Consider the following 71,218-nt stretch of genomic DNA (forward strand, 5'->3'; position numbering starts at 1 on the left):
GTATTTACATAAACCAGAATGGTAATATTCAGTGCATGACAAAAACAGGTGTTAAAGGGCAATTTTGCCACTTTTCAACATCACATTCATTATCACCAGCATCATACCAGTGTCGACATATGTGAAAACAGTGCATTTCTGAGATCCATGCTTAAAAAGACAAGAAGAAAGCTCCTAAAAAAATATTGTGACATCACAGGCTACGATTAAAAGTAAGAAAAACAGTGATTTTCAAAACCTGCTATGAGTTTCAGGCCACGTCACCACGAATCTCGTAGTGTTTGAAAATCACTGTTTTAAAATGTTTTTAAAACTTTTGATGTCATCAGGTAGAACTTTTTCAACTCTATTTGTTTCTACAAAACGTAGGATATCGCCGTTTTCACATACATAGACATTGTTATTGTGCTGGAGATAGTGAAAATGAGGTTGAAAAGTGGATGGAATTGCCCTTTATTTGCAGGGAAGAAAGAAGAATGTTTCGCCAATTTTCTAACAAATTCTGTTTCCCACCCTCGACAAATCTGCGTAATCTACATGAATGGAAATAAACAAAATAACAGTTCAATAAAATCATGATCTGACATGACTAATGATAGCATATCTTCTCTCCTTCCATCCATTGGATTATAACAGGTGCATAAATCATTCTTCCCTCAAATTGCAAGTAACTTCAGAATAAATATATATTTCTATATATATTATTTACATTTTGGTTTTCTGAGCTGATATACAATACATTTCCCTTTGTAGTGGCCTTATATTAAAGATGCACTATGCAGAAATCGCTCCGCCATTTCCTGGTTGCTAAAATTCTAATAGTTCACCTAATTTCAGTTTATGTGGCAAAGCAAGCAAGTATAGTGTAGAAAAACATTGTACCATGTAAACCTCTGTGAAATATATTTTACATAACCAAAATATTGTATTTTCAGCTGTTTGAAGCAGGTGTACAAACGCAACAGTAAAAGATGCAAAATATAATCACGGGAAGCAAAGAAATAGTGCACATAGAACAGCTCTACCACTTCTTAGACTTGCTTTCAATGAGGATGACATATCTATAACTCAAATGTCTATGTGGATTTGTTTGGGTCGCCCAAAAAGTGACATATTGCAGCTTTAAAGGTTTTCTCCTCAATTGATGGTACACAGCTAGATGCAGGTCATATTGAATGGGAAAACCTATGTCTGTCCACTGTAAACTTGGACAGGAAGATATTGGATTATTTTACACACTTGTCACTTGTTGCCACAGCAGGGCAATGTCTTTAGTCTTTGTCAACATAGGTATACCTCCTAGGCTAACAGAATAGGTTGCAAGGTTGACTCCAGGTATCACTATTTGGCACTGGTTCCCATTTTATGGACAGGGTTGCCATACTGCAGGTCTCACTATTTGGCAGGTCACCCCAGTTCTCTTGCAGTGCCCCTATCTCCTACACTAAAACATACATCTAGTTATACTCTCCAATATTCAGTGTATTGATACTACATTAAAACTATTCATACATATTATAATTTATTCCAGGTTGATATAACATTTTGTCTAACGCTTTTCTGTTATCCTACAACGTCCAGTCATTTAACGTCAGTTACCGTGGTGCAGTAAATCACTGTGGTAACTCCGGGTTGAGGTGTAGAAGATTCCAGAGCAATCTGAACAAAGAGGGCATGTGTGGTGAGTTCGACAGGGAATCATAACGGCTTGGTTTGCGTCCAGGGCCTAAGTACATAGCAATTAGGGGAGAGGACTGCACATGCCGAGAGATATACTTCACACTATTTTATGTGAGGAAAGTAGCTGTAGCAAAAGAACGGGGGGGAAACTGTGATGTTTAAAATAACCACCCTCTTGTTAAAGTTCTTCACCGGTTTATGAGAGACCATGCTTGTGTTTGTCCCGCCACAGAGACATCTGTCTGACATTGTCCAGTAACTGTTACTCCTGTCCCCTCCTCACATCTCTCTCCTCCTCTACCATCGCTCCTCTCTCCACTACCCACACTCCTATCTCTTGTTGTAGAGGGAAGAGGTGGAGAGAACAGAGAGACTAACTGTATCTTGTAAGGTCAGAGAGGGCAAAAGCCTTAAATCCCAGCGTCTCTCTGACTAATTTTGTTTGCTTATTCCTTGCCACAATTCTATTTCCTGTTTAACTACTTCCTTTTACCTAAGCTGCCTCTGGTCTTGTTACTCGTGCTGGGAAGCCATAGAGAGGATTGGTTTCCATTCCATTCTACATGGTTGGATAGCTACAACATTTAAATACCCAGTAAGCACACTTACATACTCTCACGTTACCACAGTGTCAGTAGCAAGCACACGTAAGCACACATGTTCACACACAACACACCCGCCCTCTTCCTACACCCTGTAGTCATAGTTGTGCTTTCCCTCTTCTTTCTTCCTCAAAAACATTGATTAAAATCTAGTGCTTTGATTCAAATCTAGTACTTTGATTCAAATCTAGTACTTTGATTCATATCTAGTACTTTGATTCATATCTAGTACTCCCGGTATTCACTTTTTTTCACCCTCCAATTGCCCCTTTATAGAGTTAGACCTTCCCTTATCTACCTCGCCAACCCACAGGACCCTACTCCTCTATCTACACACCACCTGCCCAAAGAACCAGCTCATCTTCACCTCCCCATCCCTGTCCCCCTGGTTCACCCCTGATCAGAGGCACTGGTGTAACGTCTGTGTGCTGGTGCAGTTGAGGCAGCTGACATGGCAGCACCAGTGGAACGTACAGTGACACCTCTCAGTGACCTTCTCAGTCTGGGTCTTGAACCCTCTACCGCAACACAGGAGCTCACACCCGTCCAGCGCCGGAGACGAGCTGTTACAGTTCCTCTCAGAGGTACCGTGGGTACCCGTCTTGCCGTTGTAGGAGCAGAAGTTGGGCGACTTCTCGAAGTAGACCAGGTCTCTGGACGATGGGGGTTTGTGGGCGGGGTTCTCGGGTTCGAGATGGCGTGGGTCGGCGCGGTGAGAGGCGCGGTTGGAGCCCTTGTTGGCGTAGACGACCCGGGAGGCTCCGTCGAAGCGGTCCTTCAGGAAGTCCCCCACGGCGCGGAAGCTGGGTAGACGCATCCAGCAGGTACGCACGACGCATGACCCTGACATGCCATGGCATTTACACTCCTGCCGCATCTCTGACGACACTGTCTGGGGAGAGAAGACAGGGGAGAGAGAAGACACAGGGGAGAGAGAGAAGACACAGGGGAGAGAGAGAAGACAGGGGAGAGAGAGAAGACAGGGGAGAGATAGAAGACACAGGGGAGAGAGAGAAGACAGGGGAGAGAGAAGACACAGGGGAGAGAGAGAAGACACAGGGGAGAGAGAAGACACAGGGGATTAGCAATGGAGAAAATAAAACATGGATGATGTGAACAGATAAGAACATTTTGAAAAATGGTGAAGAGCAAAGAAAATGTGGAAGAATGTGAAGAGAAGAAATGTGAAGGAAAACATGACTGGAATTCAGAATAATGGGTTGATACAGGGGGATCCCTGAAAAGGAATGAACATAGCGTTTCATTATGTACTCTATCTATGAATCAACGGCTCCCTCACCATTCTCCCTGCCTCGTTGTTGTGTAGGTTGTTGAGGTATCGGAGATCCCTTCCTCTTTCGCTGGAGTCCACAAACTCCCGGCTGAACATCCGGCCAAAGTCCACGTTGTCACTGCAGCCGCCCCAGTGCCAGTCAGGGCCCCCAGGCCCCCGGCGACGGTAGTCACAGGTGCACGACTCAATGGCCCCCTCAGAGCAGGAGCGAGCCACCGCATGGGTCACCCCCGCACTCGTGATCGCAAACACAAATGCCGTCTCTCGGCAACCTGACACGTCAACAGCAGAAATTCTCTTTAGCCTATACAACCTTTTTTGGCAGTCAATAGTAATGCAACTATGCGCAATCTGGTCTGAATTATGATTTAAATGTCAGTATCTCAAGATATGTAAAGATAGGCTTTTATCTTCCCAAAGGGTCTACGAGAGAAACCAAGATTCCATGACATTCTTCGCCAAAAATGTCTACCGGTTGCCTTAGTGAGGAGGCCAGGAAGGACAACAGACAACTCACCGCGGTTGACGATTTTGCCAAATATTGCCGGGCTGTGGGTGGTCGGGCAGTTCCAGCGGCGGTTCCTGAACTGCCATTTGCACTCCTGGATGGCAGTATGCAGGCCGGCTGCGATAGCGTGGAGGATCCCCGGGTTCTGGCGGATGAGGCGGCGCTGGCGACGGCTCAGCAGGGCCAAGCTAGGGTCCAGGACCAACTGGACATTCTTGGAGTTGGTGAGGAGGTTGGCAGAGGAGGCCACATTCACAATCCCCCTAGCAAAGAGGACGAGAAGACAGGGTGGAATCAGTTAGTTAGAGAGAAGCTCATACATTGGTTCTTTAATTATATCTATTGACTTTAAAACAATTAATTAGGTTCAAATGTATTTATTCATATAGGATTCTGATAAGAATTGGATAATATATAAGAATTGGATCATGTAAACAGTTTAATTGGAATTTGAGTATCAGTCAGAAGAAATAACAAGCAACTTCAATATATCTACAATCTACTTAATTGAAACTGATTATGGCTGCCATTATTGACTACATGACTGCCATATTGCATTGTCATCTACTATATTTATGGTTTCAGTTACGTTCCTAATTGGTGTCTCCTGCAAACCGTTAGCAATCAGAAAGACGCATCGTTATTAATTGACTAATCAGTGCCAGACGGTAGTGCGCGGTCGGTCCAGTCTATGGAACGTTATGATCCCCTCTTCGGATAAATATTGCAATCCAATTTTCTTCTCTCTCGTTTTGTATTTTCCTTATTTATTTTCTTGGCATATTGTAGTGATAAGGATTGGTTTAGATGTCAGACAGACCCATATCAAACAAATAGCTTACCCCAGTGACTTTGCAAGGCTGTCCAAAATGTAACATTTATTTTTTATTTAACTAGGCAAGTCAGTTAAGAACAAATTCTTATTTTCAATGATGGCCTAGGAACTGCCTTGTTCAGGGGCAGAACGACAGATTTTTACCTTGTCAGCTCGGGAATTCGATCTAGCAATCTTTACGGTTACTTGCCCAACGCTCTAACCACTAGGCTAATTAATTATATTGAGGTCTGCGTTATCACTTTCATTATTAATTTAAATATTATTTATGCAACTGTTATCTTTGCAGTGTAGGGATTATATGTATTTAATTTGACAGAATGCATATTATTCAATGGACATAAGCCTAATTAATTTATATTTGTCCACATAAGCTAGTGTAAGAAAAACTATTTTCACATTTTGGTTTGATAGTTTCTAACAAATGTATGCAGACATTGGCATCCTACAGTGAATCCTATATAGAGTGGAATGTTGAGAATACGACATTGAATGGAACTGCTCTTTGCCATGAAATACATCCATTTTTTATTTATCCCACATTGGACAGAAAAATGTTGTCTCGCGTTCAAGCCACACTGTCAAAATGACCAGGGGGAGAGACAGAGAGGGAGACAGAAAGAGAGACGGGGAGAGAGGCTGACTTGAATAAATATGGGCTGCAACCGATCCCTAAATAAATGAAATCGTTATCATATTGAAACATAACACTTCCCTTTACATCAAATCATTTAATGGAGAAAGTGGGCCTTATTCATTTCGATTGAAAACCGGCTAGATCTATTTAATTAGTTGCTCGCTCTAATTGGGAAGTGGTATCCAAATACCTTCAAATATTAATGGCTTGTGGTTGCTGCTTGATTTTCTACCAGAAACGAACTGAAAGATGAATCGGGTGCCAACAATAACACATGATTATTTCGAGCATAACAGGTCCATCAATTTTGCTTAAGTGTTAATTCAGTTGGAGAAGAGCACAGCATATTTCAGGCAATAAACCAATGTACCACTTAACTGGCTCCTTTGCTGCACCCTCCGTCGAAATGAGCAGGTCCTCAGGAGGCGCATTTAATTGAATGACTACATCACACGTAAAGTCAACTACTCACCACCACCGGCCGCTATTGTTGACTGCTCCCGTGCCCGGGAGCGAGGAGACCAGCAGGATGCACGCGGCTTTCACCCCCAGAAGCAGTGTGAGGATCCTCATTGTGTCTTCAATTACAATGTGAAGAGAGAGCAGGCAAATGTCAAAGTTCCACATCTGAATTCCAGGCACTTTTTATACCTGGTTCTAATTATGATAACAATCCTATTTTTAGGCACAAATAAATCTGGCAGATGGAATACGCATGTGTTCACCCCATGGCCCATAAATAAAACGATCATGAAAACAGGGCAGTTATTTTTACAATAAATAATTCGATTGCGTTCTCGTGTTACAGGAGTCACTCATTATAAAAGTTAGGCTACCGGGTTATTCATCTCTCCGATAGCCTGTCATTCTCCAACGCAGGTTATCAAATTAGAGCAGGTAGCCTAACGCATCAAATTCCTACTCACCACACCACATTCCAAAGAGAGGGACTTGAGAGGTGAAAAAGCAACGAGGAGCCTGTTTTATAGCAATTGCCTGAAATGAATCTGGTGAGGAGACTGTCAGACAGAGGAAACAGGTTGCTAAATGAGTCCTCCTATGTAGTGGCTTTTCAGTCTAGGCTGCTGGACGCTGCTGCTGCTGTTCTCTTCACGTGCTCTCTCTGTCTATCTCTGCTCTGCACAGCAGCGCATTGAGCGCGTGGGACAGTCCGGAAGACTTGATCCCCTCCGTGAGTGATAGGCGACACATTCTTCTCTTATTGAGCACTACAAGAGGAATGAAAAAGGGATTTGCTGCTCTCATCTCCCTCTGTTTTTTTTCTGCCCCCCTTTTCAATAGGATTGGAAGGAGGGAAGTTAATTCTCTTCATAGGGCACAATGAATAAAGAAAACAAAACCGGACAGAACAGATGAGAAAGGGAAAAAAAAATTGCCAGGGCAATCCACCAGTGTAAATTGCACATATTACTAACGGAATGTCACGATAATCAAAGAATCCATCGATTCATTGGAAATGAGGGAATTTAATGCTGACTCATGCTCTGTCGTCCACATCCAGTTTGTCTTCCTGAATGAGGTCCCTCTCAAGTCAAAACACTGAGATGTGTGTGTCTGTGTGTGGAAATTTGCTCTGACTGTGAGTGCGCACAGTGTGGTGTTCTCCGGCTATTCTGTATGCAAGAGGCTGGTCGGTGGCACGGTACAGTACAGTTACAGCGGAATATGAGCCATCTAAACGGCCCTTTTACCGCTGGTAGGATTACTCCCTTAACCGCGTCTCCTCCTTCTTTATCAAACTCTGTCGTATACATTCTCAAGATGTTTTTAGTGGCTTGAACCATTTCTCTGCCTCTTCATTCCATCAGCTTAAACCATATATTAGTCTTATTTTTTTGTTATTAAATAATGCCAACTTAGAGACCTACATTTTGTGCCCAATTAAAATATAAAACATATTTTGGGAGACTGTCTCACTCTTGCCGAACTTTGCGCACGCACGCACGCACGCACACGCACACACACACGCACACACAATCATCAAAAATAATGGCCTACATGATACATTACATTTACATTTAAGTCATTTAGCAGACGCTCTTATCCAGAGCGACTTACAAATTGGAACGTTCATACATATTCATCCTGGTCCCCCCGTGGGAATTGAACCCTGGTCCCCCCGTGGGATTTGAACCCACAACCCTGGCGTTGCAAGCGCCATGCTCTACCAACTGAGCCACACGGGACCACATACATGATACATGATACATGATTAATGAATGAGACCCAAGTTGATGAATCATGATGATTCATCATATTGGGAAGAGGGTTAAGTTTAGAGAGGATGCTGTCGTCATTTGAATTATTCACATTTGAGATGATGAATCATATTTGAAATTATTTAGGTTTGATAAATGTCACCCAAAAAGAAAAGCGAGGGAATTAGACGTAAATTAATTCCCAAAACATCTAGCGTGCAGACCTCCCTCAACGCATGGCTGGTGATCAGAGCAGCAGCCACAGTGCGCCGTCTCCAACTCATCATCCACAGACTGTGGAATATGAGCAAATATCCCCCATAGACCTAGGGCTGGGAATTACCAAGGAACTCAGATACGATATTATCACGATACTTTGGTGCAATATGATATGCATTGTAATTCTCACGATTCTCACGATTGTATATGTATTGCGATTCAATGTTCCAAACATATTGCTCACCATATGTCTGCTGCAGAGGGATAAGAGAGAGCCACGAGAAAACAAAAACAAGTTTTCATCAGTCATGGAAATAAAAGTGCTGAAAACAAATTGCCTCCCTATTTAAAAAGATGATGGAGAACATAAACTATAAAGGAAAAATACTGGAATTTTGGTGCAGGTGTAGGCACAGCCAACTAACGCAAAAATAATATTGGGATATTGTCAAAAAAGTATGAAATAGGGTCAAAAATCATATCCCGATATGTAACTATCAATTTTTCTCCCATCACCACATAAACCCAGACATACAATTATTTGAAATCAGTCTACTTGATGTCCTTAGTCTATATTTGTTTTTCAATATGATTGGAGTGGAGTTTTTTGTTAAGGTATAGGATCAGCCTACGCGTACATCATCCGTAATGGAATTATGGCATCTGATAATTAATGATCTTTCTCTCTATCTCATGGTTTAAAGACATGATAGCAGAAGGAAGTGACCTTTTGTCCAGCGGTTTTAATGAGTGCTATCCTACATCGATTATACTCCCGCTTCTTAAAGTTGCAGCTCAAACGGGCTTCCTGGGGCACTCATGCAACACCGAGAAGATTAGAGCCCCCAATCCGGATAAAGGGACGCCTTTTATATACAAATCAACTTCAAATCACTTTTTAAGCCACTTAGATATACACGCCAAGCTAGAATGCTAATGCACTTTTCATTGCCGGAGCTTAGGGAATAGGAGATTAAATGATGAATTGGTGTCACTATGCGAACCGGCGGCGTTTAAGGGGGATTTTAACTCAATTTTATGAAACTACATCACGCGTTTCCATGTTATAATTCCTTGTTCTTTGAAGGAGAACAGGGATTAACGGGAATTGATACTTTATCTGAACGCACCTGTTGATAAAATTACTATTTCTACTATAGGCACATGCAAAATAACTAATTTTGCGCATGATAGAATACACACTCAGAAAAAAACGTGCTATCTAGAACCTAAAGGGGTTATTCGGCTGTCCCCATAGGAGAACCATGTAGAACACTTTTGGGTTCGATGTTGAACCATTTCTACAGAGGGTTTGACATGGAACCAAAAAGGTTTCTACCTGGAACCAAAAAGGGTTCTCCTATCTATGGGGACAGCCGAACAACCCTTTCGAACGCTTAATTTTCCTAAAAGTGTAGGCCTGTCTTTGTTCATTTTAACCTGTGGTCGGGATATCCTTGCACGGTCTCGTCATATCAACCATTCGAAACCTGCTGGGTGAGAACTCTATCAAGTCCTCAGTAGTATCTGGTGCGTTTGTCATTTTTGGGAAGCTACAGTCTCCAAAGGATGCATGGGAAGAATACCCGTGTCTGGCACATACTTGTAAACGGCAAGATGCCAATCTTAAAAGGGCAGAGAGAAAACAATTGTGGTAGGCTATTGTGCAATACTTTTTTCTATGAAACTGTATGCACTGTGACAACAGTTTATCAAAGAAATTGAAAACGGATGAAAACTTCTTCAAACTTTAAGAAATAAATAGTTCATTCAAACTTTGGGCTACTTATTGAAAATGCAATAAAACATCCTCATTATTCCCTTCTGTGTGGAACGTTTTATTTCCTCTGAAAAGAAGCAGATTGTTACGGAGTGAAGAAGTTGTTTCAAACACAATAATAAAGAACAGACGCGCTGATTGAGGTGGGAGGAAGACGGGGAACAGATGACTGTGTACCCAAGTATTGTTGGAGAGCCAAGAGGGAGCCGTGCGCCTGCCTGCTGCTGCCCCAAGCTCCCTGTCGTAGGCCTACATTGGAACCAGCAGCAGCAGCAACCAACCAACCCCCTCCCCCCAGCACTCTATAGTCATTTATATCCTGGACATATAGAATGTTTTTTCACTTGGGTTTCACCTGAATGCATGTTCGTTTTCTTTCAATAGTATCCAACAAAACAGGAAACATCCCTATCAGTGACGTTACATGTGAATGCGTTTTCCATGATCTGTTCAGTGCAATCAGAAATCCCTCTCACAGTCGACCTGTGTTCATATAAGAGATGATGCCGAGGGTGATGATGGTAAGGAAAATGGTACCTGCGCGTAATATCTTTGGATACTGTGTTATAACACTGATTGACTATCGGTAAAATTCACATAACTGTTAGTCAACTGTTGATTATTTTTTTCATAAGGTCAATACTTTGAAAACAACCGCCTGCAGCGGCATCTCCACTCCCTTATTTTCTCTCCCCCTCCCCTTCACGTTCGCCCCAAACTATTCTGCTCCCTTTTTTCACTCCCCGTTCTGTTGGAGGCACATCGATAATCTACTCCACTCATCTTCTTTTCTTTGTTGTATCGATTGCCACACCAGTGTTTTAATGTCACGTCAAGAAAGACGCTTACCAACATGGATATATCACATCAATTCCGTTGGGACCAAGTCCTGATTTTGGCAGCGACACTTATGTCACCTGCAATCACGTAAGTAGCCGGAGAGTGATGAGAAGAAGAGAGAGTAGGCTACTGATGTCCGATGAGCATTCCTGAGAAAAACAAACAATCAAAGCGAAAATTTCAATCGGAAGAAGATTCTGTCTGGCTACTCCATGAGTCTTATCCAAGTGTTGTATTTTAGTGAAATAACTTGGTGCATATATTACAATGCGTTGATGTTTCCGTTCAGCTCTGTCTCACTAACTGACTTTTGCTGCTGCTGCTACTACCTCTGTCATCACGATTTCAAATGTTTTCTTGCCTCTGACCTGTAATTACGCGCGCGCGCACACACGCACACACACACACACACACACACACACACACACACACACACACACACACACACACACACACACACACACACACACACACACACACACACACACACACAAGCTAATCAGAACCAACAGTTGGAAGACTGCATGATTAAGGACATTATTATTAGGCTACTCCAGCTGTCAACTGGCACAGATGGTTGGTTGAGCAACAATGCCATCCATGTTTCTACTCCAGAAGATTTTGCACGACTGCTCTTTAGGCCTACTGTAATTTGTTCAACTCAAACAAATAGCAAAGGTATGTAAATACCGTAGATACGATGGTAAGCCTAGAGATGTAATCAACATTCTATGTCTTTACAACTTTTCCCTGAACTTAAGCTATATCTTAAGTCCTATGCGTTATATGTCTCAGCAAATACTCTGAATCTCTGAATCTTCATTTCATTACATGACGCTTTCACTCTTAGATGAAGGGTCAGACCGGGCACTTCAGGGCCTCCTTCACAGATAGATATTGCTCTAGGACTTGATTGATGAACCCTTGGCCAACTCCTCTGTATCTCTCCCTCCCTCCTCAACATATGTATCCCCTCCTCAGTGTGCTGTGTAATGACATCCTGGGTCTGAAGGTGGCAGGAGATCCGGTTCTGACCCCTAACTCTGTATGTCTGCGGCTGGCGGGCCTGAGCAAGCGTCAGATTCGTCTGTGTGTGCAAAGCCCCGACGTGACGGCCTCTGCTCTGCAGGGCATCCAGGTCATAGAGATATAGTATACAATTCACAGCTTTTTTAAAAAACAACATTTAACCATATTTCATCAGGGTCTAAATGAAAGATGACCAAGATGGCCATAATTTTAGTCATGCTACCAGGATACCAATTTCCACTCTAGTGTTGCATTTCCTTCTATGATGCAGGTGGCCATCCACGAGTGCCAGCACCAGCTCAGAGACCAGCGGTGGAACTGTTCTGCTCTGGAGAGCCACAGCAAGCTGCCCCATCAGAGTGCCATCCTCAACAGAGGTGAGAGACACACAGAGAAGTGCAGCGAAAAAGGGTTGGGAATAGGGCCAGGAGTTGTTGGTGATTTGATCAGGAAAAACTCCAGACCCCAAACCCTGGTCAGGAGAATCTTTAGGCTCCAGGTAGGGATAGTAGACAAATGTATTGTTATGCTTATAGAATAAGAATAATGACAGGTTAATTAAGTTTTCCTGTGATATTTAGATTACACCCAGTATGACGACATCTTGACTATGATGTGTCTGTCTGTCCTTGTCCCCCAGGCTTCAGGGAGAGTGCCTTCTCTCTGTCCCTGCTGGCAGCGGGTGTGGCCCACTCCGTGGCTTCCGCCTGTAGCCTAGGCAAGCTCCGGGGCTGTGGCTGCGAGGCCAAGCGTCGCCTGGACGAAGATAAGATTCGCCTCAAACTCACCCAGCTGCAGCTGCAGACCCTCCAGAGGGGAGGAGCCAGAGTGGGCATGGGAGTGGGTGGGGGAGGAGGGGCACACCCCCAGGAGATCAGAGATGTGCCAGCCAGCCTGCGTTCTGGTTCTACCCACCCCTCCTCCCTCCTCAAGCCCCTACCAGAGGACCTCAGCCCCCTGCAGGAGACCTGGGAGTGGGGGGGCTGTAGCCATGACGCCCGCTTCGGGGAGAGATTCTCCAGGGATTGGTTGGACTCCCGGGGCTCCCCACGGGATATCCACGCCCGCATGAGGATCCACAACAACAGGGTTGGCCGACAGGTGAGCAGAGACTCAGACAGTGTCTTGTATATTTTGTATCGAGATGATAACTGCAGATAAGGGTCGGGCTCTCATTTGTTGAAGGTTTCCCAATGAAATTCATCAAGTTTTCTAACGTTCCTGGAATTGGATATTAAATTGAACCAATTAGCTTAAAAATTATAAATTAAATATTTATAACAGATTTATAAACTATCTATAAGCTACATGTATGAACCATTTTAAATACATTTATAATTGTTACCCTACTACATTGTAATCAAAGCCACTCTAGACTTGTATGGATAGTGACATGATTGTTTCCCCCTGCACAGCTAGTGACTGACAACATGAAGAGGAAGTGTACATGCCACGGCACGTCAGGCAGCTGCCAGTTCAAGACCTGCTGGTATGTGTCCCCAGAGTTCAGACTGCTGGGGTCTCTGCTCAGGGACAAGTTCCTCTCCGCCATCTTCATTAACTCCCAGAACAAGAACAACGGGGTGTTCAACCCCCGGGTCGCAGCCGGGAATGGTGCCTCGAATGGGGTCAGGAACGGGGCCGAAGGGGGTACTGGGTCTGGGGGCGCGGGGAGCCCAAACAATGGGGGTCGGCGGAGGAGCGGTGTGTCACGTGAGCTGGTCTACTTTGAGAAGTCGCCAGACTTCTGTGATCAGGAGCCATCCCTGGACTCTCTGGGTACTCAGGGCCGTATTTGCAACAAGACCAGCCACAGCATGGACAGCTGCGGGTCGCTGTGCTGCGGAAGGGGACACAACATCCTGAAGCAGACACGTAGTGAGAGGTGCCACTGCCGCTTCCACTGGTGCTGCTACGTGCTCTGTGAGGAGTGCAGCGTCACAGAGTGGGTCAACGTCTGCAAGTAGATAGGTATATGACCTGCCAAGGCTCCTGTAAGGACCCATCCAATAGGACGCAGCGTGGCACTAGGATCCACCCATTGACTCTCCAGTGTACTACGCGCAAACCCACACAACCAAACCTTTCATTTGGTACATGGGTAGACGATCCACTTCATCTACTAAGGCCTGACACTTAGTTACTTACTGGTAATCCTCTTCATGCATTGGGACGCATGGGCATCCACAAGAGAGCCACTGTTTCTAGTCAGCAGGTTACTTGGTTAGCGTTCCCACAGGCGAGGCCACACTCTTTCATGCCCTTCTTAACAGTCCTTCTCCAGGTTTCTCCTGGACATATCCAGGACACAGGATGGCAAAATGAAAATCCACCTTTTAACTCAGTCCAATATACACACATCCACCCAACCAAACCTTTCATTTCAGACTCGGTGTTTGTTTTTCTATTTGCGTCGGCTAAAATCTCCCACAGAATCTGTTTATCCCCCACTTCTCTCTCCTTTTTCTTTTTCCGTCATCTGGGATCTATTTTCCCTTTGTTGCCTGTCAAAATGCCAAGTCAGAGGTTGGAGACGAGGTGACTCATGTCATTTGTCTGTCTTTCCTCTGCCTGTTTAGATGCAGCCCTTTCAGCCATGGAAATCTGAATGTCCTGGACCCCATCTGGTGTTCTGTTCTGTTCTCCCCTGCTCTCTACTCGGGAACAAAGAACACCTCAGACAACAGAAACACATTATTATTTCAACTAAGTAATGCCCAGGCTAGTATCACAGTGTACCGTTTTTTGTTTACATGGAAAAAATGTATATTAATGTTTGTGTGTGAACTTATTTTGCCTTCCTTGCTTGGCATATGCTGTGTGGGACCATTTTATGAGAGGAACATATGAGGCCCAATGACTGAATGTTGCTCTGCTCAGGATGGTGAAGTTGAGCTGGAGCTGTTATACTCAACAAAGCCTGAACACAACAGTGAGACGCTGGAAAACAGACATGCCATGAGTTCTGATATGGAGTGTGGTAAGGACCTCCAGAGGACGATTATACTCATTGGATATTTTGCACCTACGCCTCAAGACTACAGGGTTTGAATTCTTTAATTGCCGGTCCTCCATTACAAGAACCAGGATGAACTAACGAAACAGAACTAAAGAGAACCAGGCATGATGGTTCCTCAACGTGTTTCCATTACCAATGGAATCAGAACTAGAGTGACTAGGAATCTAGTGGGGACAGTTTGTTCTGCCCATTGATTTTCGTGAATCGACTGGGGAAGAAAATCCGTGTTTGAATCTTATTTGAAGCAATTTACCATTGATTTGATGGAATGCTGTTAATCCCTCTCCAAACTGAACTGCAGGTCATTTAGGTAATGCCTTAGAATTGTAACAGTCATTACCACAAACTGTATTATTGCTGTTTTTTTTGTTTTGTGCATCAATATAATTATTATGTCACAAATATGCCTATGCTTTTTTTTTTGCCGGCCGGAGTTCTCTCATTTCTCTCACAATGGAGAGGTTAGGTGTTTGCATGCCTGAAACGTTCCAATGCTGTGGGGAAGAGTGTAAATGTGTGGGGAAGAGTGTACAAGTGTAGGGTTGGAAGTATAGGGCACAAGTCTATAGGTCTACTCTACACTCCACACAGCAGAGAGGTGGTGAGACTCATTTTATGGCCGCTTCCTTCATGCAGAGAGAGGTGGTTTTTATGGCAGCAGGATATTGTTTCCTGAACGAATTACTTTTATTACTAGTGGAGAGAGTATTGAGGAGAGAGTGGGGCGATTATACCAGTCTCTCTGTGTTGTGTGTGTGTGTGTGAGCCTGGGATCATCTGTCCAGGGTTCACAGCCAAGGGAGACTCACTGCACAATGTGGAGCTGCTACTGAAGACACGGTGTCCCTGTCTGTCTAAGTCAGAGACAGACAAACAGAGAGACAGGGCTCTTGTGTGATTTACACAGTCATCCCACATACCGTCCAGAGCCTGGCAAGATTAAAGATAAGAACATTCTTAGATCCACACATATGGGGGATACACAAACATGATGGGATCCAGCTTGATCTTTGAGCGGTCCAGCTTGTCTTAGGCCTTCAATGGTCAATATTACTTTGTTCGTGTGAACATGAATCCACTGATTGAAACACCCTTTTGGTAGACTAAAAGTGACCGACTGTCCCAATATCTGGATCAAGCGCGCTCGCCCTGGTATTTAGTGAGAGAATAGGAGAGAGGGGGACACTAAGAGGGACTGCTATGGGATTGGAATGATAAGGGATAACTTGATCTCTGGTTTGCATTTCTTCATTCCTATATCATTTCACCCTGGAGCTGCTGCTGCTGTTGCGAAGGGGAATTTCCTGTCACCGTTTCTCCCCATGTGTGAGACAGAGGTTGGACAGCCCTGGATCGCTTTGTCGTCTCTTTTTCTCCCTCTGTCTGTGTCAGTCTCTCAGTCTCTGTCTCACTCACTCTCTCTCCCACTCCTTCTTATTCTCCTCTCTCCTTCTCTCCTCTCTCTGTCTCCCTGTCTCCCTTTCTTCTCTATGCCCGCTCTCTGTTTCCCTCTCTCCTCTATCGCCCTCTCGCTTGCCCAATGGTGTGAAGTAAAAGTACTACTTAAGTGTTTTTTTGGGGTTATCTGTACTTTATATGTACTTTACTATTTATATTTTTGACAACTTTTACTTCACTACATTCCTAAGGAAAATAATGTACTTTTTACTCCATACATTTTCCCTGGCACCCAAAAGTACTCATTATATTTTCAAAATGGTTCAATTCAAGCACTTTTCAAGAGTGCCTCTGATCTGACGGACTCACTAACACACCTGCTTCATTTGTAAATGATGTCTGAGTGTTGGAGTGTGCCCCTGGCTATACATACATTTAAAAAATAAGAAAATGGTGCCTTAATATAAGGATTTTTTTATTATTTATACTTTTACTTTTGATACTTAAGTATATTTGAGCAATTACATTTACTTGTGATACTTAACTATATTTAAAACCAAATACTTTTAGACTTTTACTCAAGTAGTATTTTACTGGGTGACTTTCACTGTTACTTGAGTAATTTTCTATTAAGGTATCATTGCTTTTACTCAAGTATGACAATTGGGTACTTTTTCCACCGGTGCGCTCGCCTACTCCCGCCCCCTTTCTTTCCCAGTCTCCCACCATGGCTGCAGTCTGCAGACACTGACACATGCACGGCAACACATTGCCTGCCCCTATAGTAATGACAACCAGACCCAGCTGAATTAAAGGGAGAGCGAAGCGGGGAAGTTAGGAAAGATAAAAGTCCTCAACATTGACTGACAGGATGATTACACTGTATGTTTAACAGAAGATGATTCAATATGTTTAGCTAGATTGAAAGAAAGCCTAGATAGATGCATACATACAAACATGAAGGCAAACTCTGCAAGAGAGGGAGAGAGCGAGAGAGAGGATTTATAAAGCATATTCTGTATAAATACATGGCTCAAAACATCTGCTTCTCTACTGACTCCCCTTTCGTTTTTGATGTGGGACATGCAGTGAGAGAGTCAGGCAGAGGGAGAAAACACAAGGAGCCTGCTACCCAGAACATCAAAGCTCTCTGCTCCTCTGCCCTCAACATGCAAGCCCTCATTAGTTCTGCAAGCACAACCAACCTGACTTGTGATTGTGTTTGCTGGGGTGCACTCTGGCAAACACTTCAGAGGAATAGTAGGCTCCTTTAAATTATAACTCCAACCTCCCCAGTCCCCCCCCCCCCCACCCCCCCCACCACCACCCCTAGTCGGTCCCTACCCGTTGTACAGTAACCCCCCTATAACCCCCTCTGCGCTCCCAACACACACAAACACACACAACTGCACACTCCCCCTACATCCACTCCTCCCCGTAGTCTGGTGTGCAGCTGCTAACATCTGCTTCACTCATTTTTTGTTGTTGCTTTAACCGCTGAACAAACACACCTAACATGTATAGAGACACTAGCAGACAGACGTACTGTACAGAGAGACACACTGGTTTATCAACATGGAAATAACTCACTCAATTCGTGTATATTGTAGGCCTTTACTGTATGTCTACTCAAAGCTAAGGATTAGGATGTCAAATCAATCATTTTGACAGACCGGTGACTTATCTATGATGGTTTGAGTACTGGGTCTTTGAACTCATATTTGAATCTGAGCACATACAGCCTCACATGCAGGCCTGTACAAACCATATAACCCACGTGGAGCAGTTCGCGCTTCAAAGAAGGTTTGTCTATGACAAAGTCATTTAAGGCTTGCTATGGCATTGCTTTTTGATGTGTTTGGTCTGGTATACATGTAATAAATAGAAAATCATGACTAATGTGTTTTAGCATTGTTTGATCCATGATGATTCAACACAATTTAACAAAATCAAAATGAGAGTGATTCAGTGTAGCCTAAATGCTGCTTCTTCTCAGCTCATTGTCTCTGCCACACTAACTCTGCCAAGAAGTATGCTTTGGCATCGTTTTAACAGTTCCCCACTTATTTATTTATTAAGGCGTTTCTAGGTTGAATAATTCATATAGGCTATGCTTGCCCCTAGTCAACATGATTTACTCTCTAGTCTTTTATAATATATATATTTAAAAAACTGTTGGCTATTTTGTTTCGAATCTCTAAACACACAAAAAACTTTGACAGGCATTAATTGCGTTATTGTACAGTAACAGAGCTACTTGTAATCTATGTAGGGTATTTATCACAGGACATGCAAACAAACCACACAAAATCTGTGTGAACTCAAACCCTAACCAGGGTTGATGTTATTTAAGTTTCAACTCAGAAGGCTATATAAAGAGCAATCAATGAATTACAAACACCCAATAAAAAAAACAAATAGATAATTTCCAATCAAAACAGAATGGACTCCCAGGCGCCTCGAACTGAAAATGGTATCACTCAGACGTATTGGCAGTGACCGGGGCGCGTGATCGGCCCATGAAGTGATGGAGAGGTGTACTTGGTGAGCTCATCATCGCGAGACTTAAGGAGCAACCTGTCTTTCTTTGCGACTTCTCGCGAGAGACAAACTGCACTGCCCGAATCCAGCTGGTACGTCTAAAAGAGGTAAGTGCGGATGAGATGGACATTAGAAAATGATGGATAACGTAAAACTGTAGAGATACAAGAATGCGGCATCGTGTCATGTCGTTACAGAAATAAAAGGACTAGGTGTTTGTAGGGATTCTAGTGAATTAACGGCGTTCATACAGGCCACCTAAGCATCGCTTGTAGTCGTGACTGGAGGAGATAAGGTGAAAATCATAATTTGCCTATGGATGGAAATAAGAGTTGCCATGGTATTTGTGATATTTACAGCGTGTCAACATATTATATTTACGAATACTATTTAATTGAACCGGCATGTCGTGGTGCCAAATGTGCTGCAGAGATACACAGTGTTCCAATCCACACACACAGGCGCACTGAGGTTGCTATACCATCATTGCGAGTGCTCTTGCACAACGACGGATGTGCTTCATAGTAGCATATGTGGTCACTGCGATGCAGTGATTGAAAGAAATCACGTCATGAACGCGTTCATCCACGTATTTTTAAGGTATTTCAATATTTTTTTACTCAGAACAGAAGACAGTTGTTATAATGCACATGTCAGAACGAATTGATGATCCTTGCTTTAGGGCTGTTATAGCAGGTAGAGAGGGCATATTGCTGCTACCGTGGCACATACATATTTATGTAGATTACGGAACATATTTCAATGTATAGATTAGAACTGCTATAAACTACATAAACCCATCTCAACAAAGGATTGCGGTAGGTAGGAGGCCTACACCACAGCAGCTCCTCTCACCAGTGTGCGGTCTTCCAGCCTACAGGCCTTGAGTCAGGTCAGCTTCCTCAGCCCGCCTGTGGAGGTGTGAAGGAGACTTTATTGGTTTGCCTCTGAAGTGGTTTGGAGCTGTTACGAGGTGTTAATGGCCTGAGTAGTGGTTGAAGTGCTACTGAGTGTCCTGCATGTCTCTGTGGTTCTGACTCTGTGAATCTACTAGCGCACTGCCTGTTTAGCCGCTGGCTTGCCATTTAGGCTATGGGGGAATTTGCCTATTCCTGGGCCTCAGAGTTGTTCCTGAACTTGTGATTTGACCGGGCCTCCAGACTTTTGCCTTGGTCAGGTCAGGTAGTCAGGAAAACTCTGGGCCCTAGGAATAATTCTCTGTTAATGGTATGTTACTCTGGACCAGTTTTTCTTGGTTAAGTTACAAGGTCAGGAAAACTCTGGGCCCTGACATCCAGCTGCCCATCAGCTCTGTAGCAGTGAGTTGAGGTCCGACCATCCATCCAGCCAGCCAGCCGCCAGCCGGTCAACCAGCCAGCCAGTCACCATGGGGAACATCTTTGGCAACCTGCTGAAGAGCCTGTTAGGGAAGAAGGAGATGAGGATCCTGATGGTGGGGCTGGACGCTGCAGGGAAGACCACCATCCTATACAAACTGAAGCTGGGAGAGATAGTCACCACCATCCCCACTATCGGTATGGAAAGTCTCACAGTCTAACCACGAAGGACATTGGCTATAAAGGATTAGAACAAAATGAAACGCCACATCATTTTGACTCATCCTTAATCATCACACACCTACAACTGTTTATAAGGCATTTATAACACACAGACGGCTCTTTATGAGCGGTTTATAACATCGACGGCTGTTCAAAAGACATTCATAACACTCATTTCCTTTTCCCCTGCTCAGGGTTTAACGTGGAGACGGTTGAGTATAAGAACATCAGTTTCACGGTGTGGGACGTGGGTGGCCAGGACAAGATCAGGCCTCTGTGGAGACACTACTTCCAGAACACACAGGGTAAGTATAGTGGGAGCTAACAAGCTTTAGCTCAGCGGGCTAACACTCTTGTGTAAGCTGAGCAGGAGGGCTCTGGCTCTTAACTGGTCTGTGACTGTGTAATGGAGGCGGTACAATGAACCACGCTCGTGATGAGTAACCTTGCCTGAGCCCTGAAAAACGTACATTAGCTCCCCAGGCTGCTAATGCCTAGGCTTTAGCTCAGTGTGCTAACTCAGTCTTGTGACATGCAGGAGCCCTGTGTCAGAACCCTGGTTGGTGACACTATAGGGAAAGGGGTATGCAAATCTTACCCTACGAGGTCCGGAGTACTGCTGGTTTTCTGTTCTACCTGATAATTAATTGCAAATGTAACGGGGGTCAGTGTGCTGCCAACAGCTGAGCTTCCTCCGCTGACCGACTGCCCCGTACCGGGCTCGAACCTGTGATCCTCTGCTTCTCAACACACGTGACCGTCCTCATTGACAACGTTCCAACCATATGAGCTATACAAAATGTACCAATTGGATGGCTCCATTGGCGATATGTCAAACTAGCTGTGGAGTGAGCTTACGGTATGTTCTCTTACACACACACCAGGTGTCCCAGGTCTACTTTAGTCCCTGATTGGAAGAATGATAAACATGTCTGTGGAGCTGTCTTCAAGGTCCAGATTTGAATTTGAGGGCTATAGGGCCTTGCTGGGACAAAGACTGCCCCTACAGGCCTATGATACATCTGGCACCATGATGTCACCCCTGACACCTGAAGCTATTGGGCTGACTCACACACTCTAGATATAGACATTTGCATACCGCATCAAGGACGTGTCCTTCACATTTAAAGAATTTTACTAGTTTTGTGTTAGGATTGTTATGTTTTTCTATACCATGCTCCAGTTGGAAGATGAGCCTCTTCATTCTGAAAGAGGGGCATGCCTAGAGACAGAAAAAAACAGTGTCATCAGTGGGTTTGTATAGTTTAATGACAAGCATGTCGTGCTTCCTGACGAATGAGTCCTGTTGTGGTTCCAGGTTTGATCTTTGTGGTGAACAGTGTTCGGGTTGAGGGTATCTATCAAGGTTTGTCATGGTTACAGGGCTGCTCTTTCTGGCAGACACAGTAACAAAGTTTGTTGTGGTTCCAGGTTTGATCTTTGTGGTGGATAGTAACGACCGTGAGCGGGTGAACGAGGCTCGGGAGGAGCTGATGAGGATGCTGGCTGAGGACGAGCTACGAGACGCCGTGCTTCTCATCTTCGCTAATAAACAGGTATGGACAATTGCTATAGCCTCACTCAATTCGTATTTTTCTCTGCTGCCTCATGTGCTTTTCATTGCTAACTATCATTCTGTCTACCCGGGATTTCCTTACGCCTATAATCTCTCTCTCTCATGTGCTTTTCTCCACTCCTGTCCTTCCGACCTTACCTCACGTCCTGTGTAGGACCTGCCCAATGCCATGAACGCAGCAGAGATCACAGACAAGCTGGGGCTCCACTCCCTACGTCACCGCAACTGGTACATACAGGCCACCTGCGCCACCAGTGGAGACGGTCTATACGAGGGCCTCGACTGGCTGGCCAATCAGCTGAAGAACAAGAAGTGAGTGGACCATTCAGAGGAGAGTGAAGAGAAACCTTAGTGTCAGCTCTTGAAACAGGAAGTGGTAGTTGGTTGTAGTTGATCCATTAAGTGAAAAATCCTGACATGGTGGAAGTGAAATGTGATTGGTATGTACTGTAGGAAGGAGGCTTAAACTGTACCATTCCTTGAGGACATTTTCAACCTGATGTCAATTATTAAAAACAGTTATCACCTTTCAGACATGTGCCATCAATGTCAATACATGACATTTCATACATAATTATTAACCACATATTAATAAGCATCCCGTTTTTAGAAAGACTATTTATTAATTAATTAATTAATACATTATTTATTTATTAATTTATGTAATTTCACTTATACATCAGAATGGATACTAGCAATGTTATTTGGTTTTGGAGCACAGTATTATGCATGGCCATACAGTAAAAGATCTCTCGGAAATGAAGTTTGGAATTGTATCTGTCTAATGTTATCTATTTAGCCAGTCTTCTGACAGTATTCTCCTTTTACACTAAAATTGCTACTGCTGGTTGGAGCAATGCAGTAATGGTAGATATTAATGGACAGTGACATAGGTTTGTGTAAAACACATCCAATATGCAAGAGCATGCTTTTTCTATGTCAACTGTATATTACACATTTTACTTAACAAGTACAAACATATACCTGAAAAAATATACCTGAAATATACCTGAAGGATTCATCGTGGTTGATATGTTCAATTGTAGTTATCAGGATTTGTGTATGGACTGATGTATATCGATATAAAGATGGAATCCGCATTAGGGGATACAGCGCCACTGTTCACCCCCCCAGCGCCTTTGTTATTGTTTTGGTTTTGTTGACTAAATGTAGGTGAGGAGAACCCAAACAGAGGTGAACAACTTGGTAAAAAAAAAAAAAAGTGCAGTACATTGTCTTCTGTTCTATCGTGTGTGCAATGCTGGGGGGGGGGGGGGGGGGGGGGGGGGGCAGTGTTCATTGTTTGCAGTAACTTCTTTGTTGTTGTAATATCCCAAATGGACTCAAAGGATTCCAGCTTTAACATTACAGCTTGTGTATTACATTTCCCACATTGAGTTTAGTTTGGTGCAGCAGTTGTTTTTGTGGCCTTATTATCGCTAGTGTTGAAAACCCTTTATTCTGATGATGGTTTTGTGTGTAAAGTTTAACATCAAGTGGGACCACAGTTGTGGCAAAATGTATCAATTCATGTCTTGATTTTTCCCTCCTTTAACTCAGTTGAGTCTGTGCAAGATATAAAAAAAGTCATGTTATATTACTGTAACAATGTAATTACTCAACATTCCAGTTAATAATGTGTATTCAAAATAATTGAAACAGGGTTTATTTATTGATGTTACCAGACAAAAAAAAGTTTGACGATTAAATCCTAGTTAAGAGTACATAGGTATTGATGAGGATGTGTCCTTAAGAGTACATATGTATTGATGAGGATGTGTCCAGTGATACCTGTTAACTGCACTGGTAAGTCAATAAAAAATACCTACATTCTTTCATTAGATTCCATGTCTTCAGATTGTTAGGACTCTTCTTGAGTTTTGGGATGTGTGTGAAATATTTTCACAGCTTGGCCCGCAATTTAGTTCAGCGATTCAGAGGTCCATATTGGCACAATCCCCAGCCCTTGCGCTATCCCCGCAACAGCCCTGTGTCTCCAGCCCTCCAGCTTCCATCCCACTCCACCCCAGCTCTAGCACTGGTCCCCACCCTAGCCCCAGGCCCAATCTGCCCCTCCATCCCCAGCCCTGTGTCTCCAGGGGTGTGACAGCAGTATGTGGGTCAGATAGAGCTGCTCCCTGGGCCCCCGGGGCCCCCTGCAGGCCTGCCACAATAGCGGCCCCAGGGTGGGTGCCATATCTGGGATTCTCTTCCGTAACCGGGACACCCCTCGCCCAGGGCACAGACACACTGGCAGCAGCCCCACAATCAATTCATCAATCTGTTGAAGGGACTGGCTACCAGGCGGGATGCAAAGGCCATGCAGAGGACTGGGGACTGGAATATCAACCTGCCCCCACACACGGCCTGGCCCCGGACAGACAGTCAGACAGGCTAGGGCCACTAGGGATGATGATGATACTCTGGTGAAGAATCTGAGGAGGTCTGGCGACAGCAGCCAAATCCACCAGAACTGGGTCAATCATGGAGCCATCATCGTACTCTGTCATGGAGCCATCCCACTCACAGTAGTCTGTCTATAACAATAGTCTGTAGACTGTTGATGGAACTTCAGATCACAGATTCAGGACTGGCTGACACATGTAGACACCTAAATACTGTATTCACTGTATAGGGAGGCTGTTCTTTCCCTTGCTTTTATTTGCTTCCGATTTAAGTTGACACTAGGAGTTGAAAGGTCAGAAAAACTAGAAAGTAATAGTAAATGAATATTGTGTTCTTATGCAACACCATTATAATAGTTAGAGATGGGGATGGATTTTGTGTATGTTTTTACATTAAAGGCTAAATGTGAAGGCCTATTACACGCTAAACGTGCAACATTTGCTCAGTGTTCAGCTAATGAACTTCTGTGGCAGACAACTCAGAGCCCTGGCCTCTGTCTCCCCCTGCTGCATATAAAGAGTATGACATGGAATCACAAAACGGCTAGGGGATGTATGCACATAAATTAGGTACTGCCTAAGGACCCGATTACAACCCGAGTTGAGCACCGTAAATGAAACGTAATTCCCTTTGCTTTTCACCCGCTACTCGTTTGGGGCGGAGATGGAATAAATGGAGGTGTGGTGGAGGTGTGTCTACAGATACGCCCTATTCTGACCTTGACTTAATTTCCTAACAATTTCACCACCTTTACGCACGAGGAAACCATGAATGAGGTCTAGCGAACCTACCGGTTCCAAGTGGGAAATGTATGTATTAATTTTTTCCAATAGATACACCATTCTCCATGCACAGTCATTTACAACTTGATAAGAACTATTGATAAGAACTAGGTTAATGAGTAATCGACTTGAATAAGGGAATTATAAATTACACTTGTTTTAAATATATTTTACCTTATAATCGCTGGAGACAAATGTCACATGGCAGCAAACTGAAGCATATCAACATATCAACTTTCCCACAGTAAAGTTTATGAAATGCTGTGCCATTATGCAGTTGATAATATAAAAAAAGACAGGCTAATTCAAATGTTTATGGAGTGGGTTTCCCGAGTGGCGCAGCGGTCTCAATGCACTGTATCTCAGTGCTAGAGGCGTCACTACAGACCCTGGTTTTATTCCAGGCTGTATCTCACAACCAGCAGTGATTGGAAGTCCTGTAGGGTAGCGCACAAATTGGCCCAGCGTCGCCGGGGTAGGCCGTCCTTGTAAATAATAATTTGTTCTTAACTGACTTGCCTAGTTAAATAAAGGTTAAATAAAATAAATAAAGACCATGGCAGTTTGAACCCGATGCATGGCACAATACTTGGCTGTGTCAACACACAGTTAGTGCAGGCAATAGGGTTTAGCCTACTATTGTACACTATTCTCCCTATTATAATTATATATACTGTACACTAATCTTCCAACATTACCATGGGTTAAAGAATGGGGACATTTTCAGAATGAATCAAACCACCGTTTTCTTTCTTTCGTGAGTAAAGGCTCTCCAAACCTGTTTTTTATGATTCATAAATACTTTCCTAACCCTAAATAATCTATAAAATCGGAGTATTTTTAAATCTACCAATTGGTGCTGAAACGGTGACGGATATGCATATATTTAGATGGCTTTCTTTCATTGATTCCTAATATTCTGAACCGCTGTCTCGATATATTCTATTAAGTCCATCGAACTAAAAGGAACTGTTATGCTGGTGAATGAGGACCCAAAAGCGACTTAACAGAAACAGAGTCTTTATTCCAGTCTTAAACAAAAACGATACTCCTGGATATTATCTTAGGTAAATACAAAACAGGAAAACTGAAATCCTCTCGTCAGTAGAGAGGAACGACTGGAGACGCGACCACAGACTGCAGGTCGCTTCGGGAAGGCACAGGCCGTAGCTGACATAGACACCTGCTCACACGCAGCATCTGAAGAAGGCAAAAACACGACAGGGCGGAACAAGGACACAGAACAGCAAACATCAAACAAGGATCCGACAAGGACAGAAGCGGAAAACAGAGGGAGAAATAGGGACTCTAATCAGAGGGCAAAATAGGGGACAGGTGTGAAAGAGTAAATGAGGTAGTTAGGAGAATGAGGAACAGCTGGGAGCAGGAACGGAACGATAGAGAGAGAGAGCGAGAGAGGGAGAGAGGGAGGGGGAGAGAGAGGGATAGAAAGAGGGAAAGAACCTAATAAGACCAGCAGAGGGAAACGAATAGAAGGGAAGCACAGGGACAAGACATGATAATCAATGACAAAACATGACAGGAACACCGTATTTAAAGGGATGGCTTAAGATGAATGTACTGAAAACCAGTGGTGACAAGCATTTCGCTACACTTGCATTAACATCTGCTAACCATGTGTATGTGACCAATACATTTGATTTGGTTGGTGATGTTTTAGAGGGAGGACGATTTTAATTTTAATTGTATTATTATTATAATCTTTTTTTAATAAAAAAATATTTTTCTTTATTATTTTCCTCTAACCCTACCACCCCTCCCCTAATTGGGCTAAAACTAATGGAGAACAACAATTAGGCTTCTACTTCCAGCTTATACAGTGCATTTGTAAAGTATTCAGACCACTTGACTTTTTCCACATTGGTGCGGCTGGCGTCCTGGTTAAGTGAGCAGTGTGTCAAGAAGCAGTGCGGCTTGGCGGGGTCGTGTTTCAGAGGACGCATGGCTCTTGACTTTCGCCTCTCCCAAGTCCGAACGGGAGTTGCAGCAATGGGACAAGACTGTAACTACCAATTTGGGAGATAAAGGGGTAAAAAAAAAAAAAAAGAGAAAAAAAATTGAGATGGTTGTCCTTCTGGAAGGTTCTCCCATCTCCACAGAGGAACTCTGGAGCTTTGTCAGACTAACCATCGGGTTTTTGGTCACCTCCCTGACCAAGGCCCTTCTCCCCCGATTGCTCAATTTGTCCGGGCGGACAGTTCTAGGAAGAGTCTTGGTGGTTCCAAACTTCTTCCATTTAAGAATGATGGAGGCCACTGTGTTTTTGGCGACCTTCAATGCTGCAGACATATTTTTGGTACCCTTCCCCAGATCTGTGCCTCGACACAATCCTATCTCGGAGCGCTACGGACAATTCCTTCGACCTCATGGCTTGGTTTATGCTCTGACATGCACTGTCAACTGTGGGACCTGATATAGACAGGTGTGTGCCTTTCCAAATCATGTCCAATCAATTGAATTCACCACATGTTACGACTTCCGCCGAAGTCGGCTCTTCTCCTTGTTCGGGCGGCGTTCGGCGATTGACGTCACCGGCTTTCTAGCCATCGCCGCTCCATTTTTCATATATCCATTTGTCTTGTCTTGTTTCCATACACACCTGGTTTTCATTTCCCCAATCAATCTACTTGTATTTAACCCTCTGTTTCCCATCATGTTTTGTGTGTAATTGTCTTCATGTCAAGTGATGTTCGTTAAGCGCTTTTACTTTATTGTTCCGTTTTATGAGCATGTTTGTTTTGTTGTGCTCCCGGTTTGGAACTATAATAAAGTCTACCTGGCCACTGTGCACCCAGCTCCCTCTGGAGGGGAGAGAGTGGCCGCTCTCGTCTCTTTGAGAAGAAAGCACAGGGCACGACAGAACATTAGCCATTAGGTTAGGGATCGCCATTTTTCCTATAGTTAAACCCTTCCCGGTACACGCTCTAGATAGTCAACCATTAGGGTCCGGGCTAATCAGGGAGGCCACCATCTCCTTGACCATGGTTATGCAGGGGAACCATGAGGAGAGAATCAGTCTCTTTCTCATTGACTCACCTGCATTTCCTGTGGTACTAGGCCTTCCCTGGTTGGCTCTGCATAACCCCACTATTTCCTGGCAACATAGGGCTCTCACGGGGTGGTCGCGAGAGTGCTCAGGGAGGTGTGTAGGGGTTTCCGTTGGTGCTACTACGGTGGAAAGTCCAGATCAGGTCTCCACCGTGCACATCCCCCAGAATATGCCGATTTGGCTCTCGCCTTCTGTAAAAAGAAGGCGACTCAGTTACCACCTCATCAACGGGGGGATTGTGCGATAAATCTCCTGGCAGACGCTGCGCTTCCCAGGAGTCACGTGTATCCCCTGTCGCAAGCAGACACGGTGGCTATGGATACATATGTCTCTGAATCCCTGCGTCAGGGGTACATTCGGCCCTCTACTTCACCTGCCTCCTCAAGTTTCTTTTTTTGTGAAGAAGATGGATGGAGGTTTATGCCCGTGCATTGACTATCGATGTCTCAATCAAATCACGGTGGGGTATAGTTACCCGCTACCTCTTATCGCTATGGCGATTGAGTCAATGCATGGGGCGCACTTCTTCACGAAACTGAATCTCAGGAGTGCGTATAACCTGGTGTGTATCCGGGAGGGAGACGAGTGGAAGACAGCGTTCAGTACCACCACAGGGCATTATGAGTACCTTGTCATGCCGTACGGGTTGAAGAATGCTCCATCAGTTTTACAATCCTTTGTAGAAGAGATTTTCAGGGACCTGCACGGGCAGGGTATAGTGGTGTATATCGATGACATTCTGATTTACTCCGCTACACGCCGACCACTGCAACCTTACAGGACCCCCCTTCAGCAATGAGGTAATGGGCGCAGCAACCTGGCCAAAACCCCAGATAAATCTCCGGTAGTAATTGGCAAACCCTAAAAATCGCTGCACCTCCTTTACCGTGGTGGGAGTCGGCCAATTACGCATGGCTGAAATGCGGTCCCTCTCCATCTCCACCCCTGATGTGGAAATGCGATACCCTAGGAAGGAGACGGCCTGCTGAAAGAACAGGCATTTCTCAGCCTTGGCATACAGGTCATGCTCCAACAGTCGTCCAAGTACCTTGCGCACCAAGGACACATGCTTAGCTAAAGTTTTCAGTTTTTTTGTCTTATTTCTTGTGTTTCACCCCCCAAAATATTTTGCATCTTCAAAGTGGTAAGCATGTTGTGTAAATCAAATGATACAACCCCCCCAAAAATCCACTTTAATTCCAGGTTGTAAGACAACAAAATAGAAAAAATACCAAGGGGGATGAATACTTTTGCAAGCCGCTGTACATACTACAGTATAAACATTTTACGGACACTGTCACTCCCTGATCTGTTTCACCTGTCCTTGTGATTGTTTCCACCACCTCCAGTTGTCGCTCATCTTACCCATTATCCCCTGTGTATTTATAACTGTGTTCTCTGTTTGTCCGTTACCAGTTCGTCCTGTTTGTCGAGTCAACCAGCGTTTTTGTTATCAGCTCCTGCTTTTCCCAGCCTCTCTTTTCTCGCCCTCCTGGTTTTGACCCTTGCCTGTCCTGTCTCTGAGCCCGCCTACCTGACCACTCTGCCTGCACTGACCCTGAACCTGCCTGCCGACCTGTACCTTTGCCCCACTTCTGGATTGTTGACCTCTGTCTGCCTTGACCTGTCTATTGCCTGCCTCTTACTATTCCTGATAGTAAGAACTGGCCATGACTGACCCAGCAGACCCGGGCCAGCTGAGCAACGCCATCTCCACCCAGGGAGCCACCATCGGTATACATGAGGAATTGCTTCGTGGCCTTGTGGGGGGGGGGGCAAATGTTGGCTGAACGCCATGACCAGGCATTGGACAGTTTGCTGGAGGAATTCCACGTGTTGTCTGGGAGGCCGCCTACCACGGTGGTAACCCCACAGCTCCTCAGCGACTCAGCTGCTAGCAGCGCCGTCTCATCGGTCACTCCACCTTCTCAGGAGCCCCGCTTACCTCCTTCAGAACGCTTCAATGGAGAGCCGAGCACCTGTCGGGCATTTCTAGCTCATTGTGCCCTTGTCTTCGAGATTCAGCCCTCTTCCTTCCCCTCGGATCGCTCCAAGATAGCCTACCTCATCACGCTGATGGGCTCTCACCTGGGTTACTGCCATGTGGGAACAACAGCCGGCCATATGCGCTAGTCTGGAGGGGTTCATGGGCGAAATGAGGAAGATTTTTGATGTCCCGTTCTCTGGGCGAGAGGCCGCCTGGAAGCTAATCCAGCATCGGCAGGACTGGATGGATTTCCGCACATTGGCAGGGGAGAGTGCTTGGAATCAAGAGGCACTGTTTGATATGTTCCTGCACGGTGTCTCGAGGGAGGTCAAGGATGAGCTTGCAGCCCGGGAGTTACCTACGGAGCTCGATGCCCTCATCGCTTTGACCATCCGTATCGATGGGCAATTACAGGAACGACAGAGGGAGAGGAAATTGGATTTCGCTCGCACGCCCAGGGATCCCACCTTGCCTTCGAGTCATCCCGGAAGCTCCCGATGGTCTCGTTGCCGAGAGTACCCGAGGCTTCCCGACCTGCCCCGAGGGCTGCCGAAGATGGCCGAGTCGCCGCTTCCTGAGCTTATGCCACTAAGCAGAGCTGGGCTGTCGCCAGCGGAACGGCAATACAGAATCGACAAGAGTTGCCTGTATTGCGGGACTCTTGGTCATTTCGTGTCCTCTTGTCCTTTAAAGAAAACAGGCTCACCGGTAGGAGCGAGCACTCTGGTGGGCCATATGGAGAACGTTCCTGCTTCCCTTGATCGCACCTTTTTTCATGCCATTCTGCTGTGGGGAGACCAGTCCAAATCTCTCCTGGTTCTCATTGACTCTGGGGCCAACGAGAGCTTTTTGGACGCTACCCTGGCGTCCGAGCTGAACATCCCCACTCAGCCCCTCTCCATTCCCATGGACATTAGAGTCCTGGACGGGCACTCTATAGGCCGAGTCACCCACAACACCATTCCCATCAACCTACGTGTGTTAGGGAACCACAGCGAGGCTATCTAGTACCTGCTCATCAAGTCCCCTCTGATTCCTGTGGTACTGAGATTCTCTTGGCTCCAGCGATACAATCCCCTCATTAACTGGTTTACTGGTGCCATCATGAGCTGTAGCCCGTTCTGCAACGCCCATTGCCTGAAGTCAGCACAACCCGCCCCGGGATGTCTTCCTGGGGCCTCGGAAGGTGCCCCGGAGCTCTCCACCATTTCCGCAGATTACCAGGACCTCTGGGAGGTGTTCAGCAAGGCCCGGGCCACTTCGCTCCCTCCGCACCGACCTTATGACTGCGGGATTGACCTTCTCCCTAGCACGACTCTTCCCTAGGGACGACTGTACTCTCTGTCAAGATCAGAGACCAAGGCGATGGAGACCTACATTGGGGACTCCCTTGCTGCAGGATTCATCCGTCTTTCTTCTTCTCCCGCCGGCGCAGGGTTCTTCTTTGTGAAGAAGAAGAACAAGACCCATGCATTGACTACCGGGGTCTCCACGACATAACGGTGAAGAACCGCTACCCGCTACCACTCATCTGCACGGCCTTCGAGCCGCTCCAGGGGCCCACCGTGTTTTCCAAGCTGGATCTATGGATCGCCTACCACCTGGTGCGGATACGGGAAGGGGACAAGTGGAAGAAGGCCTTCAACACGGCCAGCGGTCACTACGAGTATCTGTTCTCCGCGACATGTTGAACCGGTTCATCTTTGTCTACCTAGATGACATCCTAATTTTCTCCCGTTCCACCCAAGAACATGTGCCCCACGTCCGACAGGTTCTCCAACGCCTCCTAGAGAACCAGCTATTTGTAAAAGCAGAGAAGTGCGAGTTCCATTGTTTCACCATCCCTTTTCTGGGTTTCATCATCGCCGCAGGGAGTGTGCAAATGGATCCCGGGAAAGTGAGAGCAGTGGTGGATTGGTCCCAGCCTACTTCCAGGGTGCAGCTGCAATGCTTCCTGGGGTTTGCCAACTTCTATCGCCACTTTACCCAGGGTTACAGCACCCTGGCTTCCCCCCTATCCGCACTCACCTCGCCCAAGGTTCCGTTCACGTGGTCTCCAGCTGCTGACCGGGCATTCTGGGACCTCAAACATCACTTCACCACAGCTCCCATCTTGGTTTATCCGGACCCTTCCCGTCAGTTTGTGGTAGAGGCCGATGCTTCTGATGTTGGAGTGGGGGCAGTCCTGTCCCAGTGTTCTACCCTGGACCTACATCCCTGCACCTTCTTCTCCCACTGCCTCAATGCCATGGAAAGGAATTACGATGTGGAGAATCATGAGCTTCTCGCGGTGAAGCTGGCATTGGAGGAATGGAGGCACTGGCTGGAGGTGGCGGAAAACCCATTCATTGTGTGGAACAACCATTGTGGACTTCAGTTCACAATACAACAGCTATCTGTGACCAGGCGGAAAAACCTTTCCAAGCCAAACCTTCATAACTTAACCACTAACCGCTACACACAGCCTACATCATTGTCACCATATTAGCTAACATCATAGTCAACATAGCTGCTAGAACTAACACGATGGTGAACTCGCTACAATCATGCAGTACAGTGTACAGCAAGCAGTTTAGCAGTTTGACGGTGGGCCTGTCGAAAGTGGAAAAAAAATACAAGGAAATATTACTATCTCTCTCTCCCTCTCTGTTACTTCTCCTTAATTTTTGAAGAAATTAATTTGTTCAAAACTGTTCAACAATAGTTTTTTTCTCTCTTTGAGTCAACTACTCACCACATTTATGCACTGCAGTGCTAGCTAGCTGTAGGTTATGCTTTCAGTACGAGATTTATTCTGTGATCCTTTGATTGTGTGAACAACATGCCGATTCATGCTGCAGGAGCTCTGATAGGTTGGAGGACGTCCTCCGGAATATGTCATAACTACTGTGTAAGTCTATGGAAGGGGGTGAGAACCATAAGCCTCCTAGGTTTTGTATTGAAGTCAGTGTACACAAAGGAGGACGGAAACTATCTGTCCTTCGCCTACACCATGGTGCTACCCCAGAGATTGCTGTTGAGGCTACTGTAGACCTTCATTGCAAAACGGTACGTTTTATAAAATTATTTCTCGACGTAAATATATATTTAGTATAGTGTTATCTAAAAATGTTCACTTTTAAAATGTTTCACTATTTTTAATTTGATGAAATTCACTGAGGAGGATGGTCCTCCCCTTCCTCCTGTGAGGACCCTCCACTGCTGAAAACTCTATTGAATGAAAACTCCACAAGACAATCTGTTGGCCAGCAAGTGAGAGGGTTTCAGCAGTTGAATTACATTTATTCAGAGCGCACAAGGGAACCACACCTGCAAAGCCCGTTATGCACCTTCATAAGGTAAGTCTGAATACCAACTACTGAGAAGTGCCTAGGAAAGGCGTAATTTCCTATGTCAGAATCAGGCCCTGAGAGAAATGAGAAATGGTCACATCCTGCAGCCACTAGGTGGATCCACTATTCAAATTGTCAAATTACTTTAAAGTAAACATATTTGTTTGAATAAGAATAAGATACAATGTTTACACGTTTTTTTAAACAAATCTATAAATACTGTATAAGTGTCTATATACACCACCGTTCAGAAGTTTGGGGTCACATTTTTTGTCCATTAAAATAACATCAAATTGATCAGAAATACAGTGTAAATGTTGTAAATGACTATTGTAGCTGGAAACGGCAGATTCTGTTATGGAATATCTACATAGGTGGCCTTAGACTAGTTGAGAATCTGGAGCATCAGCATTTGTGGGTTCGATTACAGGCTCAAAATAGCCAGAAACAAAGCACTTTCTCCTGAAACTCGTCAGTCTATTCTTGTTCTGTGAAGTAAAGGCTATTCCATGAGAGAAATTGCCAAGAAACTGAAGATCTCGTACAACGCTGTGTACTACTCCCTTCACAGAACAGCGCAAACTGGCTCTAACCAGAATAGAAAGAAGAGTGGAAGGCCCCGGTGCACAACTGAGCAAGAGGACAAGTACATTAGAGTGTCTAGTTTGAGAAACAGACGCCTCACAAGTCCTCAACTGGCAGCTTCATTAAAAGTACCCGCTAAACACCAGTCTCAAAGTCAACAGTGAAGAGGCGACTCCGGGATGCTGGATTTCTAGGCAGAGTTGCAAAGAAAAAGCCATAACTCAGACCGGCCAATAAAAATAAAAGATTAAGATTGGCAAAAGAACACAGAGGAAGATTGGGAAAAAGTGTTAAGGACAGACAAATCTAAGTTTGAGGTGTTTGCATCACAAAGAAGAATATTCGCGAGACACAGAAAAAATGAAAAGATGCTGGAGGAGTGCTTGACGCCATCTGTCAAGCATGGTGGAGGCAATGTGATGGTCAGGGGGTGCTTTGGTGGTGGTAAAGTGGGAGATTTGTACAGGGTAAAAGGGATCTTGAAGAAGGAAGGCTTTCCCTCCATTTTGCAACGCCATGCCATACCCTGTGAACGTCACTTAATTGGAGCCAATTTCCTCCTACAACAGGACAATGACCCAAAGCACAGCTCCAAACTGTGCAAAAACTATTTAGGGAAGAAGCAGTCAGTTGGTATTCTGTCTATAATGGAGTGGCCAGCACAGTCACCGGATCTCAACCCTATTGAGCTGTTGAGGAAGCAGCTTGACCGTATGGTACGTAAGAAGTGCCCATCAAGCCAATCCAATTTGTGGGAGGTGCTTCAGGAAGCATGGGGTGAAATCTCTTCAGATTACCTCAACAAATTGACAACTAGAATGCCAAAGGTCTGCAAGGCTGTAATTGCTGCAAGTGGAGGATTCTTTGACGAAAGCAAAGTTTGAAGGACACAATTATTATTTCAAATTAAAAATCATTATTTATAACCTTATCAACGTCTTGACTACATTTCCTATTCATTTTGCAACTAATTTCATGTATGTTTTCATGGAAAACAAGGACATTTCTAAGGGAGCCCAAACTTTTGAACGGTAGTGTATATGTGTAATATGAGTATCATAAGACTCATGTACATCAGTCAAATGCCACTGCTCCTACACATTTTCAACCTACTATGCTTTGTCTAAGCGTGTGAATATATCTTTACATCAGCTCATCTATAGTCCCTCATTATGGAAACGGAAATAACAACACTGTGTTACATATTCATCACAACCAGCTATTTATTTCCTGTGAAGTTAGCTGCTCTCTTTTCAGAGTGTCACATGCCATGGAATGTTGGCCCTGTTATGTGTTCTGTGTTGTGTGTTCTGTGTTCCCTTCTGTAGCATAGATTCTATGTTCTGGGTTTGGGATCAGATGTCACTTGACCATTTGACAATGATGCCATTGTGACAGGCTACTCCATACGTATCAAAGCAGCACTGATTAACCAGTTGACAGGGCTGGAGAACAATACTGCCCTTCACTGCATAGAGACAGCACAGCCTCTCAGACCCTAACCCTGACACTGAATGAAAGTAACACTGGTCCCATCCCAAATACTCTACATGGAACAAAAATACCCACATTTAGGATTATGCTAAATACAGTTCTTATATAGTTTCGGAAGCCTACTAAGCTTTTATTAAGATGTGTTTTCATGGATAAGCAAGTATGTTGTTATTAGCCTACACTTGTTATTATTCTCACAAATTTGAGTAACTGAATGTCTGTGTAGGCCTAATAATTTTAACTACAGGATTCACCCAAGCAATAACCAGATTGAAAACCGGATCCATCAACTGGTTTATTCCATTACTACAATAAGCGCATTTACTGTGATTTGACTTTCACATTTGTCTAGATATGGTTGTTTTCATATAATTGTATATCAGATGAATCCTTGACCTTTTATTCGTTGCAAATATTCTGGAAATGTTTTACAGTAGCCACATGAAATGGATTTTCTCAGCGCTCAGAAGGAACGACCTCCGATCGGTAAAACAAACTGATCTGGCCAATCAAGTGAGCTGTCTTGTGTGGATCACTGCTAGGGAGTGAGAGCTGAGCGTAAAAAAAACTAGTTCACGTTTGCCAAACTCCGAAATTGACGCACCATATCAGAATTGTATCAACAACAAAAAAAATCAAAATCGTTTATGTTTTTTGTTGTTGTTTCAAGATATTGCAACATTGTAAATTAACTTTAGGCTACGTATTCCAGTGAAAGCTGAAGTCACCGTGATACTGAAACTTGGACTAGCATCAACTGAAAGTGGACTTGAGTCTTCTGAAAATCTATCTTGAAGCCATAATTTTCTGATTTTTATTGCTTTTAAAAACAAACGTCTCATTAACAAATCGAGGACATCTTGGGGATTAAACCGACCTGCTCGACCTGGACATGGTTATTATTGGACTGGTTTGGACCTAAGCATGGACTGTTGGCAGGTGTCCGTTCTGTGTGTTATGTTTATATCATATCTACAGCACACGTCGTCTCAAACACAGGAAGGTAGGTGATTTTATGAATGGTGATATGTGTCACTAAATCAAATAGCCAAAAAAATCAACCACAAACTTCGCATATAGAGTTGTAAACCAGGAAATCAGTTCAGTGTGTATAGGCTGTTCATACTCTTTTAATCAAGCATTCTTGAATTGTTTTGATTTTTTTCATGAGAATGTATCACACACACACGTTTGTTTTACTATCCTTGATTCCCATTCAAAATCCTATTTTCCATAACCCCTACCCCTAAACCTTAACCCTTAACCTAATGCTAACCTTAACCTTAAAACTCAACCTAACTCCTAACCCTAACCCTAGATGTAACCCTAAACCTAAACCTAAAATAGCCATTTTCCTTGTGGGGGCCGGCAAAATGTCCCCACTGGTCCAAATTTTCCTTGTTTTACTATCCTAGACTTCTGGTACCCACAAGGATAGTAAAACCAAACCACAGACACACACACACACACACACACACACACACACACACACACACACACACACACACACACACACACACACACACACACACACACACACACACACACACACACACACACACACACACAAACAAAAGTCTATTTCTCAAGAGGTTACATTCCTGTTCCCAAAGTTTGGTTTGGTTTGGTTTAATTCGGATCCCCAATAGCTTTTGCCGAAGCAGCAGCTATTCTTCCTGGGGCCCACACAAAAACATAAAACACCACAAGTAACAAAACACTGATACACTGTTCACTGTTATTTTCCCGTTTCACGTGAGAGGATGTGTTGGTCTATCTCCTGGTCTTGGTGACTGTAGAGGAATCACCTGTTTGCTCTCTTCAGTCACAGTAGAGCAGAACAGTAGAACAGAGCAGAACACCTGAACACAGCACAAGTACCTGTGGTTCTGACAGTGACAGGTCAGCATCTCCAACACTAGAACAAGTATCAGTCAAGGCTTTTGTCAGGTTGTTGCGGTGGACTCAGATGATGATACACCTAAGTGTTTTAGGTGCTGTTTCATTCACTTGAAAGTGGGAAACCTCTGGTTGGTTTAATGCAACTCATGGGCTGTTTAGTGGGACAAGAACATGTAGACTCAATTAAGGTAGACAATGTCCTATTGTGTGTAGACTATGACAAGGTTGACTCAGTATATGCCTCATTAAGCACCTCTTGGGGGGTGTTCAGTTGACAGTTTCAGTCATTAACCAAAACCTTTTATATCCTTCTCTCTTTTTCTTTCTATCTTTCTTTCTTCATTCTCACTCTACCGTTCTTGTTCTTTCTCTCTCTACCCCTCTCTCTCTCTCTCTCTCTCTCTCTCTCTCTCTCTCTCTCTCTCTCTCTCTCTCTCTCTCTCTCTCTCTCTCTCTCTCTCGCTCTTGTCGCACATGCTCGCTCTCTCTGTCTCTCTCTCTCTCTCTCTCGCTCTTGTCGCACATGCTCTCTCTCGCTCTCTGTCTCTCTCTCACTCTCTCTCTCTTTCGCTCTAGCTCTCTCTCTCTCTCTTTATTGCTCTCTCTGTCTCTCTAGCTCCAGCTCTCTGTCTCTCTCTCGCTCTCTCTCTCTCTCGATCTCCGGTCTCTCCCCTAGCTCTCTCACTCCCCCCCTTCCCTTCCCTATTTTAGAGGTCAGATAGCTGCTCTGTTCTTCTCTCAGAGGAGGGAACTTTTGCTACACCCATTACCACACTGTAATAAGCCTTTCTGATTGCAGTTATATGTCAGCCATTTAGCCAGTGCTGGCAATGTGCCACACACACAGAGCTGATATCCTGTGTCAGGGGACACAAGTGACTGAGAGTATATTGCCCCTGTTGTAAAGGACACTGGAGGTCAATTGGCTCATTCAAATTGATGACACTTGTTGCTTTGAGTGACTGCTGGCGGTTGTTTACCAGTGAGGAGCGCTGAGTTGGGTGTATACAATAGTTGGTTGTAGTTTGTGTATTTTGCAGTTCATGTTGGAATTGACTAGTTATTAACGCGACATCCCAATTCTCTGGTAGATAAGAGATCATTTCAGTGGCGCATGCTTCGATGCTTAAAGCAAAATAGGAATATGTGCTTGTGTGCGCGTGCATCCGTCTATATTTTACTTCCTGATGGATTTTTCCTCACTCTCTCTTTTTTTTCTGTCCAGTCCACACTCCCATCTATGTGTTTGCAGAGGGCTCAAACTGCCCTTTGAGCCCGAGTCAGTGTGTGCCGTGGCTGGATTAGGTGCTTTGTGTTGTCCTTTCTAACTCCACTCCTCTTCTGGGACAATATTTGCTCAGGACTATGTGTGAATGAACGAGTGTACAAAGATATGGATTACCCATAGGATGTGTGTGTGTGTGTGTGCGTAAGTACGTGCCTGTGTACGTACGTGCGCATGCATACGTCCTTCTATGCGAGTGCGCACGCCTCCGAGACTTCTCAACATTTTAAGAGCCATCCTTGTCAACCTTCACCTCTCCATGTGTTAGTCATCCTCTGATATCATTCACAAGCTACTGATAAGAAGAGCACCCATGATGTAGTGATAAGGTGTTCCCATTCAATTGTGAGCTACAGCTGCCAACACAATCGAGACAGTTGAAGCTAATGACTAATGTATTAATAAGGAAGAACAGTTTAATTTCATTGTGTCCAGTCACGCATGCAACTGCTCGGGTGGAATAGCTATGGAATAGATTTAGATGACAGTACTGTATAGTAGATTTGTTTTGTCTCCTGTGGATTGTCGACCTTTGGGGGAAGGATATCCTTCTCAACTATTGTGTATCTGCAGATGCACAATGTGCATGCATAATGTAGCCAAAATATGATAGAATGTGTCAATACGGTGTTGTGTGTTTTGATGCTGTTTCGATTGGAGGAGCCTTCCCTACACATTCAGCATATGCATATCCGCCATGAATGTGTCTGCACCACATAGAGAGATGTTACGGTGAATGTGTAGAGCTTACACTGCACAATATCTGTGAATGTGACTGTTATAAGTGGTAAATAAGAGATGATCTCCATGTCTCCTTCCTGCCTCTCTATCTCCCCTCCTTTGACCAGACTGGAGCTCTCCTCTCACACATGGCCTTTTGTCCCATTACCATGATCTCAGCACTGTGGGTCCTCTATCACACACACACACACACACACACACACACACACACACACACACACACACACACACACACACACACACACACACACACACACACACACACACACACACACACACACACACACACACACACACACACACACACACACACACACACAGAAGTACTATCTGTCACTGTATCACTCATCACTCTTACTTGGAGTCTGACTGGGACACACTGTTCACATTTATAGCTCAGACCTTTACAATGCTATTCTTTGTCTGGCAAGACCATGTTCCGCCCCATCCACCCTCTATCAGCCTCAGGCCTGGTCCACTACATGTAGAGGGGTTATGGCCTGCACTGCTTCAAACACTGCTCCAGACACGTTTCAGACATTTCAACAGATATAACATCAAACACTGCTCCAGACACGTTTCAGACATATCAACAGATATAACATCAAACACAGCTGCAGACACTGCTCCAGACACGTTTCAGACATATCAACAGATATAACATCAAACACTGCTCCAGACACCTTTCAGACATATCAACAGATTTAACATCAAACACAGCTACAGACATGTTTCAGACATATCAACAGATCTAACATCAAACACAGCTACAGACATTGCTACAGACATGTTTCAGACATATCAACAGATATAACATCAAACACAGCTACAGACACTGCTACAGACACGTTTCAGACATATCAACAGATATAACATCAAACACAGCTACAGACACGTTTCAGACATATCAACAGATATAACATCAAACACTGCTCCAGACACGTTTCAGACATATCAACAGATATAACATCAAACACAGCTACAGACACTGCTCCAGACACGTTTCAGACACATCAACAGATATAACATCAAACACTGCTCCAGACACGTTTCAGACATACCAACAGATTTAACATCAAACACTGCTACAGATATGTTTCAGACATATCAACAGATCTAACATCAAACACAGCTACAGACATTGCTACAGACACGTTTCAGACACATCAACAGATCTAACATCAAACACAGCTACAGACAATGCTCCAGACACGTTTCAGACACATCAACAGATATAACATCAAACACAGCTACAGACACTGCTCCAGACACGTTTCAGACATATCAACAGATATAACATCAAACACAGCTACAGACATTGCTACAGACACGTTTAAGACATATCAACAGATATAACATCAAACACTGCTCCAGACACCTTTCAGACATATCAACAGATTTAACATCAAACACTGCTCCAGACACGTTTCAGACATATCAACAGATTTAACATCAAACACAGCTACAGACATGTTTCAGACATATCAACAGATCTAACATCAAACACAGCTACAGACATTGCTACAGACATGTTTCAGACATATCAACAGATATAACATCAAACACAGCTACAGACACTGCTACAGACACGTTTCAGACATAGCAACAGATCTAACATCAAACACAGCTACAGACACGTTTCAGACATATCAACAGATATAACATCAAACACTGCTCCAGACACGTTTCAGACATATCAACAGATATAACATCAAACACAGCTACAGATATGTTTCAGACATATCAACAGATCTAACATCAAACACTGCTCCAGACACGTTTCAGACATATCAACAGATTTAACATCAAACACTGCTACAGATATGTTTCAGACATATCAACAGATCTAACATCAAACACAGCTACAGACATTGCTACAGACACGTTTCAGACATATCAACAGATATAACATCAAACACAGCTACAGACACTGCTACAGACACGTTTCAGACACATCAACAGATATAACATCAAACACAGCTCCAGACACGTTTCAGACATATCAACAGATTTAACATCAAACACTGCTACAGATATGTTTCAGACATATCAACAGATCTAACATCAAACACAGCTACAGACATTGCTACAGACACGTTTCAGACATATCAACAGATATAACATCAAACACAGCTACAGACACTGCTACAGACACGTTTCAGACACATCAACAGATATAACATCAAACACAGCTCCAGACACGTTTCAGACATATCAACAGATATAACATCAAACACAGCAACAGACATTGCTACAGACACGTTTAAGACATATCAACAGATATAACATCAAACACAGCTACAGACACGTTTCAGACATATAAACAGATATAACGTCAAACACAGCTACAGACACTGCTACAGACATGTTTCAGACATATCAACAGATTTAACATCAAACACTGCTACAGATATGTTTCAGACATATCAACAGATCTAACATCAAACACTGCTACAGACACTTTTCAGACATATCAACAGATCTAATATCAAACACAGCTACAGACACTGCTACAGACGCATTTCAGACATATCAACAGATATAACATCAAAAACAGCTACAGACACGTTTCAGACAAATCAATGTACAAAACATCAGACAAAGTGCCAATAGATTATTCATCACAATTATAGATCACTCATCAACGCGATGAATCCAAATGTCCAGGTACACTAAGTCTGTTGAGCACATTGTGACATAAGTATTTGTAGAAAAGTGCTATGGAATTTGACCGATTCATTATATGAACAACTCTGACAACAAACCGTCTGTAGTGTGATGCCCCTTCTTCCCTGTGTGTGTTTCCTCAGTGGTGTGTCCTGGTACCCAGAATGGGCTGAGCTCCACAGGATCTCAGGAGAACCAGTACAACCTGATCAAGGACCGCTACACAGGCTGCGAGATTATTATGGGTAACCTGGAGATCACCCAGATAGAAAGTGACTGGGACTTCTCCTTCCTAGGGGTGAGAGAGCAGCCATTGTGTTCTATTCTCTGTTCTTGTTCTTGTTTTTGTTGTTGTTGTTGTCATCTTCTTCGTCTTTGTCTTCTTCTTCTAATCCATGAGACATGTCCATCAGGCCTCTACTGGCAATCGAGGTAATCTGTTAATGTGACTGTCTCTAACCTTATTCTAACTCCTGTCCGTCCAGACCATCAGAGAGGTAACAGGCTACATCCTAATCGCCATGAACCACTTCAGACGGCTGCCTCTGGAACAGCTGCGTGTGATCCGTGGTAACAGCCTGTACGACCGGGGCTTCGCCCTCTCTGTGTTCCTCAACTACCCCAAGCAGGGCTCCAATGGCCTGCAGCACCTGGGACTCACACACCTCACCGGTGAGGAGAGGGAGGAAGGGGAGATGAGGAGGGAGTGGGTAGAGGAAGATGAGAGAGGAGAGTACAGAAGGAAAGAGTAGAGGTGAGAAGGAGGGATAGTGGATAAATTGAACCGGTGCTACCCTGGGTCAAAGAGAGAGCCAGGCAGAGTGAAGCTCCAGTACCACACAGGTCCAAAGAGGACAAGGATTTAAAGTAGGATACAAATCAAATGAAATCAAACGTTATTTATCACATGCACTGAATACAACTGGTGTAGGCTTTATAGTGAAATGCTTGACTACGGACCTTTCCTAACAATGCTAAGTTAAAAAAAAAGAATGATTAAAAATAAATAGTAACTAAAAGAAGAGGAATAAAATAAAATAAACAAGAATGGAGCTATATACAGGGAGTACCAGATCAATGTGGAGTTATATACAGGGAGTACCAGATCAATGTGGAGTTACATACAGGGAGTACCAGATCAATGTGGAGTTATATACAGGGAGAACCAGTACCAGATCAATATGGAGTTATATACAGGGAGTACCAGATCAATGTGAAGTTATATACAGGGAGAACCAGTACCAGATCAATGTGGAGTTATATACAGGGAGTACCAGATCAATGTGGAGTTATATACAGGGAGTACCAGATCAATGCGAAGTTATATACAGGGAGTACCAGTACCAGATCAATGTGGAGTTATATACAGGGAGAACCAGATCAATGTGGAGTTATATACAGGGAGTACCAGATCAATGTGAAGTTATATACAGGGAGTACCAGTACCAGATCAATGTGGAGCTATATACAGGGAGTACCAGATCAATGTGGAGTTATATACAGGGAGTACCAGTACCAGATCAATGTGGAGCTATATACAGGGAGTACCAGTACCAGATCAATGTGGAGCTATATACAGGGAGTACCAGATCAATGTGGAGCTATATACAGGGAGTACCAGTACCAGATCAATGTGGAGCTATATACAGGGAGTACCAGATCAATGTGGAGTTATATACAGGGAGTACCAGTACCAGATCAATGTGGAGCTATATACAGGGAGTACCAGATCAATGTGGAGCTATATACAGGGAGTACCAGTACCAGATCAATGTGGAGCTATATACAGGGAGTACCAGATCAATGTGGAGTTATATACAGGGAGTACCAGTACCAGATCAATGTGGAGCTATATACAGGGAGTACCAGATCAATGTGGAGTTATATACAGGGAGTACCAGATCAATGTGAAGTTATATACAGGGAGTACCAGTAGCAGATCAATGTGGAGTTATATACAGGGAGTACCAGATCAATGTGGAGCTATATACAGGGAGTACCAGTACCAGATCAATGTGGAGCTATATACAGGGAGTACCAGATCAATGTGGAGTTATATACAGGGAGTACCAGTAGCAGATCAATGTGGAGCTATATACAGGGAGTACCAGTACCAGATCAATGTGGAGTTATATACAGGGAGTACCAGATCAATGTGGAGCTATATACAGGGAGTACCAGTACCAGATCAATGTGGAGCTATATACAGGGAGTACCAGTACCAGATCAATGTGGAGTTATATACAGGGAGAACCAGATCAATGTGGCGTTATATACAGGGAGTACCAGATCAATGTGGAGTTATATACAGGGAGAACCAGTACCAGATCTATGTGGAGTTATATACAGGGAGTACCAGTACCAGATCAATGTGGAGCTATATACAGGGAGTACCAGTACCAGATCAATGTGGAGCTATATACAGGGAGTACCAGTACCAGATCAACGTGGAGCTATATACAGGGAGTACCAGTACCAGGTCAATGTGGAGCTATATACAGGGAATACCAGTACCAGATCAATGTGGAGCTATATACAGGGAGTACCAGTACCAGATCAATGTGGAGCTATATACAGGGAGTACCAGTACCAGATCAATGTGGAGCTATATACAGGGAGTACCAGTACCAGATCAATGTGGAGTTATATACAGGGAGTACCAGATCAATGTGGAGCTATATATAGGGAGCATCAGTACCAGATCAATGTGGAGTTATATACAGGGAGTACCAGTACCAGATCAATGTGGAGCTATATACAGGAAGTACCATATACAGGAAGTACCAGTACCAGATCAATGTGGATGTAACGGCAGTCTACTTCGTCCTCCTCCTCAGACGAGGAGAGGCGAGAAGGATCAGATGACCAATGTGCAGCGTGGTAATTTGACATAATGAATTTAATAGACAAAACAAAAACACTATACAAAATAACAAAAGAACATACCGTCACAGTCCTAGCTGGTGCAGAACACAAACACAGAGACAGGAAACAACCACCCACAATCCCCAACACAAAACAAGCCACCTATATATGATTCTCAATCAGGGACAACGATTGACAGCTGTCTCTGATTGAGAACCATATTAGGCTGAACACAGAAACAGACGAACTAGACACACAACATAGAATACCCACCCCAACTCACGTCCTGACCAACACTAAACCAGCAAAACACATAAGAACTCTGGTCAGGACGTTACAGTACCCCCCCCCGAGGTGCGGACTCCGAACGCACCCCTAAAACTCAAGGGGAGGGTCTGGGTGGGCATCTGTCCGCGGTGGCGGCTCCGGCGGTGGACGAGGACACCACTCCACCACTGTCTTTGTCCCCCTCCTTAGCGTCCTTTGAGTGGCGACCCTCGCCCACGACCTTGGCCTAAGAATCCTCCCCAAGGCCCCCACATGATTTAGGAGGTAGCTCAGGACAGAGAGGTAGCTCAGGACAGAGAGGTAGCTCAGGACAGAGAGGTAGCTCAGGACAGAGAGGTAGCTCAGGACAGAGAGGTAGCTCAGGACAAATGGCAGCTCCGGACTGAGTGGCAGCTCCGGACTGAGTGGCAGCTCCGGACTGAGTGGCAGCTCCGGACTGAGTGGCAGCTCCGGACTGAGTGGCAGCTCCGGACTGGAGGGCAGCTCATGACTGGAGGGCAGCTCATGACTGGAGGGCAGCTCATGACTGGAGGGCAGCTCATGACTGTAGGGCAGCTCATGACTGTAGGGCAGCTCATGACTGTAGGGCAGCTCATGACTGTAGGGCAGCTCATGACTATAGGGCAGCTCATGACTGTAGGGCAGCTCATGACTGTAGGGCAGCTCTGGCAGCTCCTGACTGGCTGGCGGCTCTGGCAGCTCCTGACTGTCTGGCGGCTCTGGAAGCTCCTGACTGGCTGGCGGCTCTGGCAGCTCCTGACTGGCTGGCGGCTCTGGCAGCTCCTGACTGGCTGGCGTCTCTGGCAGCTCCTGACTGGCTGGCGGCTCTGGCAGCTCCTGACTGGCTGGCGGCTCTGGCAGCTCCTGACTGGCTGGCGGCTCTGGCAGCTCCTGACTGGCTGGCGGCTCTGGCAGCTCCTGACTGACGGACGGCTCTAGCGGCTCCTGACTGACGGACGGCTCTAATGGCTCGGGACAGACGGGCGGCTCTAATGGCTCGTGGCAGACGGATGGCTCAGATGGCGCTGGGCAGACAGATGGCTCAGATGGCGCTAGGCAGACGGATGGCTCAGACGGCGCTGGGCAGACGGATGGCTCAGACGGCGCTGGGCAGACGGATGGCTCAGACGGCGCTGGGCAGACGGATGGCTCAGACGGCGCTGGGCAGACGGATGGCTCAGACGGCGCTGGGCAGACGGATGGCTCAGATGGTGCTGGGCAGGCAGGCAGCTCAGACGGCGCTGGGCAGGCAGGCAGTGCAGGCGGCGTTGAGCAGACGAGCAGTGCAGGCAGTTCAGACGGCGCTGGGCAGGCAGGCAGCTCAGACGGCGCTCGACAGACGAGCAGTGCAGGCGGCGTTGAGCAGACGAGCAGTGCAGGCAGTTCAGACGGCGCTGGGCAGGCAGGCAGCTCAGACGGCGCTGGACAGACGAGCAGTGCAGGCGGCGTTGGGCAGACGGCCGACTCTGACCCGCTGAGGCGCACAGTAGGCCTGGTGCGTGGTGCCGGAACTGGTGGTACCGGACTGGAGACATGCACCTCAAGGCTAGTGCGGGGAGCAGGAACAGGCCACACTGGACTCTCGATGCGCACTATAGGCCTGGTGCGTGGTACCGGAACTGGTGGTACCAGACTGGAGACACGCACCTCAAGGCTAGTGCGTGGAGCAGGAACAGGGCACACTGAATTCTCAAAGCGCACTATAGGCCTGGTGCGTGGTACCGGCACTGGTGGTACCGGGCTGAGGGCACGCACCTCAGGGCGAGTGCGGGGAGAAGGAACAGTGCGTACAGGGCTCTGGAGACGCACAGGAGGCGGAAAGGTGGCGCCGGATCTACCGGACCGTGCAGGCGTACTGGCTCCCTTGAGCACTGAGCCTGCCCAACCTTACCTGGTTGCATGCTCCCCGTAGCCCGTCCAGTGCGGGGAGGTGGAATAACCCGCACTGGGCTGTGTTGGCGAACCGGGGACACCATGCGTAAGGCTGGTGCCATGTACACCGGCCCGAGGAGACGTACTGGAGGCCAGATATGTAGAGCCGGCTTCATGGCACTTGGCTCAATGCTCACTCTAGCCCGCCCAGTGCGGGGAGGTGGAATAACCCGCACCGGGCTATGCACCCGTACAGGAGACACCGTGCGCTCTTCCGCATAACACGGTGTCTGCCCGTACTCCCGCTCTCCACGGTAAGCATGGGAAGTGGGCGCAGGTTTCCTACCTACCTTCGCCACACTACCCTTTAGCCCCCCCCCCCCCAATAAATTTTTGGGGTTTCTTCACGGGCTTCCAGCCACGCTTCCGTGCTGCCTCCTCATACCACCGCTCCTGGGCTTTAGCTGCCTCCATCTCTTCCCGAGAGCGGCGATATTCTCCAACCTTAGCCCAGGGTCCTTCTCCGTTCAATATTTGCTCCCATGACCATTCCTCCTGGTACCGCTGCTGCTGTCGCTGTTGCCCGTTCTCACGCTGCTTGATCCGGGTTTGGTGGGTGGTTCTGTAACGGCAGTCTACTTCGTCCTCCTCCTCAGACGAGGAGAGGCGAGAAGGATCAGAGGACCAATGTGCAGCGTGGTAATTTGACATAATGAATTTAATAGACAAAACAAAAACACTATACAAAATAACAAAAGAACATACCGTCACAGTCCTAGCTGGTGCAGAACACAAACACAGAGACAGGAAACAACCACCCACAATCCCCAACACAAAACAAGCCTCCTATATATGATTCTCAATCAGGGACAACGATTGACAGCTGTCTCTGATTGAGAACCATATTAGGCTGAACACAGAAACAGACGAACTAGACACACAACATAGAATACCCACCCCAACTCATGTCCTGACCAACACTAAACCAGCAAAACACATAAGAACTCTGGTCAGGACGTTACAGTGGAGCTATATGCAGGGAGTGCCAATACCAGATCAATGTGGAGCTATATGCAGGTAGTATCAGTACCAAATCAATGTGCAGAGGTACGAGGTATTGAGGTAGATATGTAAATGAAGGCAGGGTAAGGTGACTAGGCATCAGGATAGATAATAATAAGGTATTTGAGGTAGATATGTACATGAAGGCAGGGTAAAGTGACTAGGCATCGGGATAGATAATAATAAGGTATTTGAGGTAGATATGTACATGAAGGCAGGGTAAAGTGACTAGGCATCAGGATAGATAATAATAAGGTATTTGAGGTAGATATGTACATGAAGGCAGGGTAAAGTGACTAGACATGAGGATTGATAATAATACGAGTAAAATAAAGAACAGAGTAGCAGCAGCATATGATGAGTGTAAAAGTGTGTGAGTGTATATTGTTTGAATGGGTGAGGCTTTTGTGTGGGAGTGACAGTGTAGTGTGTGTGAGTGTGTATATGGTGTGTATATAAAGTCTAGTGAGTGTGCATAGGGTCAGTGTAAGATAGTCAGTGCAGATTGTTCAGGTACCATTAATTGACTATTTAGCAGTCTATTTAAAGTATTACCCTAAACACAGCCCCAACCACAACCTTAACCCTAGCATCATGTCCACATCCCCGTTCAACCCTAGCCCCAACCACAACCCTAACCCTAGCATCATGTCCACATCCCCGTTCAACCCTAGCCCCAACCACAACCTTAACCCTAGCATCATGTCCACATCCCCGTTCAACCCTAGCCCCAACCACAACCCTAACCCTAGCATCATGTCCACATCCCCGTTCAACCCTAGCCCCAACCACAACCCTAACCCTAGCTTCATGTCCACATCCCCGTTCAACCCTAGCCCCAACCACAACCCTAACCCTAGCTTCATGTCCACATCCTGGTTCAACCCTAGCCCCAACCACAACCCTAACCCTAGCTTCATGTCCACATCCCCGTTCAACCCTAGCCCCAACCACAACCCTAACCCTATCCTCATGTCCACATCCTGGTTCAACCCTAACCCCAACCCTAACCCTAGCTTCATGTCCAGATCTCCGTTCAACCCTAGCCCCAACCACAACCCTAACCCTAGCTTCATGTCCACATCCCCGTTCAACCCTAGCCCCAACCACAACCCTAACCCTATCTTCATGTCCACATCCCCGTTCAACCCTAGCCCCAACCACAACCCTAACCCTAGCTTCATGTCCACATCCCCGTTCAACCCTAGCCCCAACCCTAACCCTAGCTTCATGTCCACATCCCCGTTCAACCCTAGCCCCAACCACAACCCAAACCCTAGCTTCATGTCCACATCCCCGTTCAACCCTAGCCCCAACCACAACCCTAACCCTAGCTTCATGTCTACATCCCCGTTCAACCCTAGCCCCAACCACAACCCTAACCCTAGCTTCATGTCCACATCCCCGTTCAACCCTAGCCCCAACCACAACCCTAACCCTAGCTTCATGTCCACATCCCCGTTCAACCCTAGCCCCAACCACAACCCTAACCCTAGCTTCATGTCCACATCCTGGTTCAACCCTAGCCCCAACCACAACCCTAACCCTAGCTTCATGTCCACATCCCCGTTCAACCCTAGCCCCAACCACAACCCTAACCCTAGCTTCATGTCCACATCCTGGTTCAACCCTAGCCCCAACCACAACCCTAACCCTAGCTTCATGTCCACATCCCCGTTCAACCCTAGCCCCAACCACAACCCTAACCCTAGCTTCATGTCCACATCCTGGTTCAACCCTAGCCCCAACCACAACCTTAACCCTAGCTTCATGTCCACATCCCCGTTCAACCCTAGCCCCAACCACAACCCTAACCCTAGCTTCATGTCCACATCCTGGTTCAACCCTAGCCCCAACCACAACCCTAACCCTAGCTTCATGTCCATATCTCCGTTCAACCCTAGCCCCAACCACAACCCTAACCCTAGCTTCATGTCCACATCCCCGTTCATCCCTAGCCCCAACCACAACCACAACCCTAACCCTAGCTTCATGTCCACATCCCCGTTCAACCCTAACCCTAACCCCAACCACAACCCTAACCCTAGCTTCATGTCCACATCCCCGTTCAACCCTAGCCCCAACCACAACCCTAACCCTAGCTTCATGTCCACATCCCGGTTCAACCCTAGCCCCAACCACAACCCTAACCCTAGCTTCATGTCCACATCCTGGTTCAACCCTAGCCCCAACCACAACCCTAACCCTAGCTTCATGTCCACATCCCCATTCAACCCTAGCCCCAACCACAACCCTAACCCTAGCTTCATGTCCACATCCCCGTTCAACCCAAGCCCCAACCACAACCCTAACCCTAGCTTCATGTCCACATCCTGGTTCAACCCTAGCCCCAACCACAACCCTAACCCTAGCTTCATGTCCACATCCCCATTCAACCCTAGCCCCAACCACAACCCTAACCCTAGCTTCATGTCCACATCCTGGTTCAACCCTAGCCCCAACCACAACCCTAACCCTAGCTTCATGTCCACATCCCCATTCAACCCTAGCCCCAACCACAACCCTAACCCTAGCTTCATGTCCACATCCCCGTTCAACCCTAGCCCCAACCACAACCCTAACCCTAGCTTCATGTCCACATCCTGGTTCAACCCTAGCCCCAACCACAACCCTAACCCTAGCTTCATGTCCACATCCCCGTTCAACCCTAGCCCCAACCACAACCCTAACCCTAGCTTCATGTCCACATCCCCGTTCAACCCTAGCCCCAACCACAACCCTAACCCTAGCTTCATGTCCACATCCTGGTTCAACCCTAGCCCCAACCACAACCCTAACCCTAGCTTCATGTCCACATCCCCATTCAACCCTAGCCCCAACCACAACCCTAACCCTAGCTTCATGTCCACATCCTGGTTCAACCCTAGCCCCAACCACAACCCTAACCCTAGCTTCATGTCCACATCCCCATTCAACCCTAGCCCCAACCACAACCCTAACCCTAGCTTCATGTCCACATCCCCGTTCAACCCTAGCCCCAACCACAACCCTAACCCTAGCTTCATGTCCACATCCTGGTTCAACCCTAGCCCCAACCACAACCCTAACCCTAGCTTCATGTCCACATCCTGGTTCAACCCTAGCCCCAACCACAACCCTAACCCTAGCTTCATTACCACATCCTGGTTCAACCCTAGCCCCAACCACAACCCTAACCCTAGCTTCATGTCCACAGCCCCGTTCAACCCTAGCCCCAACCACAACTATAACCCTAGCATCATGTCCACAACCCCGTTCAACCCTAGCCCCAACCACAACCCTAACCCTAGCTTCATATCCACATCCCCGTTCAACCCTAGCCCCAACCACAACCATAACCCTAGCTTCATGTCCACAGCCCCGTTCAACCCTAGCCCCAACCACAACCCTAACCCGAGCTTCATGTCCACATCCCCATTCAACCCTAGCCCCAACCACAACCCTAACCCTAGCTTCATGTCCACATCCTGGTTCAACCCTAGCCCCAACCACAACCCTAACCCTAGCTTCATGTCCACATCCTGGTTCAACCCTAGCCCCAACCACAACCCTAACCCTAGCTTCATGTCCACATCCTGGTTCAACCCTAGCCCCAACCACAACCCTAACCCTAGCTTCATGTCCACAGCCCCGTTCAACCCTAGCCCCAACCACAACCATAACCCTAGCTTCATGTCTACATCCCCGTTCAACCCTAGCCCCAACCACAACCCTAACCCTAGCTTCATGTCCACATCCTGGTTCAACCCTAGCCCCAACCACAACCCTAACCCTAGCTTCATGTCTACATCCCCGTTCAACCCTAGCCCCAACCACAACCCTAACCCTAGCTTCATGTCCATATCTCCGTTCAACCCTAGCCCCAACCACAACCCTAACCCTAGCTTCATGTCCACATCCTGGTTCAACCCTAGCCCCAACCACAACCCTAACCCTAGCCTCATGTCCACAACCCCGTTCAACCCTAGCCCCAACCACAACCCTAACCCTAGCTTCATGTCCACATCCTGGTTCAACCCTAGCCCCAACCACAACCCTAACCCTAGCTTCATGTCCACATCCTGGTTCAACCCTAGCCCCAACCACAACCCTAACCCTAGCATCATGTCCACAACCCCGTTCAACCCTAGCCCCAACCACAACCCTAACCCTATCTTCATGTCTACATCCCCGTTCAACCCTAGCCCCAACCACAACCCTAACCCTAGCTTCATGTCTACATCCCCGTTCAACCCTAGCCCCAACCACAACCCTAACCCTAGCTTCATGTCTACATCCCCGTTCAACCCTAGCCCCAACCACAACCATAACCCTAGCTTCATGTCCACATCCCCGTTCAACCCTAGCCCCAACCACAACCCTAACCCTAGCTTCATGTCCACATCCTGGTTCAACCCTAGCCCCAACCACAACCCTAACCCTAGCATCATGTCCACAACCCCGTTCAACCCTAGCCCCAACCACAACCCTAACCCTAGCTTCATATCCACATCCCCGTTCAACCCTAGCCCCAACCACAACCACAACCCTAGCTTCATGTTCACAGCCCCGTTCAAGCCTAGCCCCAACCACAACCCTAACCCTAGCTTCATGTCCACATCCCCATTCAACCCTAGCCCCAACCACAACCCTAACCCTAGCTTCATGTCCACATCCTGGTTCAACCCTAGCCCCAACCACAACCCTAACCCTAGCTTCATGTCCACATCCTGGTTCAACCCTAGCCCCAACCACAACCCTAACCCTAGCTTCATGTCCACATCCTGGTTCAACCCTAGCCCCAACCACAACCCTAACCCTAGCTTCATGTCCACAGCCCCGTTCAACCCTAGCCCCAACCACAACCATAACCCTAGCTTCATGTCCACATCCCCGTTCAACCCTAGCCCCAACCACAACCCTAACCCTAGCTTCATGTCTACATCCCCGTTCAACCCTAGCCCCAACCACAACCCTAACCCTAGCTTCATGTCCACATCCTGGTTCAACCCTAGCCCCAACCACAACCCTAACCCTAGCTTCATGTCCACATCCCCGTTCAACCCTAGCCCCAACCACAACCCTAACCCTAGCTTCATGTCCACATCCCCGTTCAACCCTAGCCCCAACCACAACCCTAACCCTAGCTTCATGTCCACATCCCCGTTCAACCCTAGCCCCAACCACAACCCTAACCCTAGCTTCATGTCCACATCCCCGTTCAACCCTAGCCCCAACCACAACCCTAACCCTAGCTTCATGTCCACAGCCCCGTTCAACCCTAGCCCCAACCACAACCCTAACCGTAACCCTAATCTTAGAGAGAGAACTAAAAGAATACCAATTAAATGAGGAAAAACAAAAGAGGGTGGACGGAGGAGAAATGATAGAGAGAACAGAAGAGAATAGGATAGTCCAGACAAGGAGGACAAACGATGTAATATGTGTAATGTGTTTGCTCTTACCAATGTGCAAAGTGGAATACTTGAGAAGACACTATGTGGTGTTTGGAGTGTGTGGGAGGCAGTAGCTAGGAATCTCTTGGGGTTACTGTAGTACACCACACCCTCAGTGTGCAGACAGGTGTGTAGTGTAGCATGGCGAGGGGGAGAGGGGGTGAGAAGGGGGGTTGAGGTGGGGGAAAGAGGGAGGGTTGATGGTGAAGATCTGATTAATGACTCTATGGGTGCATCCCAAATGGCAACCTAATTCCCTTTATAAAGCATAGGCTTTGTTCAAAGTTTGTGCACCATATAGGGAATATATAAGGAATCATTCACCATTTGGGACGCTACCTATACTGTGAAAGCAGAGTTTCCAGTATTACCAACAACACAGGGTTTCACCTTAAGTTGTATCTGTGTGCTTGTGTACATGTGTCTAACATCTTACACAAACCCTCCAGCTTCCCAGAAAAGAGCAGGTTCTTCCTACATGCTCCAGCAAGTCTGGGTTATTGTTTAATGTAAGGAGAGTCAAATTGGAACTGTCTCCCTGTAGAATTCCTGCCAACTGATTTTTCTCTCTCCCTCTCTCCCTCACTTTCTCTCTCCCTCTCTCTTACTCACTCTCTCTACAGAGATTCTGGAGGGAGGTGTCCAGATCGTCCACAACAGGTTCCTGAGCTATGGTCCCTGGGTGAACTGGGATGATATTGTGAGGGACAGGGATAGGGCCAAGGCTCCCATTGACATCCAGTTGAACGGCGAGAGAGGTCAGTGTCTGTCCATTAGAATAGGACATGTAGTTAGAGCTATGACCCAAGTCATAGACTGTTCTCTCTGCTACCGCAAGGCAAGCAGTACCGGAACGCCAAGTCTAGGTCCAAAAGGCTCCTTAACAGCTTCTACCCCCAAGCCATAAGACTTGTTCAGCAAAATCAAATCAAATCAAATGTTATTTGTCACATACACATGCTAACCATGTGTATGTGACAAATAAAATTTGATTTGATTTGATTTGATTTTGCTGAACAATTAATCAAATGGCCACCCAGACTATTTATATGGACAAATAACATTTGATTTGATTTTGATTTGATTAGAGCCTGATCTGATGTATTTGGAAAATAAAAAAAGAGATCAGCATTCCGGTTGAGATTCCGAACTCTGGCTAGAGCATGAACTTTGACCTCTTTGACCACTATTCCTGGGTCAGCCATTGGCTGCTATATCTGACTGATAATGATGTTCCATTATCTGTAGGGCCTTGTCACCCCTCCTGTGGGGAGAACTGCTGGGGGCCTGATGAAGTGCACTGCCAGATCTGTAAGTTCATCTCTGCCTGCTCTGCCTCTGAATGGTCTCTGAATGGTCTCTGAATGGTCTCTGAATGGTCTCTGGATGGTCTCTGAATGGTCTCTGAATGGTTTCTGGATGGTCTCTGGATGGTCATTCTCAATCTCTCTCTCTCTTCTCCTCTCTCTATCCCTCACTCTATTTCCAGCTCGCTCACTCACACTGTCTACTTTCTTCCCACTCTCTCTCTTTGTGGTTTGTGACATGTTGTTGACCATACTGTCCCCTCACTAACCCTCCTCTGTCCCCCTCAGTGACTAAGACAGTGTGCGCCCCTCAGTGTAACGGTCGTTGTTTCGGGACCAGTCCCAGGGACTGCTGTCACATAGAGTGTGCAGGCGGCTGTAATGGACCTCAGGATATGGACTGCTTTGTGAGTGATGAGTACTGCCTCTGTCTCTCTGTCTCTCTCTCGCTGTCTCTCTCTCGCTGTCTCTCTCTCTCTGTCTCTCTCGCTCTGTATCTCTCTCTCTCTCACACTCTCTCTCTGTCTCTCTCTCTCACTCTCTCTCTCTGTCTCGCTCTCTCTTTCCCGCTCTCTTTTAAGTGATGGAGTAGCCCTATAAGCCTAATAAGATTGATACAGTAAAGCAGTTTGTGATTCATTCCTGTATATGTGTTTGTGTGTGCGCACCCATGTGCATGTGCGTATGTGCTTGTGTGTGTCTACCTCCCGACTCCCAGGCGTGCGGCCACTTCAACGACTCCAGGTCCTGTGTGCCCCAGTGTCCCCAGACTCTGATCTACAACAAGCAGACGTTTCAGATGGAGACGAACCCCAACGCCAAGTATCAGTACGGATCCATCTGTGTCTCCCACTGCCCCAGTGAGTACCCTCCCTGTGTGTGTATTCCATTGGTATTATAACATTCTTCCTTTTGAGTTCCATATGTCTTACCTCCCTCCCTCCTTCCCCCCTCTCTCCTCTCTCTCTCCCCCCTCCCTCTTTCCCCTGCGCAGCCCACTTCGTGGTGGATGGCAGCTCCTGTGTGAGTGGCTGTCCTCCAGACAAGAAGGAGGTGGAGAGGACTGGTCAGAGGCAGTGTGAGCTCTGTGGAGGACTGTGCCCTAAAGGTAGATCCAGCAGTCAATTACACACACCAGGGCTCCATTCACTTTCAATGGCTGTTGATTTACTGCTGCTAGATTATGCTGGTAGTTTGTGCAAGGATTGCATGTGGTTATTTCTATCGTTTTTGGTCTGGTATGCGCATATTGATACAACAGTGTGCTCAATGATACACGTATGCACTGCGGGTCTTTGGGGTTATGGTGTTGACGCGTGGGTTAGTTACGAAGATCCATGATGACAGTTTTCCCATGACTAAAGAGGAGAATATCTCTCTCTCCCTGTTCCATAATCTAGCCTGTGAGGGCACAGGTCCTGAGCACAGACAAACGGTGGACTCCAGTAACATCGACAGCTTCATCAACTGCACCAAGATACAGGGCAGCCTGCACTTCCTGGTCACAGGGATTCTTGGGTAAGTGAGTTTATTAAACACGGCGCATTTGGGGTTCCACTGATCGTTTCATTGGTCCTCATCGTTGGTGCATGTGTGTACTGTGGAGTAGAGCTGATCTGTGTTTTCCAGCGATGACTATAAGAATATCCCACCTCTGGACCCTAAGAAGCTGGAGGTCTTCCGCTCTGTCCAGGAGATAACAGGTATGTGTGTGTGTGTGTGTGTGTGTGTGTGTGTGTGTGTGTGTGTGTGTGTGTGTGTGTGTGTGTGTGTGTGTGTGTGCGTGCGTGCGTGCGTGCGTGCGTGCGTGCGTGCGTGTGTGTGCGTGTGCGTGTGCATGTATGTGTGTGTGCGTGTGTTATCTAGGTGCATATATTTGCATGCATGTAAACTAAGGTTGCTTAACCATTGTATGTGTGTCTGCTGTCCAGATATCCTAGCCATCCAGTCGTGGCCTAAAGAGCTGTCAGATCTGTCAGTGTTCTCCAATCTTACCACCATACAGGGAAGATCTCTTCACAAGTAAGGCTGTGTGTGTATGTGTTTGCGCGCGTGCTTATGTGTGCGTGTGCGTGTGCACGTGTGACTGTATGTGTGTGGGTCAGAGGAGGCTGGTGGGAGGAGCTATAGGAGGACGGGCTCACAGTAATGGCTGGAATTGAATATATGGAACGCATGTTTGATACCGTTCCATGAATTCCATTCCAGCCATTACAATGAGCCCGTCCTCCTATATCTTCTCCCACCAGCCTCCCCTGGTGCGTGTGGATGCGAGAAAGTCCTTATTTCTGTATAACTCAAACCTCGTGATGTGTTGTCATATAACACGATCCTGTCATTCGCTCCGGATATGTCATTTAATACTCTCCTCTGTTTGCTTTAATAATAGCAGAAGCTGCTTTTTTTGTGTGAACAGCCCATGTCAAGCTCCCTGTCATGCATGTCACAGGTGTATGTAATCCCTCTATCTCTCTCTTTGTGTCTCACCCTCCTGTCCCCTCTGCTCCCGATGTCCCTCTCCAGCGCAAAGAGGTATGGCTTGTGCTGTCTGCCTTTTTTTCCTAAACCAAAGCATAGCCTCAAGGCTGTCTAACACAGATAGTTTGTGACTGTGATGTTGTGATATCTTCATTAAGCTAGCTAATGCCAATTTATATTTCTACAAATGAAGTTGTATTTCATTGAATTGAATTGTTGTTTCCTTTTGAGGTTTAGGATGCTCTTCAACGGTGGTAATTTGATATTAGAGATAGTTTTACTTCCCTTTTCCCCTCGCCAATCTCAAACATGTATTTTCTCCCCTCGTCCAGGCGTTTCTCTCTGATGGTCATGCATGTTCCGTCCATCACCGCTCTGGGTCTGCGTTCCCTGAGAGAGATCAGCGACGGCAACGTGTACCTCAGTAATAACGCCAACCTGTGTTACCACCACACCGTCAACTGGACACGCCTGTTCACCGGGCACGCCACACGCCTCAACGACATCAAGGACAACAGGGCTCTGAGAGAGTGTGGTGAGGCTGGGCTTCAAAATGACATGAGAGAGGCATCTCAGCTACTGGCTGTTTTAATCTTGCAAGGCCGTATTCTGATCTGAGATCTGCACGCTGAATTCCATTTTTTCGTTGACGTCAATTATGATTGAAGTGAAAGTCAGAGTTGCACGTATTCTGAGTAAGGCCTGCGGTTAGCATACAACATGAGAAACTGCTGTTTAGAAGTTAATTGAACCATAATCTGATAAAAAATCATTTTACAGACCGTCCTGTGTTAGCAGTTTTGTGACGTTCATGTATTGATGTATGTTGTTGATGTATGTTGTTTACAGTTGAGGAGGGCCACGTGTGTGACCCGCTGTGTTCAGACTCAGGCTGCTGGGGCCCGGGGCCCGAACAGTGTCTCTCCTGCAGGAACCACAGCCGAGACTCTACCTGTGTGGCACACTGCAACTTCTACACAGGGTATGTGTGACTGAGAGTGAGAGACAAAGAGAGAGAGAGAGACAGAGAGAGACAGCCAGAGAGAGAGAGAGAGACAGAGAGAAAGACAGAGAGAGAGACAGACAGACAGAGAGGGACAGACAGACAGAGAGACCGAGACAGAGACAGAGAGAGAGAGAGAGATACAGAGAGAAAGACAGAGAGAGAGAAAGAGAGAGAGAAAGAGAGAGAGAGAGAAAGACAGAGAGAGAGAGAAAGACAGACAGAGAGAGAGAGAGACAGAGAGAGAGAGAAATAAAGACAGAGACAGAGAGAGAAAGAGGGAGAGAGAGAGAGAGAAAGAGAGATAGAGAGCGAGAGAGAGAGAAAGAGGGAGAGATAGAGAGAAAGAGAGAGAGAGAGAGAGAGAGAGGGAGAGAGAGATAGAGAGAAAGAGAGAGAGAGAGAGAGAGAGGGAGAGATAGAGAGCGAGAGAGAGAGAAAGAGGGAGAGATAGAGAGAAAGAGAGAGAGAGAGAGAGAGGGAGAGATAGAGAGAAAGAGAGGGAGAGAGAGAGAATGAGAGAGAGAAAGAGAGAGACAGTTACAGTTAGAGTGGGTAGTGAGCTGGCTCTGGCTTTGGTGTGTGTGTGTGTTTGTGAGGCTGCTTTGTGTTTAACCATCACCCTGTTGTGTCTCTCTTACCCACCAGTCAGCCTAGAGAGTTTGCGGGGCCTAAGGGGGAGTGTGTCACCTGTCATCCAGAGTGTCAGCCGCAGGAAGGAAGGGACAGCTGTACTGGACCGGTACTCTCTCTCTCTCTCTCTCTCTCTCTCTCTCTATGTCTCTCTCTATGTCTCTCTCTATGTCTCTCTCTATGTCTCTCTCTCTCTATGTTTCTCTCTATGTCTCTCTCTATGTCTCTCTCTATGTCTCTCTCTCTCTCTCTCTCTCTCTCTCTCTCTCTATGTCTCTCTCTCTCTCTCTCTCTCTCTCTCTCTCTCTCTCTCTCTCTCTCTCTATGTCTCTCTCTCTCTCTCTCTCTCTCTCTCTCTCTCTCTCTGTCTCTCTCTCTCTCTCTCTCTCTCTCTCTCTCTCTCTCTGTCTCTCTCTCTCTCTCTCTCTCTCTCTGTCTCTCTCTCTCTCTCTCTCTCTCTCTCTCTCTCTCTATGTCTCTCTCTCTCTCTGTCTCTCTCTCTCTCTCTCTCAATTCAATTCAATTCAATTCAAGGGGCTTTATTGGCATGGGAAACATGTGTTAACATTGCCAAAGCAAGTGAGGTAGATATTATACAAAAGTGAAATAAACAATACAAATTAACAGTAAACATTACACATACAGAAGTTTCAAAACAATAAAGACATTACAAATGTTATATTATATATATACAGTGTTGTAACAATGTACAAATGGTTAAAGCACACAAGTTAAAATAAATAAGCATAAATATGGGTTGTATTTACAATGGTGTTTGTTCTTCACTGGTTGCCCTTTTCTTGTGGCAACAGGTCACAAATCTTGCTGCTGTGATGACACACGGTGGAATTTCTCCCAGTAGATATGGGAGTTTATCAAAATTGGATTTGTTTTCAAATTCTTTGTGGATCTGTGTGATCTGAGGGAAATATGTCTCTCTAATATGGTCATACATTGGGCAGGAGGTTAGGAAGTGCAGCTCAGTTTCCACCTCATTTTGTGGGCAGTGTGCACATAGCCTGTCTTCTCTTGAGAGCCATGTCTGCCTACGGCGGCCTTTCTCAATAGCAAGGCTATGCTCACTGAGTCTGTACATAGTCAAAGCTTTCCTTAAGTTTGGGTCAGTCACAGTGGTCAGGTATTCTGCCACTGTGTACTCTCTGTTTAGGGCCAAATAGCATTCTAGTTTGCTCTGTTTTTTTGTTAATTCTTTCCAATGTGTCAAGTAATTATCTTTTTGTTTTCTCATGATTTGGTTGGGTCTAATTGTGCTGTTGTCCTGGGGCTCTGTGGGGTGTGTTTGTGTTTGTGAACAGAGCCCTAGGACCAGCTTGCTTAGGGGACTCTTCTCCAGGTTCATCTCTCTGTAGGTGATGGCTTTGTTATGGAAGGTTTGGGAATCGCTTCCTTTTAGGTGGTTGTAGAATTTAACGGCTCTTTTCTGGATTTTGATAATTAGTGGGTATCGGCCTAATTCTGCTCTGCATGCATTATTTGGTGTTCTACGTTGTACACAGAGGATATTTTTGCAGAATTCTGCATGCAGAGTCTCAATTTGGTGTTTGTCCCATTTTGTGAAATCTTGGTTGGTGAGCGGACCCCAGACCTCACAACCATAAAGGGCAATGGGCTCTATGACTGATTCAAGTATTTTTAGCCAGATCCTAATTGGTATGTTGAAATTTATGTTCCTTTTGATGGCATAGAAGGCCCTTCTTGCCTTGTCTCTCAGATCGTTCACAGCTTTGTGGAAGTTACCTGTGGTGCTGATGTTTAGGCCGAGGTATGTATAGTTTTTTGTGTGCTCTAGGGCAACGGTGTCTAGATAGAATTTGTGGTCCTGGTGACTGGACCTTTTTTGGAACACCATTATTTTGGTCTTACTGAGATTTACTGTCAGGGCCCAGGTCTGACAGAATCTGTGCAGAAGATCTAGGTGCTGCTGTAGGCCCTCCTTGGTTGGTGACAGAAGCACCAGATCATCAGCAAACAGTAGACATTTGACTTCGGATTCTAGTAGGGTGAGACCGGGTGCTGCAGACTGTTCTAGTGCCCGCGCCAATTCGTTGATATATATGTTGAAGAGGGTGGGGCTTAAGCTGCATCCCTGTCTCACCCCACGACCCTGTGTGAAGAAATGTGTGTGTTTTTTGCCAATTTTAACCGCACACTTGTTGTTTGTGTACATGGATTTTATAATGTCGTATGTTTTACCCCCAACACCACTTTCCATCAATTTGTATAGCAGACCCTCATGCCAAATTGAGTCGAAGGCTTTTTTGAAATCAACAAAGCATGAGAAGACTTTGCCTTTGTTTTGGTTTGTTTGGTTGTCAATTAGGGTGTGTAGGGTGAATACATGGTCTGTTGTACGGTAATTTGGTAAAAAGCCAATTTGACATTTGCTCAGTACATTGTTTTCATTGAGGAAATGTACGAGTCTGCTGTTAATGATAATGCAGAGGATTTTCCCAAGGTTACTGTTGACGCATATTCCACGGTAGTTATTGGGGTCAAATTTGTCTCCACTTTTGTGGATTGGGGTGATCAGTCCTTGGTTCCAAATATTGGGGAAGATGCCAGAGCTAAGGACGATGTTAAAGAGTTTTAGTATAGCCAATTGGAATTTGTTGTCTGTATATTTGATCATTTCATTAAGGATACCATCAACACCACAGGCCTTTTTGGGTTGGAGGGTTTTTATTTTGTCCTGTAACTCATTCAAGGTAATTGGAGAATCCAGTGGGTTCTGGTAGTCTTTAATAGTTGATTCTAGGATTTGTATTTGATCATGTATATGTTTTTGCTCTTTATTCTTTGTTATAGAGCCAAAAAGATTGGAGAAGTGGTTTACCCATACATCTCCATTTTGGATAGATAATTCTTCGTGTTGTTGTTTGTTTAGTGTTTTCCAATTTTCCCAGAATTGGTTAGAGTCTATGGAGTCTTCAATTACATTGAGCTGATTTCTGACGTGCTGTTCCTTCTTTTTCCGTAGTGTATTTCTGTATTGTTTTAGTGATTCACCATAGTGAAGGCGTAGACTCAGGTTTTCCGGGTCTCTATGTTTTTGGTTGGACAGGTTTCTCAATTTATTTCTTAGATTTTAGCATTCTTTATCAAACCATTTGTCATTGTTGTTTTCTCTCTCTCTCTCTCTCTCTCTCTCTCTCTCTCTCTCTCTCTCTCTCTCTCTCTCTCTCTCTCTCTCTCTCTTTCTCTCTCTCTCTCTCTCTCTCTCTCTCTCTCTCTCTCTCTCTCTCTCTCTCTCGCTCTCTCTGTCTCTCTCTCTCTCAATCTATTTCTCTCTCTCTCTCTTTCTCTCTCAATCTCTCTCTCTTTCTCTCTCAATCTGTCTCTCTTTCTCTCTCAATCTCTCTCTTTTTCTCTCTCAATCTCTCTCTCTGTCTCTCTCTCTCTCTCTCAATCTCTCTCTCTTTCTCTCTCTTGCTCTCTCTCAATCTCTCTCTCTTTCTCTCTCAATCTCTCTCTATCTCTCTTTCTCTCTGTCTCTCTCTCTCTCTCTCTCAAATTCATATTGTTTTATTGGCATGAAAAACATTGTGTAAATATTCCCAAAGCATCAATGTATACAATATACAGAGAGACCAGTTTATTAGATACTATTATTAGGTCGGACACCCCTTTGCCTCGGGGCATAGATTCTACAAGGCGTGGTGTTCAAACATTGCTTAATTGGTATCAAGGGACCTAACGTCTGCCAGGAAAACATTCCCCACACCAGTACACCACCACCACCAGCCTGTACCGTTGACACCAGGCAGGATGGGGCCATGGACTCATGCTGCTTATGCCAAATCCTGACTCTGACATCAGCATGATGCAACAGGACCCCTGGATTCAATGATTTTCCACTCCTCAGTTGTCCAGTGTTGGTGATCACGTGCCCATTGGAGACGCTTCTTGTTTTTAGCTGATAGGAGTGGAACCTGGTGTGGTTGTCTGCTGCAATAGCCCATCTGTGACAAGGACCAACGAGTTGTGAGTTCTGAGATGTTGTTCTTCACACCACTGTCGTACTGCGCCGTTATTTGCCTGTTTGTGGCCCTCCTGTTAGTTTGCACCATTCTTGCCGTTCTTATTCGACCTCTCATCAACAAGCTGTTTTCACCCACAGGACTGCCGCTGACTGGATGGTTTTTGTTTGTCTCACCATTCTCTGTCAACCCTCGACACTGTTGTGCGTAAAAAGCCCAGGAGGTCAGTCGTTTCTGAGAAACTGAAACCTGCACGCCGGGCACCGACGATCATACCACGCTCAAAGTCGCTTAGGTCACTCGGTTGTCCATGCTAACGTTCAATCTAACAGTAACTGAATGCCTCGATGCCTGTCTACCTGCTTTAAATAGCAAGCCACGGCCACGTGACTCACTGTCTGTAGGAGCGAACCATTTTCGTGAATGCGGGGGTGTACCTAATTAACATTGTGATGAAAAATTCATAAAATAGTAATAATAATAATCTATTAAAATAGTAATAATAATATTTGATGAAATAACAACAATAGAATGACAACAGTGGATAGTAATAGAAACATAGGATAAATAATGGGAACAATAATAGGCTAAACATCATCTCTCTCTCTCATCCTCTCGATCTCTCTCTCAATCTCCCTAGCAACTAACCCTCAGTGCTACCTTCACCCATACAGTTTATAAGTTAAAGGATGGAAATGATTACGGCCGCGGTCTAATACTTTGACGCTGTTCTTGGCTTTTCGTTCTCTCATTCCTCAGATGATTTGGTGTCTGACTCATTTTGTTTCGGTGGTAGTGAACTCAGTCATGTCCTCCCGCTCTTTCACAGTGGTCTGTTGTGTTTTCTGCGATCTTCCTGTTGCTTAGGACATACTGTTACGTGATAGGAATTTGTTTGCTTTTGGCTTATCAGTATTTCGCCCTAATCGTATGTGACATTGTATTTTAACTCTAAACGGTGATGACTCATTTGGTAGCTAACCCACTCACACACCTTTCCACATCGCATGCCCTGTGAGTGACGTCATGTACCGCAATACAATGGGAAGAACGCCAGGCCAAACAGGGTGGACTAGTTCTTCCTCCTTCCATTTATTTATTTGAAATCACCTCTGCAGTACATTGCCCATTAGATATCAGAAAACACATCAGCTTCTATTTTTTGATTTGACTGAGTGTCTGAGAATGAGTCAAACGGAGACACATTTGCAGAAAGAGTGCCGAAAATGTTTCACTGTTCATCAATATAGTAGCTTGTATGCCCTCTCTCCTCACATTGATAACGGATTTCTCTCTCTCCTTCTTTCTCCCTCCCTCCCTCCCTCCCCCTCTCTCTATCTCTTTCCCTCGCCCCCTCTCTCTCTATCCTTCTTTCTCTGTCTCTCTTGTTTTTCTCTCTCTCCCCCTCTCTCAGGGGTCTGATGAGTGTGTGGTGTGTTCCAGTCTGAGAGACGGTCCTCACTGTGTGCCCTCCTGCCCCAGTGGGGTGAACGGAGAGAACGGGCAGTTCATCTTCAAATACCCCAACAAGGACAGCTACTGTGAGCCCTGCCACGTCAACTGCACACAGGGGTGCGTGTGTGTATGTGAGTGTGTGTGTGTGGGTGTGTGTGTGCATGCGTGTGTGTGCTGCAGAGTAAAGCTGTGCCTCTTGTTGCAGGTGTTCGGGTCCAGGATTGAGTGACTGCATAGACAACACTAGACACTCCACTAGGTGAGTGTCTCCCCCTGCTGGAGGTTATACGAAAACACACACCCCCACTCAAACAAATCAAATCGAATTGTATTGGTCACATGCGTCGAATACAACAGGTGTAGACTTTACAGTGAAATGCTTACTTACGAGCCCATTCCCAACAGTGCAGAGTTAAAAAGTAAGACAAATATTTGCTAAATAACACAATAAAAACAATAACGAGGCTATATACAAGGATTACCAGTACGGAGTCAATGTGCAGGGGTATGAGGTAGTTAAGGTAATTGAGGTAATGCAGTATGTACATCTGGGTAGGGGTAAAAGTGACTAGGCAATCAGGATATATAATAATGTGTGTGTGTGTGTGTGTGTGTGTGTGTGTGTGTGTGTGTGTGTGTGTGTGTGTGTGTGTGTGTGTGTGTGTGTGTGTGTGTGTGTGTGTATGTGTTGGAGTGTCGGTGTAGTATGTGTGAGTAGAGTCTAGTGAGTGTGCATAGAGCCAGTGCAAAAAAATGACGATAAAGAAATAAATGCCAATTTTTCTCCTGTAGCCCTCAGATCACAGGGATAGCGTTGGGAGTGCCGGCTGCCCTCATAGTCTGCCTGGCATTGTTTGTGTTGGGCATGCTGTACCACCGTGGCCTGGCCATCCACAGGAAGAGAGCCATGAGGAGGTACCTGGAAAGTGGAGAGGTGAACTTCTTAGGGAACTACAGCAACTTAAATGACAGTCATTTCTGCAGAGCTGGAGAAAATATTGGATGTACAGTCTAATATAGACCCATTGTATCCAATGCACTTGTGCATTCATGTAATGTGAACTAGTGTGTGTGTGTGCTAATGTAATTGTGTCTCTGTGTATGTATGTGTGTATGTATGTGTGTGTGTGTGTGTGTGTGTGTGTGTGTGTGTGTGTGTGTGTGTGTGTGTGTGTGTGTGTGTGTGTGTTGCCAGAGTTTTGAGCCGCTGGGGCCAGGAGAGAAGGGAGCCAAGGTTCATGCCCGGATCCTGAGGGCCCCAGAGCTGAAAAAGGTCAAAGTCCTGGGCTCTGGAGTGTTTGGCACCGTACACAAAGGCCTGTGGATCCCTGAGGGAGACTCAGTGAAGATTCCTGTAGCCATAAAGACCATCCAGGACCGCACAGGCAGACAGACCTTCACCGAGATCACTGATGTAAGAACCACACGCTCTTAACACACCGACACTGAATAACTATACTAACCTCTAGACGGAATACACTAGAATCCCTTATCAAATCAAATCTTATTGTCACCAGATATGTTTGTGTAACTGAGGTGGGTTTTTATTGAAGAGTAACCTTGCCTGAGACCTAAATACTTGCGTTAGCGCCCCGTAGCAAATGCCTGGGCTTTAGCTCAGTGAGCTTACACAGTCTTGTGGCACTGTCTGATTCCCTCTCTCACTCTTGTGTGTGCTCCCGTGCAGCACATGTTGTCCATGGGCAGTCTGGACCACCCCTACATCGTCAGGCTCTTAGGTGTCTGCCCAGGTGCCAGTCTCCAGCTGGTCACCCAGCTCAGCAGCCAGGGGTCCTTACTGGAGCACATCAGGCAACACAAAGACAGCCTGGACCCGCAGAGACTGCTCAACTGGTGTGTGCAGATAGCTAAGGTAAGGTCACAGGGTCACGACCAATAAACAGTAGAACCCTTTTTGGTTCCAGGTCCTGTTCACCTCAAAGAACCCTTAATGAACCCCTTTAAAAACCCTTTGGTGAAAACCTTCTACCTGGAACCAAAACGTTTTTTCTTACTATGGTACAGCAGAGAAAAAAAACGTTATGTTTCTATTATTGAGTCTCTAGTCTTTGTTTTTGACTGTTATTATCAGGCCTCTATGATGAAATCTTTGTGTGTCTTTTCTTCAGGGCATGTACTACCTAGAGGAGCACTGTATGGTGCACAGGAATCTGGCTGCCAGAAACGTGATGCTGAAAAGTGATTACTTCGTCCAGATTTCTGACTATGGCGTGGCTGACTTGCTCTATCCCGATGACAAGAAATATGTCTACAGTGACAGTAACAAGGTAATCGGGATTCAGGACTCATGAATCCTGAATTCGCTGCTCCATTCTCCGTAATTCATCTATCAAGATATAATATTTCACATGTGGTTGTCCAATACAACAGACAGAATGAGCTTCCTGTCACACCTGCTCCCGCTCTTCCCCGCCAGGCTCCCCAGCATTGCGCACTCTTGCCACAATCATTACGCACACCTGCCCCCCGTCAGTGATTATTGGACTCAATAACTTCTGTCATTACCTTCCCTATATCTGTCTCTGTTCTCTGCTTCTGCATTGATTGTCTTATGTCCTTATATACCCGTGTGCTGACACTGTTCCTGTCTTGTTTTATGCCTATTCCTGATTAAATGTTTGATGCCCGTACCTGCTTCTCATCCCCGGCGTCGGTCGTTATAATTCCCTTTCTGTTTCTATAGCTAGGTTTCCATCCAATTGGCGACAGATGTTCATGCGAATATTCTATAAAGAAAATATGCACATTTTCCACTACTGGTCTGTTTCCACCAAATGGACTTGTTGCGGGAAGAAAATCAGTGTGTGATGACGTAATACACACTAAATGTACTTTTTCGCTTAGGTTTTCATATACCAAGTAAAAATCTGATGTACAATGTGTTTACTATCGGATTTTAAACTCTACCTGATAGTTTTGTCACAAAACCTGTTGCGTTGAATAGAAATGTGCCTATTCTGGTCTTGGTACGTGGGTTCTAGCCAACAGCTTGCAGATACAGTGCAGGTAGGGTGGTCTACCTGATGAGATTATTACGAATAAGAGCGAAACTATTTTGGGGGGTCAAACGGCAGTCAAGCATCGATCATCATGTCACCAAAATAAAACCCTCGATATTTATTGGAAAGAAGCATGAGGATCACCGTGCACTTTGACCTCCCTGTGAAGTTCATCATAAATTATTCATCATCATTTATTTATTTCATATGTAGCCTAATAAACTGCATGGATTCCCGAGTCGAAGTGGGAGGACCACACACCATATCATCGCATGACTCTAAATTTACTTCGATATGATGGTTATTATATCAATATTTGCACATAAAGGCATTTCCTCCGCCATTTCGCGCATCATACATTTTACCAACACAGAAAGATCCCACCATGTAGAACCAACAAATAATCTATCTGTCTTTATAAAATTGTATCGAAACGTCCTGATTCCATCACAGCTGTCGTGATTTATTTGTATATGGTATGGAAACGTGGTTTATGTTACTTCCAGACTCCCATAAACATAAAATGGATGGCCCTGGAAAGTATCCTGTTCCGAAGATACACTCATCAGAGTGATGTCTGGAGTTACGGTAAGACAGCATGATCGTCATTTTATAACATGTTTGTTTGTGTATGTACAGTATGTCTGTGTCCGTCCGCCTGTCCGTCCCGTCCGTCTGTCATCATTATGCATCACCTCCCGTCTCCAGGAGTGACAGTGTGGGAGATGATGTCATTTGGGGCAGAGCCCTACGCCTCCATGCAGCCACAGGACGTGCCCAGCCTACTGGAGAAGGGAGAGCGCCTGTCCCAGCCCCACATCTGCACCATAGACGTGTACATGGTCATGGTTAAGTGTGAGTAACCGTACAAAGTAATGTACACACTATGCACATCCAATGACCGACACAACTGCCATGGGATACGGGGAAAAATACCAGCACACTTTTGAAATTCTCCTAACTTTATGGTTACGGTTTTGCCCACAAACGATCCCCGTCAGAACATTAATAGTTGAAATGCTGTTATTAAAATGACATGTGTTCTCCTTCTTTTCCATTGGGTGACTAACACATAACATACCTCTCAGTCGGTGCTCTTTGACACACGCAAACAATCTCATACTCTTACAGTATATGTATGGTGCCAGCCGCTGCACCCCAGCAACCTTGAACGTTAAAAATCCTATTGTTTTCTATTACCAGGCTGGATGATTGACGAGAATATTCGACCAACCTTCAAAGAACTGGCCAATGACTTTATTCGCATGGCAAGAGACCCGCCTCGCTACCTTGTCATCAAGGTAAGGAAAAGATTACAGTGCTATATTACTTTCCTGTCTATACGCTATGGAAGCGATGCTTGAATGCTGTAACAATGCAGAATAAAACAATTAATAAAAGTCCCATGATGGTAGTGACTTCCCATTACTGCTTACCACTTATTAACCATCATTTATTCATATTACTTTAATAAAATATTTAAGTTGTAGTGTATATTACATTTGTTTTAAGCCATCATATCATCTCTATGGGGCTGCTGCCTATGAAACTCGGAAGATCCTCAAGTGGTTCTTTCAGCAAGGCAATAACCAATAGCAGACATCAAAATCCACTAAGAAATGGTTCATTGAACACAAAATCAGCATTTTGCAATGGGCATCTCAGTCTTTGGACTTGAAACCCATTGAAAACCTGTGGTCCATGAGCACAGACGAAGGATGTCAAGGATCTGGGAAGATGCTGTATGGAGGGATGGTCTAAGATCTCTCCCAATATGTTCTCTAATCTCATAAAACATTTTAGAAAAAGGCTCAGTGTCTTTATCCTCGCAAAAGGGAGGGTACTGGTGTATTGAAAACATGGGATCCAATAATTATTATGATTTATTTATTTTTACTTGTTAAACAAAATGTCTTTCTCTGTGCAATTTTATTAGTATAAAATAAAATAGTTAATAAAAATTGGAGCATACATTATACAGGTAAATAAAGGAAACACCAACATAAAGTGTCTTAATAGGGCGTTGGGGCACCACGAGCCAGAACAGCTTCAATGCACCGTGGCATAGACTCTGCAAGTGTCTGGAACTCTATTGTAGGGATGTGACACTATTCTTCCATGAGAAATTCCTTCATTTGGTGTTTTTTTTATGGTGGTGGTAAACGATGTCTCAGGAATCGCTGCCACTTCATAATCTCCCACAAGTGTTCAATGGTTTACATCGTTTTCATGCTCATGATCACTCGTGCCCTGTGGATGGGGGCATTGTCATCCTATAGCCATGGTAGCCAAAATAATGGCCTGCCTAGTATTTTTATACATGACCCTAAGCATGATGGGGTGTTAATAGCTTAATTAACTCAGGAACCACACCTGTGTGGAAGCACCTACTTTCAATATACTTTATATTCGTCATTTACTCAGGTATTTTCATTATTTTGGCAGTTACCTGTAGCTCAGTATCTGTATTATTTATTTTGGCAAGAGATCCAATAATTCCGGCCTCCACTTTATCTTAAATGACCGCATTTTTGATTAGGGGACTGACCCCGGAAGTATGACGTAATGCCTCGTCACTTTCATAGCGTATTCCAAGTCCCTGAGTGGCCCATTGACAGAAGTCATTGGGCTTGTTTGACATTGCATCCGACAGTGCAGGCGGCTGCCGACTGACTGATCTACAAAGAACCTTTCGTCATAAATAACTATTCATTATTATTTTTAGATCAGTCAGTCAGTCACAATTTACCAATTATATATTTTCTTTCACAATTTACGGTTTTGATCGTCTCGAACATGGCCCTTATTAATGACGCTTTGCCTATAGGACAGAGGAGAGGCGGGGCCAGAAGAATCCCACCAACGGGGATCAGCGCTTGCCAATTTGGAAGCGGGCCTGGAGGACCAGGATGAAGAGGGATTGGAGGACGGTTTGGCTACTCCTCCTCTCACCTTGTCCCCATCCAGGACTCTGTCTCGCTTGAGGATAAGCTCATATAGGGTAAATCTTACTTACAGTATTCTGCACACATAACTCAAATTTTGGCACTAATCACTCATTGACATCTATTGAGTTACGCACGCAAATTTCTAGTCAGAAAATGACAGGGGGAACCTTACCACTCTCTCTCTCTCTTTGACCTCTCAGAGTTCCAGTGCGACCTCTCAGGCTGGACCAGTAGGGTACCTACCCATGACCCCCGGCCCTGGAGATAACCCCTGTCAGGTGAGACACCACAACTCATCACACATCACAGCTAAGGAGATCTTGATATTAGCACCGTCATTTCCTACCTTCGAATAGCCAGACACCACTGGCCCTAACACCTCACATCTTCAGTACAAGAGGTCTTGGCCTTATAATACAGCCAGACATATTTAGTTGCGAGCAATGAGTAGTGTGACTCCCCTTTGCCAAATAACTTTGTTTAAATCAGTATTATGGCTAAACATTGCCAAAAGGCAATAACTGCTCTAGGAAGTCCAGACACATTAAAAATATATTTGGGGTTCATCTCTATCCCACTGCCAGTCCCATTTGGTGGTGATATTTATGAAGATAGTAAGGTTGATGATGTTGCTGCTACTTCTCTTGTTGTTGATGATGATGATGATGATGATTTTGTGTAATGTTTTCCTCAAACACTTTCCATTGTGTGAACTTCTTACAGCTGTTCTCCCAGCGGTCTCGTCTAAACTCAGCTCGGACGCTGTCGGAGGGGTCAGAGGGCAGTGGCCTGGACAATGAGCTGGCAGAGGGAGTGTCACTGAGTGGCAGCCTGCGCAGGCAGCAGCTCAGGGCTGGCAGGGACAGT

The 71,218-nt window shown here is 45.6% G+C and overlaps 4 protein-coding genes across 5 annotated transcripts in view; 3 read left to right on the forward strand and 1 right to left on the reverse strand.

The window, feature by feature from the left end:
* Positions 1-2,682: 2,682 nt before the first annotated feature.
* wnt1 (wingless-type MMTV integration site family, member 1) lies at positions 2,683-6,129 on the reverse strand. Its single transcript, XM_039010019.1, has 4 exons — positions 6,029-6,129; positions 4,094-4,347; positions 3,583-3,848; positions 2,683-3,174 (listed from the first exon to the last, which is right to left on the reverse strand). The coding sequence occupies exons 1-4, from the start codon at positions 6,127-6,129 to the stop codon at positions 2,683-2,685; spliced, it is 1,113 nt and encodes a 370-aa protein (XP_038865947.1).
* A 4,498-nt stretch (positions 6,130-10,627) lies between these two features.
* wnt10b (wingless-type MMTV integration site family, member 10b) lies at positions 10,628-13,610 on the forward strand. The gene is made up of 5 exons (XM_039010020.1): positions 10,628-10,701; positions 11,596-11,752; positions 11,915-12,020; positions 12,284-12,744; positions 13,059-13,610. The coding sequence occupies exons 1-5, from the start codon at positions 10,628-10,630 to the stop codon at positions 13,608-13,610; spliced, it is 1,350 nt and encodes a 449-aa protein (XP_038865948.1).
* Positions 13,611-18,681: 5,071 nt separating this feature from the next.
* Positions 18,682-23,399, forward strand: arf3a (ADP-ribosylation factor 3a). The gene is made up of 5 exons (XM_039010021.1): positions 18,682-18,708; positions 19,863-20,136; positions 20,355-20,465; positions 21,592-21,716; positions 21,891-23,399. The coding sequence occupies exons 2-5, from the start codon at positions 19,989-19,991 to the stop codon at positions 22,050-22,052; spliced, it is 546 nt and encodes a 181-aa protein (XP_038865949.1). The 5' UTR covers positions 18,682-18,708; positions 19,863-19,988; the 3' UTR covers positions 22,053-23,399.
* A 12,541-nt stretch (positions 23,400-35,940) lies between these two features.
* The window catches only part of LOC120061027 (receptor tyrosine-protein kinase erbB-3-like), a 37,529-nt gene continuing 2,251 nt past the window's right edge, over positions 35,941-71,218 (forward strand). The window contains exons 1-27 of one of the 2 annotated variants that reach the window (XM_039010514.1): positions 35,941-36,395; positions 42,131-42,285; positions 42,473-42,659; positions 54,133-54,267; positions 54,758-54,820; positions 55,105-55,223; positions 55,535-55,676; positions 55,811-55,924; positions 56,217-56,334; positions 56,446-56,519; positions 56,748-56,838; positions 57,340-57,348; positions 57,627-57,829; positions 58,144-58,276; positions 58,946-59,039; positions 64,343-64,500; positions 64,589-64,642; positions 65,176-65,317; positions 65,579-65,797; positions 66,071-66,256; positions 66,513-66,671; positions 67,910-67,991; positions 68,112-68,258; positions 68,607-68,704; positions 70,231-70,404; positions 70,552-70,629; positions 71,075-71,218. The exon at positions 71,075-71,218 is cut by the window's right edge and continues 166 nt beyond it. In XM_039010514.1, the coding sequence (XP_038866442.1) occupies positions 36,317-36,395; positions 42,131-42,285; positions 42,473-42,659; positions 54,133-54,267; positions 54,758-54,820; positions 55,105-55,223; positions 55,535-55,676; positions 55,811-55,924; positions 56,217-56,334; positions 56,446-56,519; positions 56,748-56,838; positions 57,340-57,348; positions 57,627-57,829; positions 58,144-58,276; positions 58,946-59,039; positions 64,343-64,500; positions 64,589-64,642; positions 65,176-65,317; positions 65,579-65,797; positions 66,071-66,256; positions 66,513-66,671; positions 67,910-67,991; positions 68,112-68,258; positions 68,607-68,704; positions 70,231-70,404; positions 70,552-70,629; positions 71,075-71,218 (3,357 nt within the window). In that variant the 5' untranslated portion in view covers positions 35,941-36,316. The remainder of the gene's footprint in view (positions 36,396-42,130; positions 42,286-42,472; positions 42,660-54,132; positions 54,268-54,757; positions 54,821-55,104; positions 55,224-55,534; positions 55,677-55,810; positions 55,925-56,216; positions 56,335-56,445; positions 56,520-56,747; positions 56,839-57,339; positions 57,349-57,626; positions 57,830-58,143; positions 58,277-58,945; positions 59,040-64,342; positions 64,501-64,588; positions 64,643-65,175; positions 65,318-65,578; positions 65,798-66,070; positions 66,257-66,512; positions 66,672-67,909; positions 67,992-68,111; positions 68,259-68,606; positions 68,705-70,230; positions 70,405-70,551; positions 70,630-71,074) is intronic. The other variant, XM_039010515.1, reaches the window with a different exon arrangement.

The sequence above is a fragment of the Salvelinus namaycush genome, chromosome 16 (genome assembly GCF_016432855.1).
Source record: "Salvelinus namaycush isolate Seneca chromosome 16, SaNama_1.0, whole genome shotgun sequence".
In the NCBI taxonomy this organism is placed as follows: Eukaryota; Metazoa; Chordata; class Actinopteri; order Salmoniformes; family Salmonidae; genus Salvelinus; species Salvelinus namaycush.

What these genes read in the sequence shown, in the direction of transcription:
- wnt1 (XM_039010019.1), bottom strand. Translation starts at nt 6,129, where the DNA reads ATGAGGATCCTCACACTGCTTCTGGGGGTGAAAGCCGCGTGCATCCTG. An exon ending in AACAATAGCGGCCGGTGGTG is followed by an intron (nt 4,348 to 6,028) that starts GTGAGTAGTTGA and finishes CCTCTTTGCTAG; the next exon opens with GGGGATTGTGAATGTGGCCT. An exon ending in ACAACGAGGCAGGGAGAATG is followed by an intron (nt 3,175 to 3,582) that starts GTGAGGGAGCCG and finishes TTCTCTCCCCAG; the next exon opens with ACAGTGTCGTCAGAGATGCG.
- wnt10b (XM_039010020.1), top strand. Translation starts at nt 10,628, where the DNA reads ATGGATATATCACATCAATTCCGTTGGGACCAAGTCCTGATTTTGGCA. An exon ending in CTTATGTCACCTGCAATCAC is followed by an intron (nt 10,702 to 11,595) that starts GTAAGTAGCCGG and finishes TCCCCTCCTCAG; the next exon opens with TGTGCTGTGTAATGACATCC. An exon ending in GAGTGCCATCCTCAACAGAG is followed by an intron (nt 12,021 to 12,283) that starts GTGAGAGACACA and finishes CTTGTCCCCCAG; the next exon opens with GCTTCAGGGAGAGTGCCTTC.
- arf3a (XM_039010021.1), top strand. Translation starts at nt 19,989, where the DNA reads ATGGGGAACATCTTTGGCAACCTGCTGAAGAGCCTGTTAGGGAAGAAG. An exon ending in CTACTTCCAGAACACACAGG is followed by an intron (nt 20,466 to 21,591) that starts GTAAGTATAGTG and finishes TTGTGGTTCCAG; the next exon opens with GTTTGATCTTTGTGGTGGAT. An exon ending in TCATCTTCGCTAATAAACAG is followed by an intron (nt 21,717 to 21,890) that starts GTATGGACAATT and finishes CGTCCTGTGTAG; the next exon opens with GACCTGCCCAATGCCATGAA.